Raw genomic sequence first — 67,667 nt, forward strand, 5'->3', positions numbered from 1 at the left:
CAAATGTGAGGGCCTGCTGAAGGCATTTAACTTAGTATTGAGAATAACAATTTATTTAACTTGATATTATACAAGTATACTCTTATCAGATGACTTCAGTGTTCTCTTAAATTCAACTATTTCAAGTTAGTACATTTATAATAGAGACTGGATCTTGAGGTTGTAAAATTGAGTGATATTAATATAATTCAAAACTGTCTATGACCTGGAGATTTTTTATGGGATTTTATGGAATTTATATTTTGTGCCATTCTCTGTTATGGTTTGAAATACCACAAAATGTGAAACTCTGCATCTGCCCCAACCTTTCCTTCTTCCTTCCAGTTCAAGGCTAGTGACTACACTATGGATCCCAACATCTCTCACTCTTCTAGGAATCGGGGAGAGAGAGAAAGACAGAGACAGAGACACAGAGAGAGAGAGCTTCACTTCCACTCTCACACCCCCATCTGGGTAACATCCTAACTCTCTCTCTTTTTCATGGCCAAACTTTCAGAATTAATACTTTCTCCACAGTCTCAATTAATTGCCATCCTGTTCAATTCTCAACCCACTTTATTTTGCCTGCTATGTCTATCATTTCAACAACTTTTCCTGTGGTTATGACTGACTTCCATGATACTAATTCCAAGAAACACATTTTAAACTCGATCCCTGTTATCTGAGGAGCAGTCGACATTCATCTTTCACTTCAAGTGATTCCGTGCTCTCTCCTTGTATTCAATGGCACTGATGCTCCTGGTTGCCCTCAGACCTCTCTGCTTGCTCCTCTTCCTCCTCTGGAGGCTCACACTTCCCCACCCAGCTTTTAAAATACTGGAAATACTTGAGGTTACAGACCAATATGATCAGACACATTCAAAGGTTTCCCTGAGTCTCTGGATGTGTCATCCAAAGGAACTGGGGAGACCGGCACAACTGGTGTGCACATGGTGACAAGGAGGAGAGGAGAAAGGATCTTAGAATTCTCCATATGGAGAGATGGGGTTTAGGGCAAGCAGCTCTTCTTTTTGGATTTAATTTCCTTATTCGTCAGACAGGACGAGGTCTAGATAATCCGTATGTGCCCTTTCAGTTGTAACGTTTATCCATTGTACTGTCTCTCTTTGCTCATCTATCTGTCTCCTCCACAAGATTGTGAGCTGTCCCAGGGAAAGGCTGACCCTTGATCTGTCTTTGTGTCCTGGCATCATCCAGCACTGGCCGGTGTACAGGAAGCAGCAGTGAGGATGGGGACTGTTCTCCTTCCTGAACGTCCTATTCTCTTATCTCCAGGCTGTTGTGGGAGAAAAGAACGGAACCATGTGCCCTTGGCTCTCTGCATGGAAACAGCTTTGTAAATTCCACTGGTTCCTCAGCCTTTAACAACCCGCTTGCTAGTGCCCTCAGCATTAACTGGAGCAGCTGTTCCAAATCCCCACCCTGCTCAGGCACTCAATCCGCCTCGCCTCTGCCAGGGTAGAAGATGCCTCAGGATCTTCTAGGAAAATTGAGGATATCTGGCATCAGAGATCTAATCTGCTCACTCTCTCCCCTCTCCTGCCTCTTATGCCTCTAACGTGTTGGTCTTCCCAGTTGAATCTGTGAACAAACTTTTGGGACACCTCTCCCTGGGCTAACAGGCGAATCTAGCAAGTGAACTGCACAGGCTTTAAGTCGGTAGAATAAAATCCATGCTGTACTGGGAAGCAGCCATGCAGGCCATCTTAAGCCTGTGTTAGAATGACCTTGGAACCCCACATCTCATGAATGAAGATGACAGCTGGACAGATCCACTACAGGAAAAGATAATGAGTCCCTCACTTGCACATTTCCCACCTGCATTTCTTAGAGACTGAGGGAAAAGTAACGACCCTGGTCCTCACCTTCCTCCACATGTAGATACCACTACCATTACAAGCCTTGTTTGATGTATAACCAAAAGTTCTTGTTTATGTTCTCTTTGAAGGATATGACTGTTAGATGTGTAAGTCCTTTCCTGCATGTAACTGCTTTGTTAAAAAGTATATAAACTGCACTCAGCTCTGTAGACCCTGGAGCAGTTCCTCAGAATATTCTGTTGGACTGTTTTCCAGGACTCGAGTTCCTCACTTCGATGACTGAACAAATGCCTTCATTTAACCTTTACCTAGACTCTTTATTTCAGTCAACAAATCCCTTAAAAACTACAATTACTGTGTTAATTAAGAGCAGAATGAAGTGATCATTACCCAGCCTCCACACTTTCAGAAAACGTCTAGGACTGGCCATCTCTGAAGTTTCTGTGCCCCATGCCATCCAGCTCCTCTATTCTATTCAATGCTGCATTCATCTCCTGGACCTATTTTTCCTCTCTTCTTGCCCCTCCCTCAGCCCCTTCCATCCTTGCTCTCCATCAGCACCGTCTCCCTTATGAACAAGCACCAGGCTCCCTGTTGTGAAAACGGCCATAATTTTACTTTATTCTTCATCTCCTCCCCTCCCTTCCCACCTTTGCCTTATATTTATTCTCTTAGTAGACAAATTCCTTGACCTGGGATGTCTCCATTTCTTTGTTGCTCACTTGCTTTGTAGATCATTACTCTGTATTCCTCATCCTGCTTTTTCCTAAATCTCCCCCACCACCCATTTTTCTCCCCAGTTCAAGTAAATTAAATAACTATTTATAGAACATCTACTGTGTGCCTAGCCCAAAGATGGGCTCCAAGGGAATCCAAGAGATGAAAAAAAATGTTTGAACCATGGTAGAATTTTAAAACTTAGTTAGGAAGATAAGTTGAATATAGAAAGAGATACACAATGAAGCTGCACAGGATAGCTGATTGTGGAATTGATAGTAAATGAAAACATGAACAAATGGAGTGTCCAAGGAGAGGTATGAAAATGAACGCTTTGAGAGAGAAGTCAAGATGGCGGCATAGGCAGACTCTGAACTCACCTCCTCCCACAGACACAGCCAATTTACAACTACTCGTGGAAAAATTACCCCTGAGACAGAACTGAAAACTGGATAAGAGGAACTCCTGCAACAAAGGACAATCCTAATTGAGGTGGAAGAGGCATAAACTCCCTTCTGGAGAGAAAAAACGCCACCTTCACAAGCCGCCAGCTTCACGGCCACCTGGGAGCAGCCCAAAGGTACACATCCTCCCTGGAGGCGCAGGGTCCTGAGCCGGGGAACGCCCCCGCTGTAGGCATTTTGTGGAGCCAGCCCAATCGAGACCAGTGGCATAATATCTGACTTTGCCTGCTACTAAAACATTGGGGAGTACCCACAGAACTTGGTTCACAAAGAAAATAAAACCGGCTCTTAAAGGGCCCATGCGCAAACACACCCATTTCAGAAAGCAACCTAAAATCACCAGAAAGAAAGGTGCACAGTGCTTTGCTGAAGAGAGACTCACCTGATAGGTCCTGAGTGCAACTCGGTGAGAGGTGAGACCTCTCCAGGGACTGGGACATTGGCAGTGGCCATTGTTGTGGCCTGGTGTGGGCGTGCTGACACAGACGCCATTGGAGTTCTCCCTGGGGCCTGCTAGCCCAGGTCTGCCCCACCCACTAGAGCACTGATTTAATCCAGCTCAGCCAGGGTGGGCAGCCCACCCTAGAGACTGACCCCACCCAACAACAAGCCCTCAGGCAACTTGTGGGCCTGCATAGGTTGGTGACTGGATTCTCTGCAGCCTGGCCACTGAGCCGACTTCAGTGGGGCAGGGCATGCACAAGGAGCAGGTGGAGAGTGTGGGGCAGTGGTGGAGTGTGTGGGGCTCCCACTGTGGAGAGACGGGGTCCACTTCGGGAGGTCAGGGTACACACACGGGGCAAGACTGTGTTGACTGTGTATGTGGACCTGTGGGCAGCAGGGCTTGTCAGCTGCAGAAGACTTGTGCTTCTCAAAGACCCACATAGGGGGTTTGCCCCACCTTCCAAAGCCTGAAAAAATTGGGTGCTCCTGTGCCTGAGGCCAGCCACACTCAGCTGCAATCCTCAGAGAGCTGACAAGAGACCTAAATGCTGGAGGCTTATAGCAATTATAAGCCCCTGAGCCTAATAACCTGCCACGCTGGGGGCCTACTCACTAAAAAGAAATACTGCAACACAAATGTGGTATTAGAACTTTCAGCCAACTGAGCTGGGGCTCCCCATACCTGATAAAGAGACTGAAGGGCCCACAACAACTACAAACAGCTGAGCACTACAACAGCTGACCAGGAGCATAACTTGGCCTACCTGGGTGCATACAGGGAGAGCAAACATGCCACAATACAAGGACACACGTAGCCCACATAGGGATCATCCCTGGAACATTGAGAACTGAGGGAAGCACACTGCAGGACTCCTAAGGCATCACTTGTATAAGGTCACCTATCCAAAAGCAGGAGACATAGCTGACCTACCTAATATGTAGACACAAGCACAGGGAAAGAGGCAAAATGAGGAGGCAAAGGAATACATTCCAAGTAGGAAACAGGACAAAACTCCAGAAAAGGAACTAAGTGAAACAGAAATGAGCAACCTACCCACAGGGAGTTCAAACTAAGAGTGTTAAGGATGCTCACTGATGTGGCAAGAAGAATAGATGAACTCAGTGAGAATGTTAACAAAGAAATGGAAGATATAAAAAAGAACCAATCAGAAATGAAGAATACGATACCGGAAATGAAAAATTCACTAGAAGGACTCAAAAGCAGAGTAGAGGATACAGAAGAACAGATCTGCGAGCTGGACAAAAGACTAGAGGAAATTACCCAAACTGAACAGGTAACAGAGAAAAGAATTAAAAAGAGTGAGGACAGTCTAAGGGACCTCTGAGATCAAGCACACTAACATCTGTGTTATAGGTGTCCCGGAAAGAGAAGAGCGAGACAAAGGGGCAGAGAATCTATTTCAAGAAATAATGGATGAAAACTTCCCTAACCTAAGGAAGGAAGCAGACATCCAGGTACAGGAAGCACAGAGAGCCCCAAACAAGATAAACCCAAAGAGGCCGACAACAAGACACATCATAATCAAAATGTCTAGAATTAAAGACTAAGAGAGAATCCTAAAAGCTTCCAGAGAAAGACAAGTTACATACAAAGCAAACCCCATAAGGCTATCAGCTGACTTATCAGCAGAAACCTTACAGGCTAGAAGAGAGTGGCACGATATATTTAAAGTGCTAAAAGGAAAAAACTTACAGATAAGAATACTCTACCCAGCAAGGTTATCATTCAAAATGGAAGGAGAGATCAAAAATTTCCCAGACAAGTAAAAATTAAAGGAGTTTGTCACCAAGAAACCAGTGCTACAAGAAATGTTAAAAGGACTTATTTAAGGGGAAAAGAGAAGACCACAAATAGGAAAAATTATCTATTTCCATGATAAGAGGGCAATGGATACAAATGCACAAAAAAGAGGTTAGATATGATATCAAAAACATAAAAGGAGGGAGGAAGGGAGTTAAAGAGTAGAGCTTTCAGAAAGAGGTCAAACTAAAGAGACCATCAATTCTGTATATAAGGAGAAAGGAACAGAGAAGGACTACTAAACACTGAGAACAAAAGTTAAAAAATGGCAGTAAGTACATACTTATCAATAGCTACTTTAAACGTCAATGGACTAAATGCTCCAATTAAAAGGCATAGGGTGGCTGATTGGATAAAACACCAAGACCCATATATATACTGTATACAAGAGACACACTTCAGACCTAAAGACACTCACAAACTGAAAGTGAAGGGATGGAGAAAGATACTCCATGCAAATGGCAACGAAAAGAAAGCTGGGGTAGCAGTACTCATATCAGACAAAATAGACTTTAAAACAAAAACTGTAAAAAGAGACAAAGAAGGGCATTACATAATGATCAAGGGAACAATCCAACAAGAAGATATAACACTTGTAAATATCTATGCACCCAATGTAGGTGCACCTAAATATATAAAGCAATTATTAACAGACATAAAAAGAGAAATAGACAGTAACACAATAATAGTAGGGGACTTTAACACTCCACTTACACCAACGGATAGATCATCCAAACAGAAGATCAATAAGGAAACATTAAATGACACACTAGAACAGATGGACCTAGCAGAATACAGAACATTCCACCCAAAAACTGAAGAATACACGTTCTTTTCAAATGCACATGGAACATTATCCAGGACTGATTACATATTAGACCACAAAACGAGTCTCCAAAAATTTAAGAAGATTGAAATAATACCAAGCATCTTTTCTGACCACAACGGTATGAAACTAGAAATCAACTATAGGAAGAAAATCAGAAAAGCCACAAATACGTGGAGATTAAACAAAATGCCACTGAACAACGACTGGGTCAACAAAGAAATCAAAGAAGAAATCAGAAAATACCTGGAGACAAATGAAATGAAAATACGACATGCCAGAATTTATGGGATACAGCAAAAGTGGTTCTAAGAGGGAAGTTTATAGCAGTACAGTCCTCCCTCAACAGAAAAGAAAAATCTCAATCTAACAATTCACCTAAAGGAACTGGAAAAAGAAGAACAAACCAAGCCCAAAATCAGTAGAAGAAGGGAAATAATAAAAATCAGAGCAGAAATAAATGAAATAGAGACCAAAAAAAAAAAAAAAAAAGAAAAAATTAATAAAACCAAGAGCTGGTTCTTTGAAAAGATCAACAAAATTGACAAACCTTTAGCTAGACTCACCAAGAGAAAAAGAGAGAAGGCACAAATAAGTAAAATCAGAAATGAAAGAGGAGAAATTACAACAGACATCTCAGAAATACAAAAGATTATAAGAGAATACTGTGAAAAGCTATATGCCAACCAATTAGACAATCTGGAAGAAATGGATAAATTCTTAGAACCATACAACCTTCCAAAACTGGATCAAGAAGAAGTAGAGAATTTGAATAGACCAATCGCCAGTAAGGAGATTGAAACAGTAATCACAAACCTCCCCAAAAATAAAAGTCCAGGACCAGACGGCTTCCCTGGTGAATTCTACCAAACATTCAAAGAAGACTTCATACCTATCCTTCTCAAACTCTTCCAAAAAATTGAGGAGGGGGGAAGCTCCCTAACTCATTCTACTAAGCCGACATTACCCTGATACCAAAACCAGACACGGACAACCCAAAAAAAGAAAATTACAGGCCAATATCACTGATGAACATCGATGCAAAAATCCTCAACAAAATACTAGCAAATCGCATACAACATTACATTAAAAAGATCATACACCATGATCAAGTGGGATTTATTCCAGGTATGCAGGGATGGTTTAACATTTGCAAATCAATCAACGTGATACACCACATTAATACAATGAAGAATAAAAATCACATCATCATCTCAATAGATGCAGAGAAAGCATTTGACAAGATACAGCATCCATTTATGATAAAAACTCTGAATAGAATGGGTATAGAAGGAAAGTACCTCAACACAATAAAGATCATATATGAGAAACCCACAGCTAATATCATCCTCAATGGTGAAAAACTGAAAGCTATCCCTCTGAGAACAGGAACCAGACAAGGATGCCCACTGTCACCACTCCTATTTAACATAGTACTGGAAGTCCTAGCCAGAGCAATCAGGCAAGAGAAAGAAATAAAAGGGATCCAAATTGGAAAGGAAGAAGTGAAACTGTCACTATTTGCAGATGACATGATTTTATATATAGAAAACTCTAAAGAATCCACCAGAAAACTTTTAGAAGTAATAAACGAATATGGTAAAGTTGCAGGATACAAAATCAACATACAAAAATCAGTTGCATTTCTGTACACTAACAACGAAGTAGCAGAAAGAGAAATTAAGAATACCATCCCATTTACAATTGCAACAAAAAGAATAAAATGCCTAGGAAGAAACTTAACCAAAGAGGTGAAAGAACTGTACACCGAAAACTATAAAGCATTGCTAAAAGAAATTGAAGAAGACACAAAGAAATGGAAAGATATTCCATGCTCTTGGATTGGAAGAATTAACATAGTTAAGATGTCCATACTTCCTAAAGCCATCTATAGATTCAATGCAATCCCTATCAAAGTTCCAATGACATTTTTCACAGAAATAGAACAAAGAATCCTAAAATTTATATGGAACAACAAAAGACCCCGAATAGCTAAAGGAATCCTGAGAAAAAAGAACAAAGCTGGAGGTATCACACTCCCTGATTTCAAAATATACTACAAAGCTATAGTAACCAAAACAGCATGGTACTGGCACAAAAACAGACACACAGATCAATGGAATAGAATCGAAAGCCCAGAAATGAACCCACACATCTATGGACAGCTAATCTTTGACAAAGGAGCCAAGACCATACAATGGAGAAAAGAAAGTCTCTTCAACAAATGGTGTTGGAAAAACTGGATAGCCATATGCAAAAAAATGAAAGTAGACCCTTACCTTACACCATACACAAAACTTAACTCCAAATGGATTAAAGACTTGAATGTAAGACCTGAAACTATGAAACTTCTAGAAGAAAACATAGGCAGTACGCTCTTTGACATTGGTCTTAGCAACATATTTTCAAGCACCATGTCTGACTGGGCAAGAGAAACAATAGAAAAAATAAACAAATGGGACTACATCAAACTAAAAAGCTTCTGCACAGCAAAGGAAACCATCAACAAAATGAAAAGACAACCTAACAATCGTGAGAAGATATTTGCAAACCATACATCTGATAAGGGGTTAATATCTAAAATATATAAAGAACTCATGCATCTCAACAACAAAAAAAAAACTAACAACCCAATTAAAAAATGGGCAAAAGACCTGAACAGACATTTCTCCAAAGAAGATATACAGATGGCCAACAGACACAGGAAAAGATGTTCCAAATCATTAACTATCAGGAAAATGCAAATCAAAACTACAATGAGATATCACCTCATGCCTATCAGAATGGCTATAATTAAAGACAGGAAACAACATGTGTTGGAGAGGATGTGGAGAGAAGGGAACTCTCATACACTGCTGGTGGGAGTGCAAACTGGTGCAGCCACTATGGAAACCGTATGGAGATTCCTCAAAAAGTCAAGGATAGAACTACCATATGATCCAGCTATTCCACTGCTGGGTATTTATCCAAAGAACTTGAAAACACCAATGCGTAAAGATACATGCACCCCTGTGTTCATTGCAGCGTTATTCACAATAGCCAAGAATTGGAAGCAACCTAAGTGCCCATCAAGGGACGAATGGATAAAGAAGATGTGGTATATATACACAATGGAATACTACTCAGCCATAAGAAATGATGAAATCCAGCCATTTGCGACAACATGGATGGACATTGAGGGTATCATGCAAAGTGAAATAAGTCAGAGGGAGAAGGTCAAATACCGTATGATTTCCTTCATTAAGTAGTAGATAACAACAACAATAAACAAACATATAGAGACAGAGATTGGATTGGTGGTTACCAGAGGGGAAGGGGGGAGGGAGGAGGGAAAAAGGGATAATTCAGCACATGTGTGTGGTGATGGGTTGTAATTAGTATTTGGGTGGTGAACATGATGTAATCTATGCAGAAATAGAAGTATAATCATGTCCACCTGAAATTTATAAAATGTTATAAACCAATGTTACTGCAATAAACAAAAAATTAAAAAAAAAGAAAATGAACGCTTTAATTGTTCATAGGGTAGATTCCCATGTCCTGGGCTGGTTAGAGAAGCATTGCAGAGGAGGTAGGTCTTGAGGACAGTTTAAGAAGAACAGAAGACACAGGATGGGTGGGGGAGGCCAGAGGGGTATTAGGGAAGATTGGCTCTTCTTGCTTTTTCTATCTCAATGAATAGAAACATAGGGATCATCCTAGATTTCTTCCCAACTGTGCCCATATCTCCCATCAAACACACACTCCAATATTTCTCCCATTCATTCTGCCTCTCTGTCCCATGGCACCTGCCCAGTCCAGGCCACCATCACATCATATCTGAATATTGCAATAGCATTAAAACTGGTCTCCTCGTTCCAGTTTTACACTCCCTACACACACACATAATTTGTTCTCCTAAATGTTAAGACCCTGGGAACTGGATTCTCGAGACTGCCTGGATTCAAATCCTGATCCCATTCTTACCCTTTGATGTCCCTGTGCAGACTGCATAATTTCTCTGTGTCTCAGTTTCCACACATGTAAAATGGGGATAATGGTAATATCTACCTCAAATGTTTATTATGAGGATTAAGTGAGTTACTACATGTAAATCACTTTAGAACAGTACTTGGCACTTAGTAAGCACACAATAACTATTTGCCTGCTATTATTGTCTTCCAAATAGCTGTCAGAGTGATCTATCTAACCATGTCACTTTCCGTCTTAAATCCCTTCAGTGGATTCCCACGGCCTTAGGTAAAGTCTGAACTCCTTACCTGGGCCTACCAGGCATCATTATGTTGCTGGGGCTTTTTCAGTGTCCCCTGTCCCCTATACTGCAGCCAAGGAAATTCAATTCGGTGGACATTTGCACAGGAATGCCAAGAGAAGGAAGGGATTGATGCTCTGCTTTTGGTCCCCAAAATGGGAGTTTTGAGTTGCAATACGTATTGAAAGCCAGTCTTTGGCCAGAATAAATGATTTTCTAAATTCCTGAATCCCCCATTAGCATGTCCTGTTGGAGTAGGTTGTAGATCTTCACTCTCTATCGGGGTAGAGAGAACACAGGTGACATCATAAGGAAAGTTTCTTCTACATGAAGTGGAGGTTCTGGAAAAGTCCACCTCTTCCAGCCTGGTGGACTAGAGCAAAAATTGGCAGAGGCTGGGAAACAGGTGGTCAGGAGAATATCTGATTTTTCCCTTCTGGGGTAAAATCCTGGGATAGGGGTTTGGACAGATTGAGGGAAAAGTTGAGAGTACAGGGGATTTTGCCTTGCTGTTTTTTTTTTTGTAGAAAGCAGAGTGACAATGGCAGTGAAGCAGAGAGAAGGCTTGAGCCAGCACCCTCGAGCCTCTCCTAGGTCCTGCGTATAGTGCAAAAAGTCCCAGAGTTCCTTTGTTTTCCAAGGAAAGACATGGAATGTGGCTGATGGACTAGCCAGGTTTCAGAGGGATTAACACCTCTAGCAAGAGCCTGAGTGGGACTGGGTCAGCTAAGGAGTCCCCAGCCCCTGACCCTGCTGAAAGAACTAACTAGAAGTTCACCAACCACTCCCTACTATTTGTCAGCACAAAGGACCCAGGGACCAGACCAGACAAGATCTCATGAGGCTGAGACTAGCTGGGTTCCTGAGGGCAGAGCATGGATCTCAGGTCTTCGGCCTGAGCACCATGATGCAGTCATATGAAGGCCACCATACACCCATCATGATTTGCGAAAGGAGCAGGGCATAGAAGAATCTGAAAAACTAAAATGCCATGAGTTACCCAGAAGAGACTGCATAAACCAGAAGATTCTGAGACACTGTTGAATAACAACTCCTGGTTGAGGGATGGAGGTGGGCAGGAGGTGGAAAGGTCTGGGGAAGAGGGAGCTGACACACTTAAGGTGTGGTGCATATAGAACATTCAAGGGGCCAGTACTTGGTCCATATGAAGTCATTACCACTGGAGTGTTAACTATTAACCTGCCAGATGAAATCTGGCTCCAGAGACTGGGGTGGGGCTTGAAGAGTGAGGGACAGTGATGGGTAGGAGAACAGGGAGCTGTAGCAGAGATTGAGGTTATTGTTCAGGGCTATAAATCCAGCACCTAACATGTGCCTGTCTTAGCATAAATGAATGAATGAATGAATGAACTGTGGGCAATGCCTATAAAGAAGGCTGGGAGTGGGGATAGCAGCTTGGGCAGTCAGGTTGTTGGATCCTAGTTCACCACCCACTAGGTAATAAATACTAAGAAGTCATTACTTTCTAATTATTTTACTACCATCTATGCTCTTGAGGTTATTTACGTCTCTTGTAACCAGGGCTGGCTCCATGGGCATGGGCCTGAGCAGTCACACAGGGCCCTGCACTCAGAAGGGTGAATGCCTGGTTGAACACTCTGCCATTATCATCTTGAAACTGTTAATACATTTTTAACAAGGGCCTCGCATTTTCATTTTGCGCTGGGATCCACAGATTATGTAGCGTGCCCTGATTGTATGTATGGTGGAAATACTATGTAATGGTATGCTATTTCTCATCTCTTCCCATGCAGCGTTCAGTGTCCTTTGTTGGCAGCTTGAAACAGGAGGTGGTGGACATTGGTAAACGCTAGAAAACAGAGCAAGAACCAGTTGTGAAACATTTACCAGCACACCACTGGACAGGCCACACTGTGTATGTATAATGATCATACATGCCCACCACCAGCCCCCAGACCCCTGTGGGTTTTCATGGAATTTCAGAGTAGGAAAGAAAGTTTTTTGTATAGCAGTTTACTATTTGTTTGTGGCAAAAAAGAGAAACAATGACCTCAGCCCTGGCATTATTTCAAAACCTAATTTCAGACCTCCTGCGACTGAAAACTGTCACACATGACGTGTGACACTCCAGGAGGGCACAAGAAGTCGTCCCGAATGAAGGTTTGCATCAGTTGAGACAGGCTTAGAAATCCGGGAACTCGCTCCTGCCTCCTCCGGCGGAGCCCGAGCTGCCCTTCCCACCGCTCTTCCTTCTTCCTCTTCGATCTTCCCGGAGGCCACAGAGACGGGTGGGCTGGGTGATCCTCCCAAGCGCGGGGCTCGAGAACGCTCCCGCTCTCCTCGGCCGCGCAGACTGCCGGCAATCCGCGCGGCGCACAGCGATGGAGTCCTCCTGGCTGGAGACGCGCTGGGCGCGGCCCTTTTACCTGGCTTTCGTGTTCTGTCTGGCCCTGGGACTGATGCAGGCCATCAAGCTCTACCTGCGGAGGCAGCGGCTGCTACGAGACCTGCGCCCCTTCCCCGCGCCCCCCACCCACTGGTTCTACGGGCACCGGAAGGTAGATGGAAGGGAGAGGAGAAGGAGGATGCTGGAAATTGGGCGGGGAGGGGCGGCTGCTTCCTTCCCTTCCTCCCATTCCTCCGACCTGCACAGACCTCTCGAGCCCAGCGTGTGGCTCTGGGCATCTTTTCCTTACGCCAGACTTGCTCCCTCACAGCCCTACAGGGAAAGGGAAACACCCTGGAGCCATTAGAGAGGAATCTTGGGGAGCTGGGAGGGGGTTATTTAAAGAGACAGAACACAGAAAAAGAAAGCGTGGTGTAACTCAGGTCTGTGTCTAATTGCTTCATCAATCTCTTGCATATAGATGCATTTTATTTATATTGCACTTATTTGTATTGCATTTTAAAAAGCCTTCCACATATATTGCTAAAAAATAGTATGTTATCCTGAGTAACACTTATTAATTGCAGAAAATATGCAAAATTGGACGCAATAGTTGCCACCCTTAGTCCATTCCAACCAGAGAAAATTAACTTTCTTTTCCTAAGATTCTTGAGAAGTAGGGAGCAGCCCCAGCCAATCACTCAAAAAATATTGACTACATGAAATTTGTCAAGTAGAGGGAGACCCTGAGCTTTTGGTTTCTGCTGTTCTCACTTCACTCACACCCCTGATTCCTTGTTTTAGTCATTCAACCAACTTTGAGTGGCAAGTGTGTGATAGGTGATGGGATTACAAGGAGGAGACAGGTGCCTGCTCTCAGGGGGCCCAAGTCAGATGCATATTTAGACCACAGAGAGAAAATGAAAATACAGGGTAATGAGTGCTTTGACAGAGGCCTAGGGATAAGGGGATCTTGGAGGGAAGTACATATCTCTACCTAAAGGAGGAAGGAAAGTCTGAAAGGCTGAGCAGAGTGGTAAAGGGTGAGTGGGGTGGGGAGTGTGTTCCCAGCAGAGCTGCTAAGTGATCCTCTGTCTCCCCTACTCCTAGTTCTCTTCCCTAAGGCAACTGCTTTCAAGTCTTCATCTGTTTATTTACATCCTTACTTGTAAAGTAATATTACTATGTTGCATATCTTTTTATTTTTTGCAGGGAAAGATTGGCCCTGAGCTAACATCTGTTGCCAATCTTCCTCTTCTTTTTCCCCTCCCCAAAGCCCCAGTGCATGGTTGTATATCCTAGTTGTAAGTCCTTCTAGTTCTGCTGGGTGAGCCACTGCCAGAGCATGGCTGCTGACAGACGGGTGGTGTGGTTCCATGACCAGGAAACAAACCCGGGCTGCCGAAGTGGTGAGAGCGCCGAACTTTAACCACTAGGCGGTCAGGGCTGGCTCTGTGTTGCACTTCTTAATTTAGTAATTTTAGATATCCATTTATTAACTACCTCATGATGAGTAATCACTTGCACCTCATCTTTTACTGTCCCAGTATAGTTATATTGTATTTTTTTGTTAAATAGAAAAACTAGTCTTTATATTTTTTGATTATGTAAATGTTACTTGCCACTGACCTAATGGTTGATTTTGTTCCTTTTTGCATAGAGCTTTTTTTCCCCCATGGTGTTATTAACTTCCTCCTTTTCTCATATGCTTAGTTTTTCCATATCTATCACTATTTTTTTTTTTTTACAAATGGCTTTAATAGATCTGTCAAACACGTCTCAATAGTATTTCCAAATATTCAAGCATATCAAACAATCTGTCCATCCATATGCTTTTCTGGAGGCATTTCTTCTGCAGACTTCCCCTGTTCCAGTCTGGACTGGTTGGTCTCTAGACCTGATACACAGATGTTGTGCTGTCCTGTGTCACATCTCCTGTCTCCTGGATATGCTGTCTTCTTTAAAACATAGTTTTTTTTTTAGAAAGCCGTTGGCTATTTTTCTTTTTTTTTTTTTAAAGATTTTATTTATTTATTTTTTCCCCCCAAAGCCCCAGTAGATAGTTGTGTGTCATAGCTGCACATCCTTCTAGTTGCTGTATGTGGGACGCGGCCTCAGCATGGCCGGAGAAGCAGCGCGTCGGTGTGAGCCCGGGATCCGAACCCGGGTCGCCAGCAGTGGAGCGCGCTCACTTAACCACCAAGCCACGGGGCCGGCCCTATGCTGTCTTCTTTTGTTCTTGATTTATTTCATAATTTTTATGGGTAGCTTCTTGAGAATGAGTGAAGGAATGTCAGGTGAATTTTTTGAGCTCTTGAATGGCTGTAAATGTCTTTATTATAATGTCAAACTTGAATGATAGTTTGGCTGAGTATAAAATTATACTTTGGAAATAATTTTCTCTCAGAACTTTGAAGACATTGTTCCATTGTTTTCTAGCTTTCAGGATACCTGTTGAAAATTCTGATACCTTTCTGATTTTTTCCCAACTTTTTTATTGTGGTAAAATACAGACAACATAAAATTTATCATATTAACCATTTTTTAAAGTGTACAGTTCAGTGATATTAAATGCATTTATAATGTTGTGCAACTATCAATACCATCCAACTCTGTAGCTATTTTCATCTTGTAAAACTGAAACTCTATATCCATTAAACAATAACTCCCCATTTCTGCCTCTCCTCAGCCCCTGGTAACCATCAGTCTATTTTGTCTCTATGATTTTGACTACTCTAAGTATTTCATATAAGTGGAGTTATGTGGTATTTATCTTTTTGTGACTAGATTATTTCACTTAGCATAAGTCCTCAAGGTTTATCTATATTATAGCATATGTCAGACTTTCCTTCCTTTTTAAGGCTAATATTCCATTGAATATATATACCACATTTTGTTTATCCATTCATCCATTGATGGACAGTGGCTTGTGTCCACATTTTAGCTATTGTGAACATAGGTGTACAAATATCTCTTTGAGACCCTGCTTTCTATTCTTTTAGATATATACCCAGAAGTGGAATTGCTGGATCATATGGTAATTCTATTTTTAATTTTTCGAGAAAACACCATACTGTTTTCCATAGTGGCAGTACCATTTTACATTTCCACCAAAAGTGCACAGGCGTTCCAATTTCTCCACATCCTCACCAATACTTGTTATTGTCTGTTTTTTTTTTGATAGTAGCCATCCTAATGGGTGTGAGGTAGTGTCTTGTAATTATGATTTGCATTTTCCTAGTGATCAGTGATATTGAGCATCTTTTCATGTGTTCAATGCCATTTTTATATCTTCTTTGGAGAAATGTCTATTTAAGTCCTTTGCCCATTTTTGAATCAGGTTGTTTGTTTTTTGTTGTTGAATTTTAGCAGTTCTCTATAAATTCTAGGTATTAATCCCTTATCAGATATATGATTGGCAAATATTTTCTCCCATTCTGTGGGTTGCCTTTTTACTCTGTTGATATTATCTTTTCATGCACAAAATTTTTTAATTTTCATGAACTCCAGTTTGTCTATTTTTTTCTTTTTTGCTTGTGCCTTTGGTGTCTTATTGAAGAAATCATTGCCAGATACAATGTTGTAAAGCTTTTGCCCTATGTTTTCTTCTATAGTTTTAGGTCTTACATTTAGGTCTTTGATCTATTTTGAGTTCCTTTTGTATATGAAGGGTCCAACTTCATTCTGTTGCATGTGGATATTCAGTTTCCCCAGCACCATTTGTTGAAAAGACTGTCCTTTCCTCATTGAATGGTCCTGGTGCCTTTGTCAAAAATCATTTGACTATATATCAGAGGGTTTATTTCTGGGCTTTTTATTCCATTACATTTGTCTATATGTCTGTATTCATGCCAGAACCATGCTGTTTTGATTCCTGTAGCTTTGTAGTAAGTTTGGAATCAGGAAATGTGAGTCTTCCAGCTTTGTTGTTCTTACTGAAGATTGTTTTGGCTATTCAAGGTCCTTTGATATTCCATATGAATTTTAGGATAGATTTTTCTATTTGTGTAAAACACATCATTGGGATTTTGACAGGGATTACAGTGAATCTGTAGATTGCTTTGGGTAATATAGACATCTTACCAATATTAAGTCTTCCAATCCATGAACATGGGATATGTTTCTATTTATTTATATCTTTTTAAATTTCTTTCAGCAATGTTTTGTAGTTTTCACTGTACATGTCTTTCACCTCATTGGTTGGAAATACTTGGTTTTCCAATACTTGGTTTCACCTTCTAAGTATTTTATTCTTTTTGATGCTATTGTAAATGTATTTGTTTTGTAATTTTCTTTTCAGATTGTTCATTGTTAGTGTATAGAAATGCAACTGGTTTTTGTGTAGAAATGTAGGTTTTCTACATTTTAGTGTAGAAATACAACTGACTTTGTATCCTATACTTTGCTGAATTCATTTAATAGTTATAACAGGGTTTTTTGGTGGAATCTTTAGGGTTTTCTACATATAAGATCATAATATCTGTGAAGAGAGATAATTTTACTTCTTCTTTTCCAATTTGGATGCCTTCTATTTCTTTTTCTTGCCTAATTGCACTGGCTACAACTTCTAGTACTATGTTGAATAGAAGTGGCAAAAATGGGCATTCTTGCCTTGTTCCTTATTTTAGAGGAAAATCTTTTAATCTTTTACCATTGAGTGTGATGTTCATTGTGGGTTTTTCATATATGACTTTTATAATGTTGAGGTAGTTTCCTTCTATTCCTAGTTTCTTGCATGTTTTTTTATCATGAGGGAGTGTTGAATTTTGTCAAATGCTTTTTCTGTATCAATTGAGATAATCATGAGGTTTTTTTTCCTTCATTCTGTTAATGTGGTGTATTATATTGATTGATTTTCATGTGTTGAAGCATCCTTGCTTTCCAGGGATAAATCCCACTTGGTCATGGTATATAATTCTTTTAATATGCTGCTGAATTCAGTTTCCTAGTATTTTGCTGAGGATTTTTGCATCAGTGTTCATAAGGGATATCGATCTGTAGTTTTCTTTTTTTGTAGTGACTTTGTCTGACTTTGGCCTAACAGAATGAGTTAGGAAATGTTCCCTCTTCTTCAATATTTTGGAAAATTTTGAGAAGGATTGGTATTAGTTCTTCTTTAAATGTTTGGTAGAATTCACCAGTGAAGCCATCAGGTCCAAGGCATCTCTTTGTTGGGAGATTTTTGATTACTAATTCAATTCCCTATTACTTATCGGTCTATTCAGATTTTCTATTTCTTTGTGATTTAGTGTTGGTGGGTTTTGTGTTCTAGGAATTTGTCCATTTCATCCAATTTGTTGGTATTCAGTTGTTCATAGTACTCTCTTATAATCCTTTTTATTTCTGTAGAATCAGTAGTAATGTCCCCAATTTCATTTCTGATTTTAGTCATTTAAGAAAGAAGAGTCTTGGGCTAGCTCTGTGGCATGCTGCACTTCAGTGGCCTGGGTTCAGTTCCTGGGTGTGGACCTACACCACTTGTTGGTGGCCATGCTGTGGTGGCGACCCACATACAAAATAGAGGAAGATCAGCATAGATATTAGCTCTGGGCAAATCTTCCTCAAGCAAAAAGAGGAAGATTGTCAACAGATGTTAGCTCAGGGCTAATCTTCTTCAGAAAAAAGAAAAAAAAAAAGAAGAGTCTTCTCTCTTTTTTTCTTAGTCCATCTAGCTAAAGATATGTAGATTTTGTTATCTTTTCAAAGAACCAATTTTTGGTTTCATTGGTTTTCTCTATTCTTTATTTTGTTTATCTCTGCTCTAATCATTATTTTTTCCTTCCTTTTGCTAGCTTTGGGTTTAGTTTTGTTTTTCTTTTTCGAGTTCCTTAAGTTGTAAAGTTAGTTTGTTGATTTGAGATCTTTCTTATTTCTTAATGTAAGTATTTGTAGCTATACATTTCCCCCTTTACTGCCTTTTCTGTGTTCCTTAAATTTTGGTATGTTGTATTTTCATTTTCATTCATCTCTAAGTATTTTCTTATTTCCCTTGTGACTTATTCTTTGATCTATTGGTTGTGTAAGATTGTGTTTAATTTCCACAAATTTGTGAATTTTTCCATTTTCCTTGTTATTGATTTCTAACTTCATCTCTTTGTGGTCGGAGAAGATATTTTGCATGATATCTATCTTTTAAAATCTACTGAGAATTAATTTGTGGCCTAATGTATGGTTTATCCTGGAAAATGTCCCATATGCACTTGAAAAGAATATGTATGCCACTGTTGTTGGGTAGAGTGTTCTGTATATGTCTGTTAGATCTAGTTGCTTTATTGTGTTGTTTAGGTCCTCTGTTTGCTCACTTAACTTCTGTATGATTGTTCTATCCATTATTGAAAATGGGGTGTTGAAATCCCCAACAATTATTGTAGAACTGCCTATTTCTTTCTTCAGTTCTGTCAGCTTCTGCTTCATATATTTTGATGGTCTGTCATTAGGTGCAAAAAATGTATAATTGTTCTATCTTCTTGTATTGAACTTTTTTTCAGTATATAATGTCCTTTTTGTCTCTGTAACCTTTTTTGATTTAAAGTATACTTTGTCTGATATTAATATAGCCACCCCTGCTCTCTTTTGGTTTCTATTTGCATGGAATATCTCTTTCCATCCTTTCACTTTTAATCTAATTACGTCTTTAGATTCCAAATGAGTCTTGTAGACAGCATATAGTTGGATTATGTTTTTTTAAAATACATTATGTCAATCTCTGTGTTTTGATTTGAGAGTTTAATCCATTTACTTTTAAAGTAATTACTGATAAGGAGGGACTTTCTTTGTCTTTTTGCTATTTGTTTTCTATATGCTTTGTAGCTTTTTTTTTGTCCCTCATTTCCTGCATTACTATCTTCTTTTGTGTTTAGTTGATTTTTTGTACTGAAATATTTAAATTCCTTTCTTATTTTCTTTTATGTATATTCTATAGCTATTTTCTTTGTGGTTACCATGGGGATTACATTTAATATCCTAAAGTTATAACACACTAATTTGGAATTATATCAGCTTAACTTCAATAACATACAAAAACTCTGCTCCTTTACAACTCTGTCCCCACCCATTTTAGTTGTTGATGTCATAAAATTATATCTTTATATGTTGTAGCCCCAAACCTAAACTAATAATTCTTTTAAATGCATTAGTCTCTAAAATCATGTAGAAAAAAAAAGTAGGGTTACAAACCATTGTTACAATAATATTAGCTTTTATAACTGCCAATGTATTTACCTTTAGTGAGATCTTTATTTCTTCATATGGCTTTGAGTTACTGTCTAGTGTCCTTTCATTTCATCCTGCAGGACTCCTTTGAGCATTTCTTGCAGGGCAAGTCTAGTGGTATAAGCTCCCTTAGCTTTTGTCTATCAGAGAATGTCTTAATTTCCCCCTCACTTTTGAAGGACAGTTTTGCCAGATTATAGGACACTTGGTTGACAGGGTTTTTTTTTCTGTGAGCACTTGGAATATATCAGCCCACTGTCTTCTGTCTTCGAAAGTTTCTGATGAGTAATCTACTGATAATCTTATTGAGGATCCCTTGTATGTAATGAGCAAGAAAGAATTCTTGCTGGTTTCAAGATTCTCTTTTTGTCTTTGTCTTTCAAAAGTTTGATTATAATATGACTCAGTGTGGATCCCTTTGAGTTCATCTTACTTGGAGTTCACTGAGCTTGTTAGATGTTTATATTCATGTCTCTCATCAAATTTGGGAAGTTTTTAGCCATTATTTCTTCAAATATTCTCTCTATTCCTTTCTCCTCTCTCTTCTCCTTCTGGGACTGTAGGTTGGTCTGCTTGATGGTGTCCCATAGGTCCCTTAGGCTCTGTTCACTTTTCTTCAATCATTTTTCTTTCTGTTCCTCAGACTCAATAATTTCCATTGTTCTATCTTCAAGTTCATTGATTCTCTCTTTGCTCTGAGCATATCTACCTTTGAATCCCCCTAGTGAGTTTTTTATTTCAGTTATTGTACTTTTCATCTCCAGCATTTCTTTTTGGTTTCTTTTTAGGTTTTCTATCTCTTTAATGATATTTCCATTTTGTTCATACATCTTTTTCTTGACTTTCTCCACATCTTGCTTTAGTTCTTTGAACATCTATAAGACAGTTATTTTAAAGTCTTTGTCTAGTAGTGCTGCCACAAGGTCTTTTTCAGGGACAGTTTCTGTTGATTTAATTTTTTCCTTTATATGGGCTATATTTTCCTTTTTCTTTGTATGCCTTGTGATTCTTTGTTGAAAGCTGGACATTTCAATCTAATGATATGATAACTCTGGAAATCAGATTCTCCCCCTTCCCCAGGGTTTGCTTTTTTTTGTTTTTAGTTGTTTGAGGCTCTCTGTATGCCAAGGATCAGCATGAGGTGTAAACTTAATGTATTTGAGGGTCTTTTCTGGATCTATACCTTTCCTTGGGCATGTGCGGTCACTTTCTAATTTTACCCATATGTACAGTTGCTTTTGAATGTTCTAGTCTTCAATGTCTGGCTCTCAAAAGGGAAAAAAGAGAAAAGTGATGGGGGAAAAAGTCACCAACCGTAAATCCCCTGGAAGTCCCTTCAGCCAGAGTGGGAGGGGCTTGCAACAATGAGGGGAGGTGCAACAACAATGGCCACTGGCCTTTTTGTCTGCACCTCTGTGACAGAGGAAGCAAGCAGTAATCAGAGGACAGATTCCCAATATTTGGAGGACAGGGTCTTTTTGTTCCTCTGGCTCCCACAAGCTATCTGCAAGCTGCTCTGGGAACACTTGCAGCTGCTTGCCAAAGGCCTAGAGGTGGGGAATGGGTAGCTGCTACTGTGCAAAGAGCTGAAATTGACCAAAATTATCCACAATTTACAGTCTAAGCCTTCCCCTTGAAAGTTTCAAGGCTTCAACTCCAGAGTTCCAAAATAGGTACATCAGACAGATTCTGCCAGTGCAATAGTTGTCTAGGTGGGGAGACAGAATACTGGTACTTCCTAGTCTGCCATCTTTCCAGAATCCTCTCACCTTTCTCGTTCTTAATACTTGTTATTTGACCCTTTGCTCTTCCTGTCTAGCAGTTGTAACGTCTTTACTTTGCCTCTGGTGTTCTGAAATTTAATTTAATTTAACACTCATATATAACTTCAGGTTATAGATGAACATCCAGATGGAAGAGATGCATAAGATAAGGTGTGTAGGAAGAGGTGCTGTTTCTCTGGGTACTAAGCATTTTCCGAATATTTCTGACCATTTCCTAAATATGTGTAATATGTATTTTCAAATGTATTTAGATGTTGCTGTGGGTGAAGAAATATAAACTCATAAATTACAAGATTCACAGTAGCTTTCTGTCCTTTTTGTCCACACATAAGTTACTAAAAGTATAACCAAATGCTTGTGGCTGAGGGTATCCCTGACAATGTCTAACCTAAAGAAATAATCTTCATATGAGGCTATAATTTCCACGAGGGCAAAGATCTTGCCTGTCTTATATTTATCTGAATCTCTATGGCACATATAATAGGCACTTAATAAATTCTCGTCTGTTTATTGCTTGCAGATGAATAAATATTCACATTGTTGGGAAACACTGCTTGGGTCATCACTGGGCACTTATCACTGGCTTGGTTGTGGGAATGGGAGCAAAAAGTCTGTAGCACTTCAGGAATTAGCTGTCAAGAGTCTCAACATTTTAGGGGCCCTAAACTATGCAGGGAGCACTTCATGGCTTAGAGGGGCTAGCTGGTAACAGAGGAAATTGGGAGCTAAAGTTTTCCATCTCTTCTGAGGTGGAAACACCCTTCTCAGGGTAGGAACAAACAGTCACAGGGCAAATCCTGTGTGACTGGTCACACAAGAAAGAACTTGACAGCCTTAAGCTTTCTTTGCAAGTCAGGACCCCCACGATCATGCTCAAATGTGTAGGCACACCCAGAAACACATATACATCCAGACACATGTACACCCAGACACACACATACACCCACACACACATACACTTAGACACACATACATCCAGACACACACATACAGCCAGACAAACACATACACCCACACACGTACACCCAGACATGCACATACAGTCAGACACACACACACAGCCACACACGTACACCCAGATACACACATACACACAGATACACACGTACCCCCAGACACACGCATACACCCACACACGTACATCCAGACACACAGATACACCCCCCCACACACATATGCTTAGACACAATACACCCAGACATACAATACAAACACATACACCCAGACACACACATGCACCCACACACATACACCCAGACACACACGTACACCCAGACACACACGTACACCCGGTCAAACACATACACTCAGACACACACATACGGGTGCCTCCCCACCCCCCACTTTATACAAGAAGCGAATGTAAATGAGTCTCATTGTCAGTGATTTAGAGGAGGAACTGCTTAAATGACACATTAGTAATCTGCTTGTCAAGGCAAAAAGTTCATTTCTGATGGTAGTATTTGTACTGATTTATAAAGGTTGGAAGCTGAGAGTTTTGTATTTGAGTTTGCTTCAAGCTTCACACACCTGTATAAATGAGCCTTTTACTGTCATAAGGGAAAAAGTTGGATTTTCTTTGTAGATGGTGTTGGCAGGTTTTTAGAAAGAAGTGTTTACTATTAAGTCATGAGAAAGAATCACTCATCAATAAATAGACAGAGGGAATGGTGTGGTCAGCTGGATGGTGGGCCATGTCAATCTACTAACAGTTTGCTTCCCACATAGGAAAAAAGAACTTTTTCATCTTCCAGACTCCACTTCTAATCTAAGTGTGTGACGTTGGTGGTGAGACAGAGTGTGTGACTCTGCTCACTCCACCCTCTCTGTTGGGAAAACAGCTCACGGTATATGTCGTTTGATAGTGACTTGGTCTGGGGATACAACATGTATTTATAGTGAGAAAATAAATACGCTAACCTTGTTTAGAAAATTATATCCCAAGCTTAGAAATCCCAAGGAAAGCGGTTCAGCCACTTCCAGAAAAAGGATTGGGCCCTTCTGCCTGTGCGATTTCAGTCTAGGCCCTGAGCTCAGTTTGTGCCTGTAAGAGGGGATGAGTCCAGACTGGTTGGCCTCTCTAATTTCCTTCACTTTTTTCACTGCAGTTACTTCAGGATGGTAAAATGGAGAAGCTTGAGGAACTTGTTGAAAAATACCCTTGTGCCTTTCCTTGCTGGGTTGGGCCCTTCCAGGCAGTTTTCTATATCTATGACCCAGACTATGCAAAGACATTTCTGAGCAGAACAGGTAAGAAAAGAGGGAATCTCAGGAAGCTAATCCTCCCAGGAGTTATATGCACAGCCTACAGGCAGGATTCTAAAGGAATTCTGCAGCAGAGGCCTCTATTGGGCCTTTAAGAGACAGTGGAGAAAGGGTGGGGAGGTTTCCCACCAATCCTGAAGGGGGTCCCATGTTCCCCAGCCCCCTCGTCTAATTCAGGCTCTCATGGGCCCTTTTAGGTCAGTGTATCTTAGAGCCCAGGTGACACCACCAGATCACCAGGGGCTTCCTTGGCCTCTCTTGCTTTTGTGTGTTCTGTGTCAGCAACACTCCCCACCCCCAGCCCTTTCTTGAGCAGAAATCTTCAGGGGATTCAGAATTGGCTCTGCCTCTGCTGTTCAGTACCTGAACCTGAGTGCCAGGTCATTAATTTACCAGTCTACCCTCTTGATTGTGGTCCAGATTTTGTTTTTGTTTTCTGCCCATTTCTCAACTGTGTTCCCTCTTGGGGCACAGGTCATCTGACTCTCCCATCCAACCCTTTTCCAAGGCTTCCACGGTGGATTATCTCATAGCACAAAATTAAAATGTCCAGTTTTCGCTCCATGAACTCTGTAAAACTAAGGTCTGATGTTCTCATCTTTCTTTCCTGTGCTCTTGTCTCCATTCCTCTTAGTAAAACCTAATAAAGGAAAACAGCCTTTCCCTGAAAGTCTCCATGTTTCCCCATCCCCCAGCTGATTTGTCTCAAGCTCACCTCTTAAAGGCCAAGAGCTGTAAAGCACGTCCAGTGAGAGTTCCCGAGAACCCCAGGAGGCATTAGTGCCTCACTCTCTGGTGTCTGCCGCCCCTGCTCTAAGAGTTGACTTGCTTTTCGAAAAGGATATGATACATTGCCCCAAGTCCTGTTCTGGAAACTTGCGACCCTTGGGCAATCTCTGTGTCTGTTGGAGGACGTGTAAACAAGAGAAGAATCTGGGTTTGTGTACCTGTCTGTCTCATGGGCTTGCTGTTCTCTGGTTCCTGAACCAAGACTTGGGGTTTCCCTGGGCCTGCCAAGGGCTGCAGGGAGTGAGCCCTGGGCCCCCTTTTGCTCACTGTTTGTGGTTGGTGCAGGCAAATGAAGAGAACCTTCACCAGCTGTGACTGGTTACTTTCCTCTAATGCTGTCTCCTGTTTCCTCTGCTTCACTCTGCAGATCTCAAGTCCAAGAACCTGTACAAGGTTTTGATTCCGTGTCTTGGTATGTATGTGCAAAGGAGAGGGGTACCCCACTCTCTCACTTAAGTCCCGTTTCCATGGGAGAGCATTCCAAAGAAACTCAAATCGGAATTCACAAAAGCGTTAATTCCTTGTGAATTTTGTGTTCCCGGTATAGTTCATGGATTGGTTTGGAGTGGAGAGGAGATGCATATTTGTTGTGTCTACTTTGAGCTAGAGACCAGACTAGGTGCCTTATGTATACACCTTCATTTAATGTGCACAGCGATAGAGTGAAGTAGATGTTTATTATCATACTTTATCATTGAGAAAACCAAGCCTCAGGAAGGTTAAGTGGCTTCATTACAGTTATGCTCTGCATAACGACATTTCAGTCAATGATGGACGACATACATGATGGTGGTCTCATAATATTAGTACCTTATAGCCTAAGTGTGTAGTAGGCTGTACCATCTAGATTTGTGTAAGTACACTCTGTGATGTTCGCACATCCACGAAATCACCTAACAACACATTTTTCAGAGTGTATCCCCATCGTTAAGCGACACATGACTATATTACAAAGGTAGTAACTGGGGATTTCAGGATTAACACTCTCATCAGGCTTTGAAACTTGGGGTCTTTCTCACAATACTAAATACATCCATTCCAGATGTAAGCATCAAACTCAGCTCAATGTTTTTTTTTTTTTTGTGTGTGAGGATGATCATCCCTGTGCTAACATCTGCTAATCCTCCTCTTTTTTTGCTGAGGAAGACTGGCCCTGGGCTAACATCCATGCGCATCTTCCTCCACTTTATATGGGACGCTGCCCCTGGCTTGCCAAGCAGTGCATCGGTGTGGGCCCGGGATCTGAACCGGCGAACCCTGGGCTGCTGCAGCGGAGCGTGCACACTTAACTGCTTGCGCCACCGGGCTGGCCCCAAAACTCAGCTCAATCTTAATAGATGAGCACTACTTTGATAATCCACCATGTCATGACTACCTGTGTGTCGCGGTTGCTCCATGACGTCTGTGTTCCTCACCTCTCCATCCTCATCTCATCTAATAAAGTGGCATGAGGTTGTGTGCCTTTTATTTCTCAAGGAAAAGGACTGGTGAGTCTCGATGGACCCAAGTGGTTCCAGCACTGTAGCCTACTAACTCCTGGATTCAATTTTAACATCTTGAAATCATATGTCGAGGTGATGGCCCATTCTGTGAGCACAATGCTGGTAAGTGAAGGGACAGAAGTGCTCTGTTGTGTTGCAGAATGCTTCCAACAGGGAATGGATTGGACATATGCTTAGTGGGTAGTGAGAGTCAAAGGAGGATGATTTCTAGAAATTAATGAGTGTACAAGTACCCACTGAGCAATAGGTGTCTATGTAAACCTTTGCAATGGTTCTTTGTGTGATAAGAAAAGATGAAGATCTGGTTGTCTGTCTTAGATGTATTTTGAGATCCCATGGCAGTAAACCAAGGACCAAGTAGTGAGATTCAGACGGTAAGTGCTGTAGGTGACGAGTAAGGAAACCAGGACCAGCTGTAACAGCTTCAGATTCAGAGGAGACTCCAATTTGCCATGAAATCTGAGCTGGACTTGAATATGTGGATAATATGGAAGGGGGAATCCTAGGCAGAGTGAGTCAGCATGAACAAAGGTTTGGAGTTTGGAATGGACTCGCCTGAAGGCTGTAAAGGCCCTAGCAAAGAATAAGTGTCTACATTAAACTCGCAGATGAGAGTTTCCTCTTGTAGACGGAAGATGATCATTGGGAGCTGACTTGAGCCCTTCCAAAGGGGCAGGAAGGCGTTGCAGAGGAACATTCCTATGGGCGGTCCCTGATGTACAAATGAGTTCTATTCCAAAACTCCACTGTACATGATATATTTTTAAATTGTACTTATTTAAAAATCAGACAATTGATTCATGAATACAGTTTCATCATACACACTTCAAACACCACAGACAAAGCCTAAGGTTCCCTCCGCCTTCTGCAAACCCATCCCTTTTCCATAGCACCACTGTTACCAGCTGGTTGGCTGGGTTCTCAGCCAACCTCACAAAGTAGATTTAACCTGAAGTTTGCTGGATTGTGGTGAAAACACCCGTGTGAGTTCCTGAGGGAGAGAGCTAGAGGTGCAGGCTAGAGGGGGCATGCTCTTCTGATTCGGGTGCTGTGCAGCCTTATGCACAGTTGCACATCAGCCGGTGGTGGTATTTGAGTTTATCTCCATTTTGATAATCCATTGCCATCTTCCTGGCTTCTCAGTCCCACATTTCCCTGAGATTCCTCTCACAGCTCCTCCCTCTGCTGAGTTGTTCCAAACTGCCTCCAGCTTGGAGCCTCCTCTTTGCTCTCATTTCTTCTCAACTCACTTTTTGTGCTCAGTAAAACTTACATAATTCAGGGTAAAAGCAATTGACTAAACAATTGACATTTAGGTAAAAGCTTTAAAAAAATCTCTTTGCCTTTTTTTCCATGGCCTCCGAATCCTTAGCACTCAGCCATAGGCGTAGGCGCTCAACAAATGTAGGTTGATCTGAACATAAACATTTAGATTTATTTGTATTTTTACACAAAGAATGCTTATTATGACAAATACATGTTCGTCAAGGAACTTTGTGGCAGTTTAAGCCACAAAACATTTCAGGGGGTGTGAGTAGTTTATTTTGGGGGGAAGTAAAGTGGACACAGGCAGCACTTGGCTGGGAACCAGGTCCAGCAGCTGCTCCTATTCCTGGCTTCTCTCTGTCCGTCGCTTCCGAATCGAAAACTTTTTTAAATATTCCAAGTTTTTTTTAAGTGTGGTTTTGATGGTTGAGAGTAGTGATGGGGTCAGGTGTCTAGCAATTTGGGGACTGATGATGGAGGAAGCCCTGTAATTATGGGTTTTGTATCAGAGACTTTTTACCAAGACTCTGATTTGTTTTAAAGCAGAGTTATGGTAGTAACAGAAAGGCCAAAGATACTTAACTCAGCCGTTTACCGGATACCGGATTTGTCCCAGGCTCTTTCTCACCCAGCTGGGTGCATTTCCCCTTCCTCATGTCAAGGAAGCACTTGGCTTATTTACTCACATACCGTTTGGCTCCTGCTTTGTCAGGGTCATCTCCCCTACATCATAAGGGCGGGGTTAGGGAGGAGCCTTCAGATACAGGCAGTCTGATGATGGTGATGTTGTTGATTTGACCTCCTGTGCCAGGCAAAGTGGGAGAAGATTCGTGACACTCAGGACACAATTGTGGAGGTCTTTGAGCACATCAACTTGATGACCCTGGACATACTCATGAAATGTGCTTTCAGCCAGGAGACCAACTGCCAGATAAACAGGTCAGTGACAGGAGGGCCAAAAGACACTTGTTTGCCAGTATCTAAGTCATTTATTGACATTACCCCACTTTCTCTTCTAGCACCCATGATCTTTATGTAAAATTGACATTGGAAGCCAGCAAAATCATCTTCTACCGCTTGTGCTGTTTCTTACGTCACCACGACATACTTTTCAAATTCAGCCCCGAGGGCCACCGCCTAAAGGAGATATGCAAAATGCTGCATCAGTACACAGGTAGTTCTTGGGTTTCACTCCCCAGGGCCATACACTGTCATCACTGTACCGTGTCTGTCTAGAGAAATAGGCCTCAGTGTGAAAAGAGAAAGAATTCTTGTCCTAATGGAGCTCTTATGTGGACACTGCCCCAATGAAATACACGTCCTTTAGAGGAGTTTGCTACATCCATAGTGGGAGTCTTATCAGAAGTTTTCTATATATTATACAGGTTTTATTACATACAATTTTTACTAATACCAATATAGCATAACAAGTGGGCATTTAGTGTTTCAAAGCACACATGGCCTATGGCTTTTTGCCTAGAGATTGCAGTAATGATGACAAGCTGAAAGCATTCATGCAACATAGGAATGAAGAGGAGAACAGAGTAAACATGGACACACATTCAAAAGAAGGGGGAAATGGGGAGTCGTTCAATGGGTGTGAAGTTTCGGTTATGCCAGATGAGTAAGTTCTGGAGATCTGCTGTGCAACACAGTGCCCTAGGTTCACTACGCTCTCTTGTATGCTTACAAATCTGTTACATGGGTAGATCTTAGGGTAAGTGTTCTTACCACAATAAAAAAATAAAAGAAGCTCGGTTCAAAAATAAATTATTTCAACAAAACAAACATGAATAGATTAAGCTTTTTAAGCAATTCACCATGGCTTCTCGTGAACACCATATGGAGAATACTTATCAAGCAGTTAGCTAATCCTTCCTCAGCTCCACCGCTTACTAGCAGTGTGACTTTGGGCAGGTGACTTACTGCTTTGTCTCAGTGTCATCTGTAAAATGGGGATGGAAAAGAACCTATCTCATAGTTTGTGGTGGTGATTAAATATGGTAATATATGTAAAGCACTTGCATAAAGTGTCTGGCAAGGAATAAATGTTAAATATCAAATATATTTGCCCCAGGAAGTTTACAAGACACACCTACATGCACACTCACACGTGCCCACATGAACACAGATATTGTAAGGAAGACACTCAGATAAGCAGGTTAGAAACAATTAAGACAGAAATGGGCATTATTTATAGCAGGAGTTCTCAACCTGTTCATGTCATGGCCCACACAGAAAATGTTAATGCTTATGTGGCTCATTGGAGGAAACAGGAGTGGATTTGGGGGCATCTACATGGGACTTGGTGAAAAAATTCTTTATGTTTTCTTTGTATTACATATTATGATGAAAAAACAAGATGCAAAGTATTAGGGAAAAGATTAAATGCTACATTTGTTCAAAATAAAACCTTTTCAAAAACATTAATTTTTCTTTAGTCAAATTTCTCAATGTTTTCTTTTATTGCATCTGGATATTGAGTAATAGTCAAAAGCCTTCCCCTAGTCCAGGGTATCTCACCCATGGCACCAATGACGTTAGCCTGGATATGTCTCTGCTGTGGGGAGCTGTCCTGTGCATTGTAGGGTGTAGCTGCATCCCTGACATCCACCCACTCGATGCCAGTAGGACTCTGACAGTTGTGGCAACTGAGAATGTCTGCAGACATTACCCAATGTCCCCTGGGGTCAAAGTTGTCCCTGGTGGGGAACCACTGCCCTACACCCGGACTGTAGTGAAATTCACCTGTGCTTTCTTCTAGTGCTTGTATGGTTTTGTTTTTCTGCATTTAGATCTCTGACTCATTTAGAGTTTATTCTTACGTATGATGTGAAGGGTTGATGTGATTTTTTCAAATGGTTCTCCAGTTGTCTCATCACCATTTATTAAAAAGTTCCCTCTTTTCCAGTGATTTGAATAACCACCTTTATCATATTCTAAATTGACATATGTACTTGGATGTATTTTTGTACTTCCTTGTCTGTTCCATTTGTCTATCTGTTCATGTGCTGGAATCGCACTGATTTTGAATATATCGTTCCACTCTCTCCTAGCCTGTACAGCTTCTGCTGAGAAATCTGCTGAAAGCCTGATGGGGGTTCCTTTGTAGGTTATTTTCTTCTCTCTGGCTGTCCTTAATATTGTTTGTTTGTCATTGACTTTTGACAGTTTTAATATATGGCTTGGAGAAGGTCTTTTTGCATTGAGATAATTAGGTGTCCTATTAGCTTCAGGTACTTGTATATCCATTTCCTTCCCCAGATTTGGGAAGTTCTCAGCTATTATTTCTTTGAATAAGCTGTCTGCTCCTTTCTCCCTCTCTTCTCCTTCTGGGATACCTATTACCCTTATGGTACTTTTCCTAATTGAGTCAGATATTTCTCACAGAATTTTTTCATTTTTTAAATATCTCATTTCTCTCACCTCTTCCATCTGAATATTTCTATCTTTGAGCTCACTACTTCTCTCTTCTTTATGGTCTAGTCTATTTTTAATGATTTCTACATTATTTTTCATCTCATTAATTGTGTTCTTCATCTCCAGAATTTCTGGTTGGTTTCTTTTTAGAGTTTCAATCTCTTTGGTGAAGTACTTGTTCTATTCATTAATTTTATTCCTGAACTCATTGAACTGTCTCTCTGAATTTTCTTGTAACTTATTGAGTTTCTTCATGACAGCTATTTTGAATTCTCTGTCAGTTAGATTATAATCTTCTGTGACTTCAAGTTTGGTTTCTGGAGAGTTGTCATTTTCTTTCTGTGCTAGTGTGTTACTCTAGTTCTTCATGGTACTTGATGAGTTGATCCTCTGCTGGCACATTTGTGGTAGTAACCACCTTTCTTATTTGGGTAAGGCTTGGTTACTTGGGTTCTGAGTTGCTTCTGGTTGTATGTGAGGGCCTGCGCTTTCCAACCTCCACTGCCTCTGCTAGAGGTACCATCAGTGTCCTCCTTGCACTGTTTGTTGCTGAGGCTGCTGCTGCCTTGCTGCTTATGATGTTGCTGCGGTCTCAGGTGTTACCACTGGGATCACCAGGCTGTGAGCACTTCTGCTGCTTCTGGGGTCACCTGGGTCTCATGTTCCCCTACTGGCTCTCCACAGGCTCTCCACTGGCTTGGATGCTGCTGCCACAAGTACTACCTGTGCTGCTGCTCCTGGGATGTCTGGAGGTGCTGGTTGCATCGCTGCCAGTAGTGCTGGGTTCATGGATGTTGCTGTCACTGCTAGGGGCCTGGGGACCTGGGGACTTGTATGCAGCCCCTGCTGCTGTTAGAGCTGGCATTGGGGGTGCTGCCACTGGGGGCTGGGTCGCAGGTTCTGCTGTGGTTCCTGAAGCCTCAGTTTGCAGCTTCCACCTGCCACTGCTGGGTGGGGGGCGGTCTGGGGCTAAGCAGGGAGTGAGTTTCTTTGTCTGCTCTGGTCACTGGTGCTAGCGGGTGGGTTCTGAAGACTCAGGTCAGGGTGCCCTGCGCCAGGTAGGAAAATCTGTGTTTTGGATACTGTCCCCACAATTGGAAAGATCAGGTTACTGCTGGAGGAGGGGGAGGGGGCTGGGTCACTGGCTCCACTCTGTCCTGAATCTTCAGGAAGTGTGTGCCACCCACCGCTGCTAGGGGACAGAGGCTAAGCTACAAGTATCTTGTCTGTCCCTGTAGCCTCTATACACAGGTGCATGTGCCAGTGTGAGAATCCAGTTTTGGACTGCTGCTGTGGGAGGAGGGGAAGGGGTTGTTCCCCTAGTTCCACTGCCTCCCAGAGGTCCAATCCACCCACCTTTGGATGTATAGATGTGTGGATCTCTTAGGTGTTCTATTGTGCTGTGTAGGGAGTCCTTTGTTGGTCAGTGGATGTCTGATTGGTTGTAACTTAGAGGAGAGAGACAAAGGGAATAACTCACTCGGCCATGATGCTGATGTCCCCCTCTCAAACTGATTTATTTAAAGACACTTTGTAGTATGTTTTTCTTAAATTAATAATTATTTTTTAGAGTTTTAGGTTTACAGAAAAATTGAGCAGAAAGCACAGAGAGTTCTCGTATACTTCCTCACTCCACCCACACTCACAGTTTCCCTTGTTATTAACGTCTTGCTTTAGTGTGGTACATTTGTTATAACTGATGAGCCAATATTGATACATTATTATTAACTAAAATCCATAGTTTACTTTAGGGTTCACTACGTTTTACACTCTATGGGTTTTGAGAAATATATAATGATGTGTATTCACATTACAGTATCCTACAGAATAGTCTCACTGCCCTGAAAACTCCCCTCTGCTCCACCTATTCATCCCTCCTTGCCTCGCCCTGAACTCCTGGCAGCCACTGATTTTTTTTACTGTTAGTTTTACCTTTTCCATGTCATTATTTGGACTCGTATTGTACGTGACCTTTTCAGATTGGTTTCTTTCGCTTAGCAATATGCATTTAAAGTTCCTCCCTGTATTTTCATGGCTTGATAGTGCATTTCTTTTCATTGCTAAATAATATTCTATTGTATGGATGTACCACAGTTTGTTTACCCATTCACCTGTTGAAGAACATCTTGATTGCTTCCAAGTTTTGGCAATTTGAATAAAGCTGCTGTAAACATTTGTGTACAGGTTTTTGTGTGGACATAAGTTTTCGACTCCTTTGGGTAAATTCCAAGGTGCATGATTGCTGGATAGTATGGTAAAAAAATGTTTAGTTTTGTAAGAATCTACCAAATTGTCTTCCAAAATGGCATTACCATTTTGCATTCCTGCCAGCAATGAATGAGAATTCTCGTTGCTCCATGTCGTTGCTAGCATTTGATGTTGTCAGTGCTCTGGATTTTGGCCATTCTAATAGATGTGTAGCAGGTATCCTATTGTTGTTTTTAAAATGCATCACTCTCATGACAGGATGATGTGGAGCATCCATTCATATGCTTATTTGCTGTCTGCATATCTTCTTTGGTCAGGTGTCTGCTCAAGTCTTAGGTCCATTTTTTAATCAGGTTTTTTTTCTTATTGTTGAGTTTTAAGAGTTCTTTGTATATTTGGATAATAATCCTTTATGAGAAGTGTCTTTTGCAAATATTTTCTCCCAGTATTGTGGCTTGTCTTTTTATTCTCTTAACTGTGTCTCTTGCTTGGCAGTTTTTAATTTTAATGAAGTCCAGCTTATCAATTTTTTTCTCTCATGGATCATGCTTTTGATATTATATCTAAAAAGTCATTGCCAAACCGAAGGTCACGTAGATTTCCTTCTGTGTAGTTTTCTAGAAGTTTTATTGTTTTACATTTTACATTTAGGTCTATGATCCATTTTAAGTTAGTATTTGGGAAAGGTGTAAGATCTATGTCTAGATTTTTTTTTTTTGTGAGGAAGATTGGCCCTGAGCTAACATCTGTTGCCAATCTTCCTCTTTTTGCCTGAGAAAGATTGTTGCTGAGCTAACATCTGTGCCAATCTTCCTCTATTTTGTATGAGGGTCGCTGCCACAGTGTGGCTTGATGAGCAGTGCGTAGGTCCATGGCTGGGATCCAAGCCCGTGAACCCTGGGCTGTCAAAGCAGAGCGTGCGAACCCAACCACTATGCAACCAGGCCAGCCCCTAGATTCTTTTTTTAACATGTGGATGCCTAGTTTTCCCAGTACCATTTGTTGAAAAGATTGTCCTATCTCCATTGAATAGTCTTGCACCCTTGTCAAAAATCATTTGAACATATATGCCAGGGTTTATTTCTGGGCTCTCTATTCTATTCATATAATCTACTCATATATGATATGTGTCTATCCTTATGCCAATACCACATTGTTTTGATTACTGTAGCTTTGTAGTAAGTTTTGAAGTTAGGAAGTGTGAGTCCTCCAGTTTTGTTCTTCTTGCTCAAGATTGTTTTGGCTGTTTGGGGTCCTTTGATTCCATCTGAATTTTAAGATGGAGTTTTCTATTTTTTATTGTTATGTTTTTAAGGCTATGAATTTTCCTTTGTTCGCTGATTAAATATATCTCATGTATTTTGATGGGTAAATTTTTCATTATCATTATTTTCTCAGATTCTGTAATTTCTGTTCGTATTTCCCTTTCACCCCAAAGGTATTTAATTGAAGGTTTATAAATTTCTAGGTGGAAAGGCTTTTTATTAATTAATTTTTTGGTGAGGAAGATTGGCCCTGAGCTAACATCTGTGCCAATCTTCCTCTATTTTCTATGTGGGATGCCGCCACAGCATGGCTTGATGAGCGGTGTGTAGATGTGAGCCTGGGATCCAAACCTACGAACCTCAGGCCGCCAAAGTGGAGCATGCGAACTTAACCACTACGCCACCAGGCCAACCCATTTATTTTTTGATTTTTAAAAATTTCTAGTTTTATTGCAGTTATAGAGCATTGTTTTTAATATTTCCCCTTTATGAAACTTGCTAATGTTTTCTTTCCCAGTACCATTTGTTGAAAAGATTGTCCTATCTCTCTTGAATAGTCTTGGCACCCTTGTCAAAAATCATTTAATATATGATGGATTTTTGTAAATTTTCCATATGCTCTTGAGAAGAAGATATATTCTCTCTTATTAGGTATGGTGGTTGATATTTCTCCCCATATGTTCTTCTTTATTATTTCATTTAGATCCTCTATATCTTATCTTTGTCCACCTCACCTGTCCTGCACTGAGAGTGGTATGTTACAGACTCCTGTTATTCATGTGATTCTGCCTATTTTTTCTTGCATTTCCTGTAGTTTCTGCTTTAAATAGGTACTGCTGTGTTTGTAGTGTGTGCATATGTTCATAACTATTATATCTTGTGATATCATGATTTTTAGCCCTAGAAACTGACTTTATTTAATGAGTGTTTGCTCAAAATCTACTTTATCTGATATCAGGATTGCAACCCCTGCTTTTTTATCATTTCCATTTGTCTGGTGTATTCTTGTCCATCCATTTATTTTTAGCCACTTTGTATTACTTCGTCTTATGTGTTTTTCTTGTATGTAGCACATAGTTGAATTTTGCTTTATAAGCCAATTTGAAACTCTTTTTATTTTAGTAAGCAAGTCATTCCCATTCTTATTTATTGCAATGACTGATATGTTTGGTCTCAACATTGTCCTGTTATTATGTTTTACTGTGTGTTATGTTATAATTAGTTTCCTAGGGCTGCCATAACAAATAACCACAGACCAGGTGGCTTAAAACAACAGAAATTTATTCTCTCACAGTTCTGGAGGCTAGAAGTCCAAGGTGTTGGCAGGTCCATGACTCCTCTTGATGGCTCTAGAGAAGAATCCTCCCTTGCCTCTTCCTACCTTCTGGTGGTTGCCAGTAATCCTTGACATTCCTTGGCTTGGAGCTGTATCACTCTCGTTTATGCCTTTGTCTTCCTATGGTTGTCTTCCTTCTGTGTGTCTATCTTAGTCCATTCCGGCTGCTATAACATAGTACCAGAGACTGGGTGGCTTATAAACAATGACCTTATGACCTAATCACCTCCCAAAGATCTCAACTGCAAATACCATCACAGTCGGGATTAGGTTTCAACATGTGAATTTTGGGGGCCACAAACATTCAGTCTATAGCAGAGTCTGTGTCCAAATTTCCCTGTTCTTCAAAGAATACCAGTAATTGAATTAGGCCTACCCTAATCCAATATGACATCATCTTTCCTGGATTACATCTGTGAAGACCCTATTTCCAAATAAGGCTACATTTACAGGTACTGGGTGGACATAAATTTTTGGGGGACATTATTCAACCCAGTATACTGTGTTTCTTTCTCTATGTGGTATATCTTTTTTGTTCTTTTTAAATGTAATATCTTTTAACATTTACAAAGGTTTATATTTTTGTTCTATGTCTATGGTAGTATTTAGTCCTTTCATAGATCCTTAATCCCTCTTTTATTTAAACTTTTGCTATCTGGTTTGTCAGTATTTTTTATTGTGATAAAATACACACAATATAACATTTACCAACGTCACCTTTTATAAGGGTACAGTTCAGTGCTACTGGGTACATTCACATTGTTGTGCAACCATCGCTGCTGTCCATCTCCAGAACTCTTTTCATCCCGCAATGCTGAAACTCCATAGCCATCAAACAATAACTCCTCACTCGACTCCCCCCTCAGGTCCTGGCAACCGCCATTCTACTTTCTGTCTATGAATTTGACTAGGTATTTAGGTACCTCGTGTATGTGGAACCATACAGTATCTGTCCTTTGGGGACTGGTGGCTGATGGTTTGTTAGTTTTTAATGACATCCTGTGATTTTCACTTCTCACCTGGTCAACTATTAGAGATCTTTTTCTACTTTCCCCTCTCTCCCCTCTACTCCTCCTATTTTTAGTTGCATTATTTTCATTTTTAATGTTTATGTGTTATTCTTCTGCCCATGTCCCTATCCTTATTTTAGTCTGAGAACTAGAATTAAATCTATGATGTTTTCCTAGTCGTCTCTTGGTTGGATGAAGCTTGTCCACTATAGATTCCTCAGGATGGGCTCATGAACGTAGTATTTTCTGAGTTCATGTAGGTTGATAATCGTTTTTCAGTAGACTTGATACTTGGAGGACCATTTTGTGGAATATAAAATATTTATCTCATACATCGTTTCCTCAAGTTTCTGGAAAATGTTCTAATCTTGCCTTGATTTCTTTGTTGTTCTTGAGAAGTATGCTGCTAGCATAACTTTCTTATCATTAAAAGACTTTTAGTCTTTTTGTCTGGAGTCTCTGAGGATTTTCTTTTCTCTGTCTTTAATGTCAAATAATTTTACTATGATATATATTGGAATTGGTTATTCTGTTCCAATTTTTCCAGGCGTAGGCTAAGCTTTTTAACATGTACATTTAAATTTTCTCTTATTTCCAGAAAGTTTTCTTGGATTATGTTTTAAATATTCTGCACCATATTTTTATTTTTTCTTTTAGCCCCTTCAATTATACATATGTTGGCATTTCTTTGCTTGTCTTCCATTTCACTCTATTTAATTTGATAATTTTCCATGAAAACCAGATATTAGCTTGAGGAAGAAAAGAAGGATTGGTCACTTGTGCCTAAGTTTGAAATCGTCTTAATTATATTACCTATCTTGTTATATAAAAGTATATTTTTGGTCTGTTGTGTTTGTCTTTGGAGCTTTGATCAATGGTTGTCATTTGATGGGAAAATAAACATCTGCAAAAATTAAATCTATTTAAATATAATAAACCGGGGGGGCGGAGTCAAGATGGCGGCGTAGGCAGACTCTGAACTCACCTCCTCCCGTGGACACAGCCAATTTACAACTACTCGTGGAAAAATTACCCCTGAGACAGAACTGAAAACTGGATAAGAGGAACTCCTGCAACAACGGACAATCCTAACTGGGGTAGAACAGGCAGAGACTCCCTTCTGGAGAGGAAAAACGCCGCCTTCACAAGCCGCCAGCTTCACGGCCGCCGGGAGCAGCTCACAGGTACGCAGCCTCCCTGGAGGCGCGGGGCCCTGAGCCGGGGAGCACCCCCGCTGTGGGCATTTTGTGGACCCAGCACAATTGAGACCAGCAGCATAATATCTGACTTTGCCTGCTACTAAAGCATTGGGGAGTACCCCCAGAAAACCCGGTTCACAAAGAAACTAAAACTGGCTCTTAAAGGGCCCGCGCACAAACTCACCCGTTCCAGAAAGCATCCTAAAATCACCAGAAAGAAAGGTGCACAGTGCTTCGGTGACAAGAGACTCACCTAATAGGCCCTGAGTGCATCTCGGTGAGGGGTGAGACCTCTCCAGGGACTGGGACATTGGTGGTGGCCATTGTTGTGGCCTGGTGTGAGCTTGCTGACACAGACGCCATTGGAGTTCTCCCTGAGACCTGCTAGCCCAGGGTCCGCTCCACCTGCTAGAGCACCGATTTAATCCAGCTCAGCCAGGGCAGGCAGCCCACCCTAGAGACTAGCCCCACCCAACAACAAGCCCTCAGGCAACGTGTGGGCCTGCATAGATTGGTGACTGGATTCTCTGCAGCCTGGCAACTGAGCTGACTTGAGCGGGGCAGGGTGTGCACAAGGAGTGGGTGGAGAGTGTGGGGCGGTGGCAGAGTGTGTGGGGCTCCCGCCGTGGAGAGACTGGGTCCACTTGGGGAGGTCGGGGCGCTCACACGGGGCAGGACTGTGTTGACTGTGTGTGTGGACCTGTGGGCAGCAGGGCTTCTCAGCCACAGAAGACTTGTGCTTCTCAAAGACCACATAGGAGGTTTGCTCCACCTTCCAAAACCTGAAACAATTGGGTGCTCCTGTGCCTGAGGCCAGCCCCACCCAGCTGCAATCCTCAGAGAGCTGACAAGAGACCTAATAGGCTAGAGGCTTACAGCAATTGTAAGGCCCTGAGCCTAACAACCTGCCACGGGGGGGGGCCTACTCACTTAAAAGAAATACTGCAACACAAATGTGGTATTAGAACTTGCAGCCAACTGTGCTGGGGCTCCCCACAGCTGATAAAGAGACTGAAGGGCCCACAACAACTACAAGCAGCTGAGCATTACAACAGCTGGCCAGGAGCATAACTCAGCCTCCCTGGGCGCCTACAGGGAGAGCAAACAGGCCACAGCAGAAGGATACACGTAGCCCACATAGGGGTCACCCCTGGAACATTGAGAACTGAGGGAAGCACACTGGAAGCCTCCTAAGCCATCACTTACATAAGGTCACCTATCCAAGAGCAGGAGACGTAGCTGACCTACCTAATACGTAGACACAAGCACAGGGAAAGAGGCAAAATGAAGAGGCAAAAGAATACATTCCAAGTAAGGGAACAGGACAAAACCCCAGAAAAGGAACTTAGTGAAACAGAAATGAGCAACCTACCCGACAGAGAGTTCAAACTAAGAGTGTTAAGGATGCTCACTGATCTGGGGAGAAGAATAGATGGACTCAGTGAGAATGTCAACAAAGAAATGGAAGATATAAAAAAGAACCAATCAGAAATGAAGAATATAATACTGGAAAGGAAAACTCATTAGAGGGACTCAAAAGCAGAGTAGAGGATACAGAAGAACGGATCTGTGAGCTGGAAGAAAGACTAGAAGAAATTACCCAAGGTGAACAGGTAAAAGAGAAAAGAATTGAAAAGAGTGAGGACAGTCTAAGGGACCTCTGGGACAACATCAAGCGCACTAACATCCGTGTTATAGGTGTCCCGGAAGGAGAAGAGCGAGACAAGGGGGCAGAGAATCTGTTTCAAGAAATAATAGATGAAAACTTCCCTAACCTAAGGAAGGAAACAGACATCCAGGTACAGGAGGCACAGAGAGCCCCAAACAAGATAAACCCAAAGAGGCCCACACCAAGACACATCATAATCAAAATGTCCAGAATTAAAGATAAAGAGAGAATCCTAAAAGCCGCAAGAGAATGTCAAGTTACATACAAAGGAAACCCCATAAGGCTATCAGCTGACTTCTCAGCAGAAACCTTACAGGCTAGAAGAGAATGGCACGATATATTTAAAGTGCTAAAAGGAAAACCCTTACAGCCAAGAATACTCCACCCAGCAAGGTTATCGTTCAAAATGGAAGGAGAGATCAAAATTTTCCCAGACAAGCAAAAATTAAAGGAGTTTGTCACCAAGAAACCAGTGTTACAAGAAATGTTAAAGGGACTGATTTAAGGGGAAAAGAGAAGACCACAAATAGGAAAAATTATCTATTTCCACGATCAGAACGTAATGGATACAAATGCACAAAAAGAGGTTGGATATGATATCAAAAACATAAAAGGAGGGAGGAGGGTAGTTAAAGAGTAGAGCTTTCAGACAGAGGTCAAACTAAAGTGACCATCAATTCTGTATAGAAGAAGTAAGGAACAGAGAAGGACTACTAAAACACTGAGAAAAAAAAAGTTAAAAAATGGCAGTAAGTACATACTTATCAATAGCTACTTTAAATGTCAATGGACTAAATGCTCCAATTAAAAGGCATAGGGTGGCTGACTGGATAAAAAAACAAGACCCATATATATGCTGCATACAAGAGACACACTTCAGACCTAAAGACACTCACAAACTGAAAGTGAAGGGATGGAAAAAGATACTCCACGCAAATGGCAATGAAAAGAAAGCTGGGGTAGCAGTACTCATATCAGACAAAATAGACTTTAAAACAAAAACTGTAAAACGAGACAAAGAAGGGCATTACATAATGATCAAGGGAACAATCCAACAAGAGGATATAACACTTGTAAATATCTACGCACTCCAATGTAGGTGCACCTAAATATATAAAGCAATTATTAACAGACATAAAAACAGAAATAGACAGTAACACAATAATAGTAGGGGACTTTAACACTCCACTTACACCAACGGATAGATCATCCAAACAGAAGATCAATAAGGAAACATTGGCCTTAAACGACACACTAGAACAGATGGACCTAGTAGATATATACAGAGCATTCCATCCAAAAACCGAAGAATACACGTTCTTTTCAAATGCACATGGAACGTTCTCCAGGATTGATCACATATTAGGCCACAAAACAAGTCTCCATAAATTTAAGAAGATTGAAATAATACCAAGCATCTTTTTCTGACCACAAAGGTATGAAACTAGAAATCAACTATAGGAAGAAAATCAGAAAAGCCACAAATACATGGAGATTAAACAAAATGCTACTGAACAACGACTGGGTTAATGAAGAAATCAAAGAAGAAATCAAAAATACCTGGAGACAAATGAAAATGAAAATACGACATGCCAGAATTTATGGGATACAGCAAAAGCGGTTCTAAGAGGGAAGTTTATAGCAATACAGGCCTATCTCAACAATCAAGAAAAATCTCAAATAAACAATCTAACAATGCACCTAAAGGAACTGGAAAAAGAAGAACAAACAAAGCCCAAAATCAGTAGAAGAAGGGAAATAATAAAAATCAGAGCAGAAATAAATGAAATAGAGACCAAAAACAATAGAAAAATTAATAAAACCAAGAGCTGGTTCTTTGAAAAGATCAACAAAATAGACAAACCTTTAGCTAGACTCACCAAGAAAAAAAGAAAGAAGACACAAATAAGTAAAATCAGAAATGAAAGAGGAGAGGTTACAACAGACACCTCAGAAATACAAAACATTATAAGAGAATACTATGAAAAACTATATGCCAACCAATTTGACAATCTGGAAGAAATGGATAAATTCTTAGAATCATACAACCTTCCAAAACTGGATCAAGAAGAAGTAGAGAATTTGAATAGACCAATCACCAGTAAGGAGATCGAATCAGTAATCAAAAACCTCCCCAAAAATAAAAGTCCAGGACCAGACGGCTTCCCTGGTGAATTCTACCAAACATTCAAAGAAGACTTAATACCTATCCTTCTCAAACTCTTCCAAAAAATTGAGGAGGGGGAAGCTCCTAACTCATTCTACGAAGCTGACATTACCCTGATACCAAAACCAGACTAGGACAACACAAAAAGAAAATTACAGGCCAATATCACTGATGAACATCGATGCGAAAATCCTCAACAAAATACTAGCAAATCGCATACAACAATACGTTAAAAGATTATACACCATGATCAAGTGGGATTTATTCCAGGTATGCAGGGATGGTTTAACATTCGCAAATCAATCAACGTAATACACCACATTAATAAAATGAAGAACAAAAATCACATGATCATCTCAATAGATGCAGAGAAAGCATTTGACAAGATCCAGCATCCATTTATGATAAAAACTCTGAATAAAATGGGTATAGAAGGAAAGTACCTCAACATAATAAAGACCATATATGAGAAACCCACAGCTAATATCATCTTCAATGGTGAAAAACTGAAAGCTATCCCTCTAAGAACAGGAACCAGACAAGGATGCCCACTGTCACCACTCCTATTTAACATAGTATTGGAAGTCCTAGCCAGAGCAATCAGGCAAGAGAAAGAAATAAAAGGGATCCAAATTGGAAAGGAAGAAGTGAAACTGTCACTATTTGCAGATGACATGATTTTATATATAGAAAACTCTAAAGAATCCACCAGAAAACTTTTAGAAGTAATAAACGAATATAGTAAAGTTGCAGGATACAAAATCAACATACAAAAATCAGTTGCATTTCTGTACACTAACAACGAAGTAGCAGAAAGAGAAATTAAGAATACCATCCCATTTACAATTGCAACAAAAGAATAAAATACCTAGGAATAAACTTAACCAAAGAGGTGAAAGATCTGTACACCGAAAACTATAAAACATTTCTGAAAGAAATTGAAGAAGACACAAAGAAATGGAAAGATATTCCGTGCTCTTGGATTGGAAGAATTAACATAGTTAAGATGTCCATACTTCCTAAAGCCATCTATAGATTCAATGCAATCCCTATCAAAGTTCCAACAACATTTTTCACAGAAATAGAACAAAGAATCCTAAAATTTATATGGAACAACAAAAGACCCCGAATAGCTAAAGGAATCCTGNGAANAAGGACAAAGCTGGAGGTATCACACTCCCTGATTTCAAAATATACTACAAAGCTATAGTAACCAAAACAGCATGGTACTGGCACAAAAACAGACACACAGATCAATGGAATAGAATCGAAAGCCCAGAAATAAACCCACACATCTATGGACAGCTAATCTTTGACAAAGGAGCCAAGAACATACAATGGGGAAAAGAAAGTCTCTTCAACAAATGGTGTTGGGAAAACTGGATAGCCATATGCAAAAAAATGAAAGTAGACCCTTACCTTACACCATACACAAAAATTAACTCCAAATGGATTAAAGACTTGAATGTAAGACCTGAAACTGTGAAAGTTCTAGAAGAAAACATAGGCAGTACGCTCTTCGACATCGGTCTTAGCAACATCTTTTCAAACACCACATCTGACCCCGCAAGAGAAACAATAGAAAAAATAAACAAATGGGACTACATCAAACTAAAAAGCTTCTGCACAGCAAAGGAAACCATCAACAAAATGAAAAGACAACCTAACAATTGGGAGAAGATATTTGCAAACCATACATCTGATAAGGGCTTAATCTCCAAAATATATAAAGAACTCATGCATCTCAACAACAAGAAAACTACCAACCCAATTAAAAAATGGGCAAAAGACCTGAACAGACATTTCTCCAAAGAAGATATACAGATGGCGAACAGACACATGAAAAGATGTTCAAAATCACTAACTATCAGGGAAATGCAAATCAAAACTACAATGAGATATCACCTCATGCCCGTCAGAATGGCTATAATTAACAAGACAGGAAACAACATGTGTTGGAGAGGTTGTGGAGAGAAGGGAACTCTCATACACTGCTGGTGGGAGTGCAAACTGGTGCAGCCACTATGGAAAACAGTATGGAGATTCCTCAAAAAATCAACGATAGAACTACCATATGATCCAGCTATTCCACTGTTGGGTATTTATCCAAAGAACTTGAAAACACCAATTTGCAAAGGTACATGCACCCCTGTGCTCATTGCAGCGTTATTCACAATAGCCAAGACTTGGAAGCAACCTAAGTGCCCATCAAGGGACGAATGGATAAAAAAGCTGTGGTATATATACACAATGGAATACTACTCAGCCATAAGAAACGATGAAATCCAGCCATTTGTGACAACATGGATGGACATTGAGGGCATGATGCAAAGTGAAATAAGTCAGAGGGAGAAGGTCAAATACCGTATGATTTCCTTCATTAAGTAGTAGATAATAACAACAATAAACAAACACATAGGGACAGAGATTGGATTGGTGGTTACCAGAGGGGAAGGGGGGAGGGAGGAGGGTGAAAGGGATAATTGGGTACATGTGTGTGGTGATGGGTTGTAATTAGTATTTTGGTGGTGAACATGATGTAATCTATGCAGAAATAGAAAAAAAAAATAAATATAATAAACCTTTGGGAAATTAGGCAAGATTTGAAGCTATTCATGGGCCACAGCTTGCTCTGTAATTTATTTTACTTGTAACTGACTTTGCTGTCACTTTGGTAATGGGGAATTATTATTCTACCCCAGAAAAGGCAATCCAGGATAGAAAGAAATCCCTGAAGGATGAGAATAGGCAGGATAACACTCAGAAGAGGAAGTTCCACGATTTTCTGGATGTTGTCCTTTCTGCCCAGGTAAATCTTTCAAATTTCGGAGCCTGCTCATATATCTAGTTAGTTGTGTGAGTAGGTGGATGAGTGGGGAGGAGGGGAGACACAAGCAAAATTGATCTCCTAATTTTAACAGTACTTTTGAATTGGTGGGTTTGCTCCATACAGTTTGAAGTAAAGATAGAATTCTGCAACTTTGTTACTAGAGGGAGTCAGATAAGACCAAACTTTCTACTGATTTGACAGGATTATCATAGTGACACATGGTACTTTAGGGAAGCACAGGAGAATGAGTCACAGGATAAGCTGGTAAAATCCTGAGGAGGAGGGTCAGAAAAATCTGGATAAATCGAGCAGGATGAGTGGAGGAACTCTTTGCAAGGCCTGCTTCCTTATCTAACTTTGTTCTCAGTTACTCTCTGGGCCGAGTATGGCTCCTAGTATATATTTCTTGAACTGAATTAAAATTGAAACTCTCATTTGAAACCCTAATTTTTTCCCTAAAACCATTATTTTGATTGGGGCTCCAAACATCTATAAACTGACATTGCATAGAAATATCTCTCCTGTCCTTTCTAGGCTGAAAATGGCGACAGCTTCTCAGATACTGACCTTTGGACACCATGGCAGGGGGCATTTCCTGGCTCCTCTACCACCTGGCTCTGAGCCCTGAGCATCAGGAGAGATGCCGGGAGGGGATCAGGGGTATCCTGGGAGACGGGTCTTCCATCACCTGGTAAGTAGGATCTGCATCCCTCAACATTTCATCCTAGTTCTCCTCCTGGGATTCTGCTTTATTCTTTCCTCTTGTACCTTGGTGACCATAGTGCTTCAAGATACGTGTATGTGGAAGCAGAAGAGGCAGGCTACCATTCTGCTCTTTTTCTAGAGGGCCCCAAATTATCCCTTTGTCTTTTGCAGAAGAACTTCGCTCATCTGTAAGTTATGTATTTCATTGCTTTTCTAATCAGTGGTCTGTAAAATGTCCTATTTCTTTCACCCATGTTCTGGTGCATTGGAAATGGGGACTTGATCCCTAGACTTGCATTTAGAGCTTGACTGGTTGGGCTCAAGCGGGCTCCTCTTCTGAGGGACCTGAGTGAGCATCTGTATCATTTAAGCCTCATTGTGGATATTCTCTCCCGTCCCCTCCTTTACTCCTCAGGACTGGCTTTGGACTTTAAATATAGTACTCAATGATACACACTGTAGGTGAGTTTAGCAAATATGGACTGAGGACATTTTAAGTACTGTGGCCCTAGAAAAATGTTCAAGATCTGGTGTGGGTCCTGCCCTCAGTGAGCTCACACTCTAGTACAGGAGCCAGGCCCCATACAGATAATTGCAGTATAAGATGGTGAGTGTGATCAGAGAGATATGTGCTGGCTCCACAGAGACTTAGAAGACAGGCATCTAACCTGACACGGGGACTCAAGGAGACTTCCTGAGAGAGCTGACATTAAGCTGCCTCTTACAGGATGAGTATGAGTAGCCAGGTGAAAACTTCAACTCCATTTTGCTAGACTTTGAGCCTATCTTGCTGTTAATGAAGCCCAGGTTATGGATTTGCCTCTCAGACATGCTATTTGCAGAGAAATCATGTGTCCCTGATATAAACTACACTCTTTACCCCAGTGAGATATTTCACATATCATTGTTCTGCTGGTCAGAGGGGCAGAAAGACAGAAGTGCTGAGGGCAATCCAGCTCCATGACTAGTGGGAAAACACCATATTTCAAATGCAAAAGTCAGCTCAGTTAGAACATTTATAAAGGATAGTTTGAATTTATAGGTATAGTAGAGATCTCACTTTTGAGAAGGAAATAATTATCATTTCCTACCATAAATTAAAGATCTAATCTTATAGCACAAAAAGCAGTGTTTATTAGACATTTTTCATTCATTCATTGAATTTGGAAACATTGTATACCACCTCCCAACATTAATTAGATATTTTAACCTTGATTAGGATGGATGTGTATACAACTCAAATATTGACCCCTCTTATTCTTGTTTGGCTTATGTGAAATGTGAAAACAATAAAGAAATCTTTGCCAGATGAGAAAAAAAAATCCAGAGCATCCATTAACTACCATTTATTGTAATGAGAGAAATGGCAACAATATTACAGAGAATAAAATACGTTTTTATTCTGTAATATGGCCTTATAGTTACATTTAATGAAATTTTCACATAGGATTCTGAGAATTTATAATTGTTTTAGACAGATAATAAAAACTGCAAAGAGCAATTTCTGGAAAACCTGGAAAATTGTTCAACGTCTCCATTTGGCTCCATGTCAGCACATTTCTGCTTTGGGTTAAAATTCCTCTCTTCTTTTTGCGCCAGGGTTGAGATGGACAACCTTGTTTTACTTAAATGTGTAAAGTGACAGGCTAAGCAGAATTATTATTTTTATTCTGGGTTTGAGGAGGAAAGAATCCAAAATTAAAATTTCACATTAACTAGTGGCCAAAGTCTGCATTCAAAATAAGTAATCAGAAAAGAAAATAGAAATACAATAACGCAAACAGACTGAATACAGTTAGTCATTTCATTGAACCAACCTGACCACCTAGGATGCAAATTAGAAACTTTATTCTTCTCCTGCTGGCACTTCACACCTGCAGTGTGGGGTAAGTTCTTCTCATCTCCTGGGTGTAATCTTGGGTGAATCTCATAGAGTTCCCATCTGTTTAAATCTCAAGGGTAGTCTCATTTCAGTAATTAAGCTGTCTGGTCTGGTGTCATAATAAAAACTTCAATTTCCCACCTACTGGGAACGTCTCCCCCGACCCAGCTCAGTACTTCTCTGAGTCTGGAAGCCAGTGGTGGGTGAGGGGTTGTTGTTGGCCTCTTCTTACTGACCAGCTCCTCCCCTGCCCGTAGCTGCTGTTTCTGACCCTTCTAGAAATGGCACCAGGAGGGAGAGAGGATAAGGAGAAAGGAGCTGGTACTGTTGTGATCTCGCCCTCTGAGCTTGGTGAATAGTCAATGCTTCCTTTTACTTTTGATGGAGCATCTGTGGGTTTCTTGGAGATTCCCTCAGCGGGACTTTGCAATGGTGATTTGTGGGGCAAAGGAATTCTTGTCCTAGGTCAGAGTTCCTTTCAAACTGGTTCTGTAGCTCTCCCTTCTGTGGGGTCATTGGCCCTCAGGACATACTAGGGAATTCCTGCCTTGCCCTGCTGCTCTCCTTACCTTCTGTCTGCTCCGAGTTGCAGCCTTTCCTATCAGTCCTATGCTGAAGCCCTCCTTTGCTTAACATGGGGAGGAACACCGCCTGCCATTCTCCACGGCACTTGGCATTCCAAAAATTCTTTTTAAAGGATTTTTTTCTCTCAAGACTCTTAAGCCTCCTTTCTTCAATCCTTATGCATTCTTTTTATTTTTTTAATGTATTTTTTAGTTTATTGAGGTCATAATAGTTTATAACATTGTGAAATTTCAGTTGTATGTTATAATTTGTTAGTCACCACATATATGTGCCCCTTTACCCCTTATGCCAACCCCCCAAACCCCATCCCCTCTGGCAACCACTAATCTGTTCTCTTTGTTCATGTGTTTGTTTATCTTCCACATATGAGTGAAATCATGCAGTGTTTGTCTTTCTCTGTCTGGCTTATTTCACTTAACATTATACCCTCAAGGTCCATCCATGTTGTTGCAAATAGGACAATTTTGTCTTTTTTATGGCTGATATCCCATTGTATGTATATACCACATCTTCTTTATCCATTCATCAGTTGATTGGCACTTGGGTTGCTTTCATGTCTTGGCTATTGTGAATAATGCTGCAATGAACCTAGGGGTGCATAAGTCTCTTTGAATTGTTGATTTCAAGTTCTTTGGATGAATACCCAGTAGTGGGATAGGTGGGTCATATGGTATTTCTATTTTTAATTTTTTGAGAACTCTCCATACTGTTTTCCATAGTGGCTGCACCAGTTTGCACTCCCACCAGCAGTGTATGAGGGTGCCCTTTTCTCCACATCCTCTCCAACATTTGTTGTTTCCTGTCTTGGTAATTATAGCCATTCTAACAGGCGTAAGGTGATATCTCCTTGTAGTTTTGATTTGCATTTCCCTCATGAATAGTGACGTTGAACATCTTTTTATATGCCTGTTGTCCATCTGTATATCTTCTTTGGAAAAATGTCTGTTCATATCCTCTGCCCATTTTTTGATTGGATTATTTGTTGTTCTGTTGTTGAGTTGTATGAATTCTTTATATATTTTGAAGATTAACCCCTCATTGGATATATGATTTCCAAATATTTTCTCTCAATTGGTGGGTTGTCTTTTCGTTTTGTTCATGGTTTCCTTTGTCTTGCAGAAGCTCTTTAGTTTGATGAGGTCACATTTGTTTATTTTTTCTTTTGTTTCCCTTGCCGGAGTAGACATGGTATTTGAAAAGATCCTTCTAATACTAATGTCAAAGAGTGTACTGCCTATATCTTCTTCTAAGAGGTTTATGGTTTCACATCTTATCTTCAAGTCTTTAATCCATTTTGAGTTAATTTTTGTGTATGGTGTAAGATAATGGTCTACTTTTATTCTTTTGCATGTGGCTGCCCAGTTTTCCCAACACCATTTATTGAAGACTTTCCTTTCTCCATTGTATGTTCTTAGCTCCTTTGTCGACGATTAGCTGTCTGCAGATGTGTGGGTTTTGTTTCTGGGCTTTCAGTTCTGTTCCATTGATCTGTATGTCTGTTTTTGTACCAGTACTATGCTGTTTTGATTGCTATAGCTTTGTAGTATATTTTGAAGTCAGGGAATGTGATGCCTCCAGCTTTGCTCTTATTCCTCAGAATTGCTTTTCTTGGAACTCGTTGAGTTTGTTTATGATAGCTATTTTGAATTCTCTATCATTTAGGCTGTAAATTTCAGTGCCTTCAGGATTGATTTCTGGGTGCTTTTCATTTTCCTTCTGGTCTGGAGTATTAATGCACCTCTTCATTCTATTTGATGAGGTGGATTTGTGCTTTCTCATAGTAGTGGTATCTGGTCATAGATTCCCCCTGCTGCCACTGGGGGCTGGGCAGGAGCTGTATATTCTGAGCTCACTGTGATCCCTGGCAGCTGTGCCTGTCTTTTGGAAGCTATGCTGACAGAGCCTGTCTGTGTTTGCCCACTGGCTACCGCTGCTTTACACATGTGGGCACACAGGTGTTCTCACAGGAGTCCCTTGCTCTCACTGACTGGCCAAGCTGGTGTGCCGGGGGGGGGTGCTTTCTTTCACGTGCAGGATCCCCGGGGCGGTCCCTCTCTGCACTCACTCTCTGCCCTTCTGGGCTGCTCGGCTTGGTGAATATGCCCCCGTGATTGCTTAGCCTCCTCGGTGTGGAGCTTTCCCATGGGCTGGGAGGCAACTTGGAGAGTGAAGGCATTCCTGTGGAAGACTGCCTCCTCCCCACTCTCCTCTAAGAGCCCTGTGCAGTCCTGTGCCCCAGGTTGCTGTCATTGGGGGAGGGAGAGGAGATCCCCTTACCTCCTTCCACTGCCTCCTGGAGGGTCCAGCACCTCTGCCTTCAGACATATGGCTGCGTGGATCTCTCAGACGTCTGTTGTTTTGTATGATTGTCCTTTGTTGGTTTATGAGTGTCCTTTTCATTGTACCTTAGCAGGGATAGTCTAAGGGAAGAGCTCACTCTGCCTTGATGCTGACATCACTCCCAGTTTGGCTTTTTATTCCCCCAATGTTTCTCTTGATTATTTGTGTCTCAAGTGCATCCTGTATCTCCCTGGCATGTGGTAGGTGCTGATGGAATTCTTAGAATGAATCAGTGAGCATCTCAGAATTTCAGTTAATTGTATGTTGGTCTCCCTGACATGATTGTGAGTGCATGGAAGTTACACACCTGGCTTCATGAGCTTGTACAGCTCCAGATCATCTACTCTGACCCAGCCTGTACGTCTTCCACAAATGTGCTTGGAACACGTTAATAAACATGTGAGGGTACTGTTGAAATAAATTCCTAGGCCCAAGATGGATCTGCTCCTGCCCGGGGTGCCGTGTCCCATACATTGTTGATTTATAAGGTGAGCTAAAGGTTGCAAAACTGGTTTTCAGAAATCTCCTTAGTAAATCCTTACCATTAGTTTAGCACTCTCCTCACTTTATAATTAGGAGATTTGGCGCCCGTTTGGTTCCTCTTCCTCCGGGACCTCAGCTGATCCAGAGGCAGAAAGAGTCCCATTTTAATGTTCTGTTACAAAAACCAATTGCAAAATAGCTTTAACCTGAGGATGATATTTACCAGGAACAAACATCAAATAGAAAAAATATCAGTATTTAGAAACTGGCTATGGAGTCTGAGTTCCCTTCCCTCCCTCCCTCGTCCTCACAGGGACCAGCTGGATGAGATGTCATACACCACAATGTGCATCAAGGAGTCACTCCGATTGGCCCCTCCAGTCCCATCCATTTCCAGAGAACTCAGCAAGCCCATTACCTTCCCAGATGGATGCTCCTTGCCTGCAGGTCTTTGCATTATTTTCCTAAATGTTCCTAGAGACTGTGGGATCCTGGGTACCACAGTGATGAAGACCAGCAGGTTTCTCAACTCTTGGAGGAGTCAAAAGACAATCCTAAGGATAGCTGGCTTAGGGTTGGGCCCCTATTAAAGCTCAGTGGGTAATGCCTTGGTCAGATGTGGGTTTCAGAGACTTCCCCAAAGGCACATAGCCATTTGCAGCAAAGCTATGCCCAGGACCCACGTTGCCAGAATCCCAGCCCAGGGTTTCTTCCATTGTGGGATGTTTTTTCTAAGGTAATTCTTGTTTGGTTGAGTTTGAGACCCAGGTGAGACTTCATGGGAGATGAGCACCATTGTCTTTATCTAGAAGACTCAAGGGGAGTCTTTGTCTTCATCATCATCATCATCATCATCATCATCATCATCATCATATCACCCTTATAAGTGTGCAGCACATAGTAGTTTACAGAGAGCCTTCAAACAGATTATCTCATTGTTTTTCCCCTTGGAACATGATCTTAGCAGACACCATGCAGTGCTTGCCAGTTAACAAGCACTTTAAAATACTTTTGGTGCAGCCAAAAACCCACTGGGGGACCCCAATGTGCTGATGAGCAGAGCTAGAACTCACGCAGAGATCCTGCACCCACAGCCCAGTGCTCTTCAGAACAACACAGGTTTCTGAGCAGGGTGAGTGGGAGGCAGGGATCACACAAGACAGCCTTCACTCCTCTGCTTCAGTATTCTATTGACTCTTGCCCTTGGAAACAAGCTCACAGGATTGCCTGTGGCAAACACCAACAGCCTGTCACTAACTGTGACTTTGTTGACAGATCCAGAGTTAATTTACCAGAATTATTTCTGGTAACCAAATAATCCTCAAATTCTCTCTCCTCTTTTTTTTTTTTTTTTAAATATCTGAACTACATGGATATTTGCCCAAATTCCTCAGCTTCCATATCTGAACAGCACCAGCAAAAACTTGTTATTGGGTCTGCATGATGGAATTACGGTTCTGTTTTATGCTGGGGACCAAACTGTCCCCAGTGGGTGCTTTATAGTCCATTAGTAGATATACAAGTAATTTCCAGAGGTAGCAGAAAACGTAAATATGGGTTACCATTTTGACATGATACCAGTAGCTCCTTAAGATAGAATCATGTATTAAACAGATCATTGCTTTGAATACTAAGGTGCCACCACGCCTCATCTTCCCATGGGTCCTTCACTGCGGGCATCAGCTACAGCACACAGAGCTCTGCCAGGAGCCACCTCTTTCCCTTCAAGAAGAAAAGTCTTACTGAAGAGTGATACAACTATAGCCCACAACTCGCTCTTTCTCCTGTAATCTCTTTATTTCCTTTTTTTTCAGGAATAAATATTGTTCTCAGTATTTGGGGTCTTCACCACAACCCTGCCATCTGGGAAAACCCAAAGGTATGACTGTCTTACATGTAAGAACTTTAAAGAACTAATGCTGTGCAATTCACTTTTTGTAGCTATGCATGGAAGTGGCCAATGAAACAAAGCAAACAGAAATAAACATAAAAACCAAAAATGTAAGTTTTCCCCCAAAGGAAAACTCTCCTCTTCCCCCATTCCTACTTTCTCTTTGCTTTGAATGAACAGATTGGCATAATGCCCCATAACCTGCTCTAAATTGTCAGAATCTGTACAGGAGTCATTTACTTAACAAGCTCTCCCAAGTACCTACCTAGGTATCTGCGAGAGTGTAGACTCCCAATAGTAATTCGGGCAAGGAAAACTCCCTCTCCTCAATGTAACAATCAGGATTCTGGCAGGACACTGATGACACTCAAGCTGGGCAATGGGACACAGGAGAGAGACTGCTGCTGGGAAAGGCCATCAGACACGAGTTGCGGCTTCAGTAGAGCCTGCAGCCAACCTGAGGCAGCCTGGGAGGGAGGGCCCCAGGGATAAACAAGCCAACCACTCTCTCCTCCCACCCTCCAGATCGCCTGTCAATGCCTTTTATTGGCCAAACCTAACAGGAAACCATGTGGATCAGCTTCTTGGTGCCCAGAGCAGGGTGGGAAAGGGAGGAGAGAGGATCTGGAGAGGCTAACAGAAGATGTGTAGCGTACCTGAGTGCCTTGATTCAATGTTCTTGTAACTCTAAACACTCACAACATGTACAGACATATCCTTTTACATAATCTGCTAGGGTTTAAGATCTGTTACGTGTAATGGGAAATTAGACTGCATGTCTCAGTAACAACTGATCACATAGTTATTTTGGCTTGACTTCTAAATGGGTGCACTCTTACCTCCAATGTGGAAATAATACCACTGGCCATAGTATTTCTGCTTTCCCCCTACTTAGTCTGGGTAGCAGACTAGTCCACTGGGAGGCCACACAACATCTGCAGGTCTAGAGTTACTAGACCTAGTAGTGGTAGCCATTAGCCAGTGTGGTAGCCATTAGCCACACGTGGCCACTGAGCACTTGAAACGTGCCTAGTCAGAACTGAGATGTGCTGGAAATGTGAAACACATGCTGGATTTTGAAGATGTAGTGCAAAAAGTGTGAAATGTTTCCTTAATAATTGTTTATATTGAGTATATGTTGGAATGATGATATCTTCTATTAAATAAATTCTATTAGTAAAATTAATTTCACCTTTTAAAAATGTGGCTACCAGAATATTTGAAGTTACATATGTGGCTCACAGGATATTTCTGTTGATCGGTGCTAAATAGTAGTTTAAGAAATGTGTTAATGGTGTTTTGGGTATGGTGGTTGGGTTGCCCTCTCATTTCGGGTCTTTGACCCCTTGAGGTTTTCCCAGGAGAATTCTGATCAGAGACACCCCCACTCCTTCTTACCATTCTCAGCTGGACCAAGGTGAGGACAATTCAAAATTTTTAAAAATACACAAAAATGTTTACTTGGGAACAGTTTTTTCCCTTTAGCCCCTCAGTTCTATAAATTCTTCCATGTAACCCCATCTTCTCACCTGACCGTGAGGTAGATCTTGGTGCCTATTTGAGCCCCTGAAAGGACCAGTTAGTTTGACAAAGGACGATCCTCTTCTCTATCACATCCTGTACAGCCAAGCCTCAGAAAGCCATCCCAAAATGCCAGCTGTTGCTCATAGGCTCAATGCAGTCCACACCCAATGCAGGAGAAACAATTCTTTTCTTTTCTTAATTTAAGCTTTATTGAGTTATAATTTATGTATAAAATTGTAAAATATTTAAAGTGTACGTTGTGGTGATTTGATGAACATATATGTTGTGAAAGGATTCTTCCCCATCTAGTTAATTAACACACCCTTCAACTCACATATTTATCTTTCTGTGCATGTATGAGAACATGTTAAGTTCTACTTTCTTAGAAAATTTCAATTATACAATACAGTGTTATCAACTACAGTCATCATGTTTTACGTTAGATCCTCACAGGAGGCACAATCTATGAGCAACTCAAAGTTGAAGCCTGCCAGCTCACATTTTTACAGGAGCAAGGAGTCCAAAGTCCAGAAGTTTCTGTGGTGTTTACTGTGAAAATGTTGCTTTCCTGTGAACATCAGACTTGTTATTCTAGTATCTTATTAAAGAGTCAGAAGAAACAGCATTTCTTCAAGTATCTCTTTCTTTCCCTGGGTGTCTGCAGGAACTGCAATCGGGCAGCACTTTGCCATGGCTGAGTTAAAGGTGGCCATCGCTCTGATTCTGCTCCGCTTCAAGGTGACTCCAGACCCCACCAGGCCTCTTGTCTTCTTGCCTCAGGTTATCCTCAAACCCAAGAGTGGGGTCCACTTGCACCTGAAGAAGCTCCCCTAATGCTACAGCCCAGGGTACGATGATTATATACGTTTTGTTTTAAAGTTAAATTACAGCTAATGGTCCAAGGAAATGGAGAGGCATCAAAGTGTGGTGGGAGAGCTAGGGGTAGGTGGGATGGGGGTCTCTGTGGAGCTGCACGTTATCCAAAAGCATCTGTTCTGTATGACTTTGGGAGATTTTTAGACCTTTTCTGTTTGATTCTGGCTACTATTAATGCTAGAGTCCAAGAATTTTCCCAGGTGACTTCCATTTATTTTCTGTAGTTTTTTAAAATAGTTTTTAGAATTACACAAGAGGTGAAGGTATGCCTACAGTAAGAGATTTTCAACACTAGAATAGTACGTAGAGTAAAAAGTAAAAGTCCCACTTCACATAGCCCACACCTCCCTGCTCTGACCAATCCTACTGCTTTTCCTAAAACAGAATACTTTGGTGTGCGTTCTTTCAGACTTTCTCTTGTATATCTCATATGTGCATATGTATGTATGTATTCTTATAGGTGGGATCATATCTATATTGTTCTTGCTGTTTTTACTTGATAAAAATACATCTCATTCCTAATCATGGCTTCATGATATTCTATAATATGGATCTAGTATAATTTATTTAACTATTTTCCTATTATTGGGTGTTTAAGTTATTTGTAGTTTTAAAAACATACTTATTGGCTGTTTGTGTTTATCTTTGTTTGGTTCTCTGTGATTTGTACATCATCTACGTTTATTTTTCTATGGAGTTGTTTGTCTTTTTCTCATCGATTCATATGAATTCTTCATATATTGTGGATAATATTGCTTGTAACTTTCCTTTGTAATATTTTCCCATTTTTTACTTTTTTAAAACTGTATTTATGGTGTCTGTTACCATACGGAACTTTTAAATTTTCATGAAGTAAGATATATAAACTTTTCTTTATGGTTTTTGGGTTTTGAGTCTTTGCTAAGAAAGCCTTCATTTGAAATATTATCAAGCTATTCTACATATTTTCCTGGTGCTAACAACTGTTGTGAAGCCTGAATGGGAATTCCTTCTTTTTTTTTTAATGGGTTTTATTTTTTTATTTTATTTTTTAGATTCCACATATAAGTGATACCATGCAGTATTTGCCTTTCTCTGTCTGGCATATTTCACTTAGCATAATGCCCTCCAAAAATGACAAGGGATTCAACCTTTTTGTCTCAAATGACAGAATTTCCTGCTTTTCTTTTCTTTTCTTTTCTTTTCTTTTCTTTTCTTTTCAGGAGACTACACTAATTTATTCATGTGCAAAAAATACACGTTTTTAAATAGGAAAATAGTGCAATATTTTGTTAATGTATATTATTATACAATGTTGTAAGATATTCATCTGTATGTACTTTTGTTTTTTATTTTTATAACAATCATTTTTTAAAAATTGAGGTAACATTGGTTTATAGCATCATATAAATTTCAGGTGTATATCATTATATGTGGACTTCTGTGTAGATTACATCATGTTCATCACCCAAGACTAATTACAATCCATCACCACACACATGTGCCTAATCACCCCTTTTGCCCTCCTCCCACCCCGCTTCCCCTCTGGTAACCACCAATCCAATCTCTGTCTCTATGTGTTTGTTTGTTGTTTTATCTTCTATTTGTGAGTGAGATCATACGGTATTTGGCTTTTTCCCTCTGACTTATTTCGCTTAGCACAATACTCTCAAGTTCCACACGTTGTTGCAAATGGTAGGATTTCATCTTTTTTTTCTGGCTGAGTAGTATTCCATTGCATATATATACCACATCTTCTTTACCCATTCGTTTCTTGATGGGCACCTAGGTTGCTTCCAAGTCTTGGCTATTGTGAATAATGCTGCAGTGAACCGAGGGGTGCATATATCTTTATGCATTCGTGTTTTCATGTTCTTTGGATAAATACCCAGAAGTGGAATAGCTGGATTGTATGGTAGTTCTATTCTTATTTTTTTGAGGAATCTCCGTACTGTTTTCCATAGTGGCTGCACCAGTTTGCACTTCCACCAGCAGTGTATGAGAGTTCCCTTTTCTGCACATCCTCTCCAACACTTGTTATTTCTTGTCTTGTTAATTATAGCCATTATGATGGGTGTGAGGTGATATCTCATTGTAATTTTGATTTGCATTTCCCTAATAATTAGTGATGTTGAACATCTTTTCATGTGGCTGTTGGCCATGTGTATATGTTATTTGGAAAAATGTCTGTTCAGTTCTTTTGCCCATTTTTAAATTGGGTTGTTAGTTTTTTTGTTGTTGAGATGTATGAGTTCTTTATATATTTTGGATATTAATCCCTTATCAGGTATGTGGTTTGCGAATATCTTCTCCCAGTTGTTAGGTTGTCTTTTCGTTTTGTTGATGGTTTCCTTTGCTGTGCAGAAGCTTTTTAGTTTGATGTAGTCCCGTTTGTTTATTTTTTCTATTTTTTCCCTTGCCTGGTCAGACACGTTATTTGAAAATATGCTGCTAAGACTGATGTTGAAGAGTGTACTGCCTATGTTTTCTTATAGAAGTTTTATGGTTTCAGTTCTTACATTCAAGTCTTTAATCCATGTTGAGTTAATTTTTGCATAGGGTGAGAGATAATGGTCTACTTTCATTCTTTTTCATATGGCTGTGCAGTTTTCCCGACACCATTTATTGAAGAGACTGTCCTTTCTCCATTATATGTTCTTGGCTCCCATGTTGAAAATTAGCTGTCCATAGATGTGTGGATTTATTTCTGGGCTCTTGATTCTGTTCCATTGATCTGTGTGTTTGTTTTTGTGCCAGCACCATGCTGTTTTGATTACTAGCTTTGTAGTATATTTTGAAATCAGAGAGTGTGATACCTCCAGCTTTGTTCTTTTTTCTCAGGATTGCTTTGGCTATTGGGGGTCTTTTGTTGTTCCATATAAATTTTAGGATTCCTTGTTCTATTTTTGTGAAAAATGTCTTTGGAACTTTGATAGGGATTGCATCGAATCTGTAGATTGCTTTAGGAAGTTGGACATTTTAAGTATGTTAATTCTCCCAATCCAAGAGCACAGAATATCTTTCCATTTCTTTGTGTCTTCTTCAATTTCTTTCAGCACTGTTTTATAGTTTTCCACGTACATGTCTTTCACCTCTTTGGTTAAATTTATTCCTAGGTATTTTATTCTTTTTTTTGCAATTGTAAGTGGGATTGTATCCTTAATTTCTCTTTCTGCTACTTTGTTGTTAGTGTGTAGAAAGACAGCTGATTTTTGTATGTTGATTTTGTATCCTGCAACTTTACTGTGTTCATTTATTCATTCTAAAAGTTTTTTGGTGGATTCTGTAGGGTTTTCTATATATATAAAATCATGTCATCTGCAAATAGTGATAGTTTCACTTCTTCAGTTCCAATTTGGATCCCTTTTATTTCTTTTTCTTGCCTGATTGCTCTGGCTAGGACTTCCAATACTATCTGAATGGGAATTTCTTAATGATTTCGGGATTCATCACTCATTTTGTGTTTAAGTGCTACTCCCTGTCAGATTCTGTGACAAGCATTAGGATTCAGTGGATTGATAGACACGGTCCCTGCTCTCCTGGAGCTTGTGTTCTAAAGTGAAAGATGGGTGAGAAACAGATAATTACGTGTTGTCTTAAGTGCCATGAAGGAAATGAGTGGTCTGAGATAGAGTGTAGTCCAGGGGAACTTACTTTAGATTGGGGTGTCTAGAAAATCCTCTTTAAGAAGGTGACATGTAAGTTGAGACCTGAAAGATCATGATGGAAGTGATAAATAAATGAAAAGCAATAGGATACATTGAAGTGTATTAGGAAGCCATTTGTTTTAAAACTAACTTAGCCTGACCTTGTTTTTTCAAAAGGGCCTGATGTGGCCTGTTGAGCATGGATTGTACATCTGCTTTAAATATTTACTATGTCCCCAAGACAAGAATGATGCCCTTAAAGATAGGGATGTTAACTTCCCTGATATTGGCATCTCTTTAAGGATATGCATCTTTCCCTAAACTAAAGGTTAATTACCCACCTGCTATGCTCACCTTGTGATCACCGACCTGCAGTGTTCACTGGTCTGCTGTGCCCACGAAGCATCTCATGACAATTGTAAAAGAGACATTCCTGTCATGTATGATGTATGCTCTTTGTTCCAAGATGGTATATAACCGCTCTGTACACCCTACTTCTTTGGTGCCCTTCCTTCCTTGGGGAAGGAAGGCCCTGGGCTAGTCCTCAGATCTGGCTCATAATAAACTCATCCCAATTTTGATTTATCGATTGATTATGGATTATGTGCATCAACATTTTTTGGCATAGTTGTGGCAGGATTTCAGAGAAACCCACCGGCGACCACCTGGAATCTACACTGAACTGGTGTTTGATACCAATAGGGGCCCACTGAGCCCCCCCCAGATCACTGCATTCTTCAGGTGACCCCAGTGAGTTCTCCTGAAACCTGGACCTCCTTATTTTACATCGATGGTCCAGAGTTTTTATGAGCTGTTTCAAGCCTAAAGACTAGGTGTCTTAAGGGGGTACTGGTACATAACCTAGGTAAAAGGAACCTGGGGGGGAATTCCTAGGAAAGAGAAACCTAGGGGGAATTTCCTAGGCCAGGGGATCCTAAGGGGAACTTTGGTTTTTTTTTTTTGTGTGTGAGGAAGACCGGCTCTGAGCTAACATCTATTGCCAATCCTCCTCCTTTTTTTCCCCCCCAAAGCCCCAGTAGATAGTTGTATGTCATAGTGGCACATCCTTCTAGTTGCTGTATGTGGGATGCGGCCTCAGCATGGCTGGGGAAGCGGTGCATCGGTGCGCGCCGGGGTCCGAACCGGGGCCGCCAGTAGCGGAGTGCGTGCACTTAACCGCTAAGCCGCGAGGCCGGCCCACAGATTGAATGTGGCCGGCTGACCTTTTTTTTTTTTTTTTAATAATTTTATTTTATTTATTTACTTTTCCCCCCAAAGCCCCAGTAGATAGTTGTACGTCATAGCTGCACATCCTTCTAGTTGCTGTATGTGGGATGTGGCCTCAGCGTGGCCGGAGAAGCGGTGCGTCAGTGGGCGCCCAGGATCTGAACCCGGGCCGCCAGTAGCGGAGCGTGCGCACTTAACCGCTAAGCCACGGGGCCGGCCCCGGCTGACCTTTTTTAATTGGCTTTAAAATTGGAAAGAATTGCATTTATAAAGTCTAAACAAACTGCTTGGTAGAGAAATGAGAGTCTGAGCTTGTTCATCTCCCAAGAGAAGGGACATCAGCTCCTCCCGGCCGAAAGGTGTTCTCAGGTGACTGAGAACCTCATGGGAGTGTCAGAGGATCAATCCTCACAATGAGTAGCGGTCCCATAGAGAACTCCACTATCATTCATGTTAATTAATTAAAGGCTCATCCGGGGAAGTGCATAGGAGGGTTGGCCACCCACATGCTCTGAGCTCCCACAGTAGTTTTAGACTGCCAGCAGGAGAAACTGAGGTATGTAAGAGAGTGTTTACAACCTTTGTTTAGGGAGTAACACTCACAGGCAGCACATTTCTGACTCACTACACTGTCCCTAGAAATTTTTCAGACTACCCTAGAAATTGTTCAGACTTTATAGTAAAACTAAACTAGAAGAAAAATGGGAAATTGAGCTTCTAAAAGTTGACCAGTTCCTGAACGGGCAGCCTCCCTCTAGAACTCCGGCTGGCTTCATGCTGAAACTTGCAAGTGAAACTTGCAGAATAGCGATAGCTGTAAATGGCTGACAAGATAACCCGGGATAACATTACTGTGACCACTGTGGGACTCCTTTTTAGGAGCCAGGCAATAGAAAAATTTTTGGAGTTGAGCTTGCTACCTTCCAGCATAATTGCTCAAATTAAAGGTTCCAGAAGCTGTAAATATTTACAAAGAACAGCAAAAAAAAAAAAAAAAAAAAAAAAAAAAAAAATCTGGGGCTGGCCCAGTGGCATAGTGGTTAAGTTCACACACTCTGCTTCATCCGCCTGTGGTTTGCGGGTTCGGATCCTGAGTGCAGACCTGTGCACCGCTTATCATGGCAGGCATCCCACATATAAAGTAGAGGAAGATGGGCACGGATCTTAGCCCAAGGCCAGTCTTCCTCAGCAAAAAGAGGAGGATTGGCAACAGATGTTAGCTCAGGGCTAATCTTCCTCACCAAAAAAAAAAAAAACACCCCAAAACTTACCAAGCTTGTTTCATGTCCTGACGGCTTGGCTTAATAATTGTCAGGTTGGGGTCCCAAAACACAGTCAGACAAAATATGGTTGCACCCCATTTTGCAGTCAGAGATGGTCGGACAGAAATGTGGGTTGCACTGCCTTCACAGCTAAGGGTCCTACCAAACTGCTGCCAGCCCCAGGGGAATTACATTGGCTGTTAGAAGGAACGTTCTGATTAGATAAGATCATTTAAAAAGTGCACTTAAAAGCAAAAACTTCAAAATTCCGAAATAGCCTTATCAAAATTTTGTTGCAAAAAGCTAATAGAAAATTAAGTTATAAAAGGTACCTAAAGGAAGATATGTTAGGCTATGACTTTACAGACACCCCCATAATCTACTCCCAGAGTTAAGGAGACTCTGAGAGATTTTCTGGGAAACTGCTACTTTAAAGATTACTGAACTGTTCAATACTACCGGGCAGTTACTGTTTGTCCCTGCTAACCTGACAAGGCATTTGAAAGGATTTAGAACTTATGATCAGAAATTCAGTCAAACTGGAATCTGATATTCAGAGCCTGATAGGAATTTTCTTTCCAGGCCCTTCTTCCCTAAGTTAAAATAAAACTAAACACCCAAAGAGAAAGAAGCAAATTAGGGATGATGTAGTTGGACAGGTAGATCAACCTGTAATGTCATTTGTTACAAGCCAAATTTCTGAGAAATTAAGAGCAACTATCCTTTAAAAAAAATCCTTGTAAGACTGGAAAAGCAGCTCTAGAGGCAGTTCACATTCCACTCAATTCCTTTATCTCAGAAAGACTTATCACCTCACCTCTCCAGGAACTGTCATCTAGCCCATCACCAATTCCTAAGACTGAAGGGAAAATAAAAGGAAAAATGGAAAGAAAAATGGCCATAACAGTGCCCTCACCAAAAATCTAACATCTTGAGTGTCTTCTCCACAAATATTAGTGGAAAAAGCTTAAAACAAAATTTGGATTCATAACTAGGGAGCCTTGTGTTACTGCACCTGATTCATGGCAGTAATTTTTTATTTTGAGGAAGATTGGCCCTGAGCTAGCTTCTGTTGCCAATCTTCCTCTTTCTTTTTCCTTTATTCTTCCCAAAGCCCCCAGTACATAGTTGTATATCCTAGCTGTAGGTCCTTCTAGTTCTTCTGTGTGGGACGCTGCCTCAGCATGGCTTGAAAAGTAGTGAGTAGGTCTGTGCCCAGGATCTGAACCAGCGAACCCTAGGCCGCCAAAGCAGAATGTGCAAACTTAACCACTGCACCACTGGGCTGGCCCCTCATGGCAGTAATTTTAAACAAAAGCTGTGAAGTCTCTGTGTATGTATGTCTATGTGTGTTATATGTGTGTAATTTCTTACCTTTGGATGATATAGTTTCTAAAGAGCTTTATTTAATTGGCTTAAAGTAAGTGCTTACATAAAGTATTTCTAAATGTAATAGCAACTAACCCAAATGTTTTTCAAGTTAACATAATAAAATTAATCTTTGGTAAATGAAAGCTTATTTAAGATTGTTGGTTTGATTAAGATAGGCATATCCTCAGAGTTATCAGCATTGGATAAAATACAGACATGCAGCCTTTATTCTACATTTATAGGTCAAATAAGCTGATGTTATCTCTATTACAAAACTGGTTAGCAAAAAAAAACTTAAAATGATAGCTGATTTTGCCTAATGTCTCATGAAATTTTGTAGGCAATCTAAATAATTATTGGGAACAAGTAACTAAATAGATGTGAAAAAGATAAGAGTGTTGGATGAACTTTTTAAACAATAGTTATGTGTTATGGTGTATGTAATTAAAATAATTTCAAAACCTTTTGGTAACTTGAAACCTTAGAGTTTTGCTGATTGAATTAAATAATAAAATTTATCAAGTATTTAGGTTGTTTCTATGTAAGATAAAATATTAGATGTTAATTACTAAAATACTGAAATTTATCTACTTTTGGCTTCTTATTGCAGAGAAACCAAAAATGTTTTGGTCTATTAGTAAACACGTCTTGTATTTTGTTAAAATTGTACTATGAAGTGGCATGTTTCTGGAAATTATAAAACGTATTTATAAATTTGCCAACCCACAGAATACTAATGTAAAAGACAGTTTATAATCGCTTACTTCTTAATTTTCACTAAAAATTAAGGTCTGTAAGGGGTAAAAATTCTAATTAGTATATGTGATTAAAGCTACTAAAAATTAATAAGGAAAACATCTTCCTATTCAAGGAAAGATGTATGTTTTCAGTAAAAAAGGTATAAAAATGGATATATTTTTGTTTTGTTAAAAAAGATTAATTTGTCCTAAAGTACCAGGAAGGAAAGAAGGCATGAGATGAATTCTAAATGTAAAAAGAAAGTTATAAAAGCATTGTGGAAAAAGAACCCTGAAGAAAGAATTTTGTACATGATCAAGTTGGCTAAGATTAAAATAAATTTAATTAAGTAAATAAGTTTTAATATCAGAAGTAAGCTGGTACAAAAATTAGAATTTTGTTTTCTCTTTCTTAAAAGGATAATTTTCCTGGACTTTCAGTCTGCTTTTGATAAAGAGATTATAAAAGGTTTTCTTTACTTTTGAGTGAGTCTCACTATGGTTAAATGGATAACTAAGCTTTGTTTCACAGCAACCCTTGTTTCATGGCAGCACAAGATAAGCAACCCCTTTATCTTGTTTGACCAAGTGTTTTAAAATCTTTTGATATTTTTGACAAGCTTCCCAGAATTTATATCCTAAATGAAGTGTTTCTTTGGGCTTAAAAAAAATTTCTCTGAGAATTTTCAGAGGGCCCAGGGGCTTCTCAAAGAAATTCATTCTCTCTCCCTATAAAGAGGGAGATACTAAACTAATTAGGATTACTTGGTATGCTAAATTACGTGGGAAGCATTGTCAAGTAAAGTGATGATAAACCTTCTTAGGTTATATTGCATAGGTAAATATTATTCACTATCTTAACCCTGCTACCTTGCTTCCAGCACTACAAGAGGAAAAGACCATGACTGTGTTCTATTATCTAATTTGGTTTACAGATGAGTCTTAAATGATAAGCAAGGACATTATCAAGCTGGATCTTCTGTCCAGCCTCCAGAATGCCTGCTACTTTCTATTAACTCTGCTAACCCAGTAAAAGATTTCCTTGTATAGGCTCAAGAAATCACCATGGAAGAAGAGAGACAAAGGTGGCAACAAAAGGGGGAAAGCAATACTTTTGGAAACTTTCTCCCACAGTGGCTCATAAAGCCTATACTCATTGTGGTATATGCCCAACATGTAATCTAGGGAAACTATTTCATGAATCATAAGACCATTTTCCCCTTCCTAAGGGACCCTTTGAGGTATGGCAATTGGACTTTGTTCACATGCCACCATGTCAAGGATAAACATATCTTGTAATGATCTGTATATTCTCACATTGGGTTGAGGCCTTTCCTTGCAGAAGAGCCATGGCTTTAGGTGAATTATTACTGGAAAGGATAATTCCTGGTTGAGAAATTCTCACCAAGTTACACAGTGACTGGGGAACTCATTTCACCAGACAATTAAATCTATTTGTGACATTTGGCCAATAATGCAACATTTTAACTAACGGCACAAGCAAAACTCAATTGGCAAAGCTTTCAGAAGCATTTAATCTCTCATGGCCAAAAGCTCTTCTGCCAGTGCTCCTCAATCTTAGATCTACGCCCTTTGGTAAACATCGACTGTCCTCTTTTGAGATAATAACTGGGTGGCTGTGCAATTAGGTGAAGGAATGTATGAACCAACTTTGCTTAAAGGAGATATCTTAATTATTGTCAAGATCTGATTGAGACACTTAAAAAAAAAATGAGAGGTTGGTAGCTGATTCTTTTCACAGTGAGCTCCTGGGAGATGAAGACCTTTAGAATCATGGACTTCAACCTGGAGACTTGGTTTATTAGAAAAGACACCAGATAAAAGACTCTTTGTAGCCCTGTGGGAAAGGACCATAGCAGGTACTTTTAACCAGCTCATGAACTGCAGAATCAAAAGGCATAAACATGGATTCACATTTCTTGTTTTCTAAAAAGAGCCTTTTCCACCTGAGTGGGTTTCAGTTCCTATTTCTGATACCCGACTTCAACTGACCAATGCAAATATCTCCAAGCCAGGATGAGAAGAAGACGGCATCTGTTGTAGACAGCTGTCCTAAGACTTTGGCCCAGGCCTGTATTCCCAACCTTATATCTCTCCATTTAAACCTTTGTAATGGTTAAACTATATACCTATTTTATAATTGTTCCACTTAAGGTTTTCAGAATACTATCATACTTAAAGAAAGTGATTGATTTGGAACAGACTGATCTCGAAGGCTAGGCATTTATTGGGTGGCTCCTAATGGAACTCAGTGGTTATGGGGAACAAATCTTTGGCCTTAGCTACTGCCTGGATGGCTAAAATACTGCACCCTGAACTTCCCTTGGATGCAGGGAAGGGTTAACACTGAACTAACACCTGTTGTCAATCTTCCTTTCTTTAAGGACAGATGGGCTCACTCAGTGTTCCACTGGTATGGCCACGGAGTGGCTATATTTGTTCCTTCTTTGGGGCTAGAGGATGTCATGTCACATACAGAAGCCCTGACTAAATTAACTCAACAAGCCCTTAACAGTAGTCAAGTAGGAATAGCCTTATTAAGCATTAAAATGTCTTTAATGAAAAAGGCTGTCCTTCAAAATAGAATGGGCTTAGATATTTTAATTGCATCCCAAGGTGCTACACGTACAATCATTCAAACTGAATGCTGTGTTTTTATGCCTCATGAGTCTTCCGGTGTGTCATCTCTGCTAAAGCACATGAAAAAGCAGGTGAATGTCTTAAGTGATCCTACACCCAGACTTGATTTGTTTGGTTGGCCCCCTTCAGTTACTGGTTCCCTTTTTTGATCTGGATTGTAACTGTAAACAATGTGAGCATAAGGAGTCATGGAAAAGCACATGTAGAATGTTTGTGCAACAACCTAAAATTATATAACCTATGAAATATTTCCTCTGTTAATATATACTTCTATCCTTGTCTGACTGTTTCCCCCAAATGTGGATAACTGGGCAAATAAATGAGATATAAGCCTAGCACCGAGGGACATGATGGACCCAGGGCAGGCAGCAACCATGCTGGCACTGAGAGACAATATTTTGATTGTTGATGCTTTCTATTGAAGGATTGTATCTCAAAATGGGGAAAATGATAAATAAATGAAAAACAATAGGATACATTGGAGTATATTAGGAAGCCATTTGGTTTAAAAGTAATTCAGCCTGACCTTGTTTTTTCAAAAGGGCCTGATATGGCCTGTTGAACATGCATTGTACATCTGCTTTAAATATTTACTGTGTCCCAAAGACAAAAATGGTGCCCTTAAAGATAAGGGTGTAACATCACTGATATCAGTATTTCTTTAAGGATAAGCATCTCTCCCTGTAATTACTGACCTGCTGTGCTCACCTTGTGACCACTGACCTGCTGTGTTCACTGATCTTCTGTGCCCATGAAGCATCTCCTGACAGTTGTAAAAGGGACATTCACATAATGTGTGATGTATGCTCTTTGTTCCAAGGTGGTATATAACCACTCAGTACGCCCTACTTCTTTGGTGGCCTTCCTTCCTTGGGAAAGGAAGGCCCAAGGCTAGTCCTCGTGTCTGGCTCATAATAAACCCCAATTTTGATTTACAGATTGATTATGGATTATTTGTGTCAACAGAAGCTACCCCTGCTTTTTCTCCTATGCCTCCTAGCAGCAAAATTATGGCAAATAGCTGGACAACTTAAATCCCTGAAACAAATAGGGAAATGTATTGTCCCTGCCAAGTAAAAGCAAACTGATCTTGACTATCTGGATGGATAGGAAATGAACAGAAAGCACTGGTCACATCACTAACAGCCTAGTGTAACAAAAAGAATCTCAAATAGAGGAGCTTAAACAAGATAACAATGTCTTTCTCTCTCACATGAAAGTCTTGAGGATGTAGGTGGTCCAGAGCTAGTAGGGTAGTTTGCTTTACAAGGTCATCAGGCATCCAGGCTCCTTCAAGTTTGTTCTCCATCTTCAACACATGGCTTTCAGTTAATGATCTAAGATAGCTGCTAGCTCCTGCCACCACATCTGCCTTCAAGCAAGTGGGAGGAGATAAAAGGGAATGGGAAGTCATGCACCTTTCCTTTTGAGGTATTTGCTGGAAGTTGTACACATCATTTCTGCTCACAGCTCTGCCAAAAACCTAGTCACAAAAACCTAATCCCTTTTTTAGCTGAAAGGGAGACTGGGAGAAGTAGTCTTTAGCTGGCCACCATGTGCTCAGCTAAAATTTCTGTTTCTTCAGGGGCAGAATCTTGGTTGCTTTACTGGATAGTGCCTGAATGTAACATGGCCAGCTTCCAGGCCTCCTGATCCTGACCTGCTCTGCCCACATTCCACAACTTGAGCCATCTCCCTCCACTTTGCACATACCCAGGCCTAGGCACCAGCTGGAGGCAGCGGGTATTACTCTGAAGCAAGTCTATCTCATGGGACAAGCTGTCCATAAGACAAAGGTTAGAGGTTGTCTCACTCATTTGTTACTGAACCAGGTTTGTTTTTGCCTGTTGCCTGGAAAGCCA

The 67,667-nt window shown here is 40.5% G+C and overlaps 1 protein-coding gene across 1 annotated transcript; it reads left to right on the top strand.

The window, feature by feature from the left end:
• Positions 1-12,708: 12,708 nt before the first annotated feature.
• LOC101398306 (cytochrome P450 4X1-like) lies at positions 12,709-54,887 on the top strand. The gene is given in 14 exon segments (XM_087445989.1): positions 12,709-12,885; positions 23,818-23,959; positions 25,131-25,175; positions 26,240-26,367; positions 28,343-28,470; positions 28,551-28,705; positions 44,508-44,614; positions 45,170-45,203; positions 45,206-45,326; positions 50,944-51,077; positions 52,445-52,505; positions 53,852-53,938; positions 54,710-54,716; positions 54,718-54,887. Coding segments are annotated over 14 exon segments (1,488 nt in total). The 3' UTR covers positions 54,880-54,887.
• The last annotated feature ends 12,780 nt before the right edge of the window (positions 54,888-67,667 follow it).

This window comes from Ceratotherium simum, chromosome 22, assembly GCF_057802395.1.
Source record: "Ceratotherium simum simum isolate JZ-2026a chromosome 22, ASM5780239v1, whole genome shotgun sequence".
Lineage (NCBI taxonomy): Eukaryota > Metazoa > Chordata > Mammalia > Perissodactyla > Rhinocerotidae > Ceratotherium > Ceratotherium simum.